This window comes from Hyla sarda, chromosome 6 (assembly GCF_029499605.1).
Source record: "Hyla sarda isolate aHylSar1 chromosome 6, aHylSar1.hap1, whole genome shotgun sequence".
NCBI classification, from domain to species: Eukaryota; Metazoa; Chordata; class Amphibia; order Anura; family Hylidae; genus Hyla; species Hyla sarda.
The window spans coordinates 28892197-28964285 of NC_079194.1; the positions used below are offsets into that span (position 1 = coordinate 28892197).

Genomic DNA, 72089 nt, shown 5'->3' on the forward strand with positions numbered 1-72089 from the left:
ATTAGATTGCTGTTTAACCACCCCCCCCCCCCCACAAAAAAAAAAACACATACAACACAGAGAGACACACACAAACACACACACAGTCAGAGAGACACACTCACAGACAGACACACACACAGAGTCACAGTCACACACACAGTCACACACACACACACACACACACACAGAGTCACACACACACACAGAGTCACACACACACACACACAGAAAATAAGGCATACTTGGCACACCAGAAGGCCTCCTACATAATTCCAATACAAGAAATGATTGTGGGCAGGGGTGTAGCGCTCCTGGGTCCCCATGCAACACACACACAGTCACATACACACACACACAGAGTCACACACAGTCACATACATACACACACATACACACAGTCACACACAGACAGTCACACACATACAGAGATAGCGACAGACAGAGAGACAGACACACACACTCACCCATCCAGCGCAGCGCTCTTTCTCTCCGGGCACCTTGCGAGTGACGTCACTGACGTCCCATGCGGTGGTGCTGACAGACTGGCGCACAGCGGTGATGAAGGCCGGGGGGGCAGCTAACGGACGGGCGCACGATGAAGGGCGGGGGGTGCTGACGGGCGCACAGCGCAGGTGAATTTGCGGGGGGGGGGGTGCTGTTGGACGGGCGCACAGCGCAGGTGAATGCCGGGGGGGGGGGGGGGTGCTGTTGGACGGGCGCACAGCGCAGGTCGGGTACTGATGGGGGTGTCGGTGTAGCTGGGGAGGAGGGGTGCTGCGGAGCGTCTTGGTGTCACCCCATTAGGTTGGTGTCACCCGGTGCGGGCCGCACCCCCCGCACCCGGGTCGCAACGCCACTGGGGGGAATGATGGGGGGACATGATGAGACAGGGTGGGGGATGATGAGGGGGGAATGATGGGGGGACATGATGAGACAGGGTGGGGGATGGAGAGGGGGAATGATGGGGGGACGTGATGAGACAGGGTGGGGGATGATGAGGGGGGAATGATGGGGGGACATGATGAGACAGGGTGGGGGATGATGAGGGGGAAATGATGGGGGGGACATGATGAGACGGTGGGGGGGATGATGAGGGGGGGAATGATGGGGGACATGTTGAGACAGGGTGGGGGATGATGAGACAGGGGGAAATGATGATGGGGGAAATTATCTGGGGCATGATGAGACAGGGTGGGGGATGATGAGACAGGGTGGGGGGATGATGAAGGGGGAATGATGGGGGACATGATGAGACAGGTGGAAATGATGGTGGGGGAGGCACTAAATGCTTAATGTCTATATGGCTAGTGGTGGTCTATGACAGGGGGAAATTATGAGACATGGGGGGGATGATGAGACATGGGGGGTGGCGATGAGAGGGGTAAATGTGGCACAGGGACTGATAAAAGGGAAGGAATGATGGGGCACTGGAGGGGATGGGACCAAACTGAGGTGCAGAAGAAAACGAAGTTGGGGGGATGATGTGGCATTTAGTCCATGTCATTTATTTAAATTTTTTTTTTTTTTTACTTACATTTCCCTGTTAAAATAGGGGTGCGTGTTATACGCCGATAAACACGGTAATTTACAAATCTGTTTAATGTTCTGGCACCAGTTGATTAAAAAAAAAAAAAGTTTTTCACCGGAGTACCCCTTTAACATGAGGCACTAGAACAGTGATCATTGATCAAAGAGGGAAATACATGCGGGAGCAGAGGAGAGTTAACCGAGCATTTCAGGATTATCCACTTTGGCTGCATCCATCTCATAAATTGCTTTATTAACCTCAGTTGTGAGCAGGATGTAAATGGCACAGCGGAGAGATGAGAGGAGCACAGGATTCAGGGCTATTTCACCAGCTATTCTCCATCTGCTCGGCACGTGGTGAAGCGATAAGTACAATAAAAGTACAAAAAAGGAACAAGCGGCCCTGCCTCAGATGACCCTTCAGCTTTATGCACTTTATGGAAAGCAATTGAAACATCTCGGTGTACACCGTACGAGATATCAGAACGACATCATTAACAAGCGGCGAGACCTCGTAGCAAAGACAAGGGAGGGCATGGACGTACGCAACATAATCCGAAAACAGCTGCTCCGAGCGGAAGGGAAAATAAGGTTGAGAACAAGTCCACTTGTGTTTTACTCCTTTTTTTTTCTCCATTGATGTTAATGGTGAAAAAAATTAACCAGTGCAGTAAATGAAATAAAGTGAAAAGGAAACCACAGAAATGCCCAGACTTCTATTCTCTTCCACACTCCATTAAAAAATAAAATAAAATTTAAAAAATCCTTTCTAAAAAAGAGGTGCTGCGGAGAAATTTTTTTACAAATCAACTGGTGCCAGGAAGTTATACATATTTGTAAATTACTTCTATGCAAAAATCCTTATCCTTACAGCACTTATCAGCTGGTGTATGCTCCAGAGGAAGTTGTGTAGTTCTTTTCAATTCAATCACAGTGCTCTCTGCTGCCACCTCTGTCTGTGTCAGGAACTGTCCAAAGTAAGTTTACTATGGGGATTACCTAGCACCAGTTGATTAGCAAACATTTTATTTTTCTCCAAAGTACCACTTTAAAGGAAAACTGTCAGCAAGTTCACCCACACTAAACCCAATACACTGGGTTATGGTGAACAGGAGTCCATACAGGGGTCAATTACATTTTTTGTTGGGTTGCCGCCTAGTTTTCGTCCTGTAAAGTCCTGAAATTCACTCCCTTTAGATGCGCTCTGCAGGCATGTCCCTCGTAGGCAGTCATACTTTGGGTCTCTAAGGAAGGTGCCTAAGCACTCCCTCTTAAACGCATATGCATTTTCTTCAACTCCAGGTAAGCGCTGCGCCTGTATGCAGAGGACAGGCGCTGAAGATTATACGCAGCTGTCACGTCCTGATGAAGGGAGCGCTCTGTGCAGTGTAACTGCGCATGCTCCGGACCCTCGCCCGACTTCTGTAGCGAGGGCCTAGAGCATACACAGTAACATTGCGCAGAGCGCTCCCTGGGGACGCACAGCTCTCACCTAATCAGGACGTGACAGCTGCGTATAATCTTCAGCGCCTGTGCTCCGCATACAGGCGCAGTGCTCAAGGACATGTGACTCGACATGGAGTTGAAGAAAATTCATATGCGATTAAGGGGGAGGGCTTAGGCACCTTTCTCCAGGACCCAAAGTATGACTGTCGGCGGGGGACATGCCTGCAGAGTGCAACTAAAGGGGGTGAATTACAGGACGAAAACTTGTCGGCAACCCAACAAAAAATCGTAAGTGACCCCTGAATGGAGTCCTGTTCACCCACACTATAACCCAGTGTATTGGGTTTAGCGTGGGTGAACTTGCTTACAGTTTTCCTGTCTTTTTGGGCTTTTTCTTTCTTTGCTTCCCATATTGGTTATTGAAGACCCGCTGACCGGGAACGCTGCATCAGTATCACCGGCGGGGATGCGACCCACGTAGCGGGACGCGCCCGCTCGCGCCTCGCATCCCAATCCCCTCACCTGTCCTGTCCTCCGTCGGCTCAGTCCCAGCGCGCGCGGCCCCGCTCCCTAGGGCGCGCACGCGCCGGCTCTCTGCGATTTAAAGGGCCAGTGCACCACTGATTGGCGCCTGGCCCAATCAGCACCTTCACCTGTGTCCTCTCTATAAAAACCCACTTCCTCTTCCTAGTATCGCCGGATCTTGTGCCAGTGAAAGTGTTTCCTGTGTATGTTCCAAGCCAGTGTTCCAGACCCTTTGCCGTTGCCCCTGACTACGATCCTTGCTACGATCCTTGCTGCCTGCACTGACCTTCTGCTACCTTGCTCTTGCCTTGTACCGTGCCTGTCTCAGCCTTCAGTAGGGGTTGTGTCGCTATCGGGTGGAACGACCTGGGGGTTACCTGCCGCTGCAAGTCCATCCCGCTTTGCGGCGGGCTATGGTGAAAACCAATAACCCCTTAGACTCCGTTCCCCTGATACGGCCCACGTCATCACCTCACTGACACAGAGGATCCACCACCAGTATCCTCACTGTATACCCATCCGGATCCCGACAACAGTGGCTCTTCAGGTCTGTGAAAATCTGAGGCAAGAGACACCACCCCGCACAACCAGCCATGCATGACATTTCCCAAGTATTTTCCGAATTCCTGAGAAATTAAGTTGGGTGTAAAATCTGCTCTGTGAACCATAAAGATTTTATTTAAGAAATATCACACTTTTTTACACAATTTGGGAATACCATTTGAGCATGCATTTTGGCACTGAAGCTGCGAGCCAAAGCGACAATATTCTACAGACCAGATGGAAGAAAAGGCTGAAAGTGGATTATGTTAGCAATCCTACAAACAGAGTTGTGCAATAAATATTGAATAAATCACAGATAAAGAAAGTAGAAAGTACTACCATGTAACAATGCAAACATCAAAGTAAACAGTAACATTTCCACACATTTAAGGTATAAACATTTAATATTTGTCCATATATCCTATCAAGTCAGGAATATAAATTCCGATAAAATTAGAGTTAAGTGAACCAGTCTTTTTAATTTTACCCAGTTTATGCATATTGCCCATAAGAACCATGCAGGGGGAAAAACCCGACCATTTTACCTGTTTTTGCACCAGCCTCTGGCAGTCAGGTTTTCAAAATTCCCTCTTCTCCGCTTTTTCATCGGGTTTTGGAGTGATCTTTGAAAAATATCAGGTTACGCCCATTGTTTGATAAGCCACGCCAATTTTGTAGGGTTTTCTCAAACTCTCCGAGTGATAGGTGAGAATGTAGACTATTGTTTGTCCAAACATGTTGCAAAAAGTGTCGCACAGGCGTGCACAAAACCCGATAAAAACGTAGTAAATGAGGCCCATTGTGTTATAGAGCAGAAGGAGCTGGTCAGAATCGATAGTACAACCCACTGGACTCCTAAGCCAAAAATGAGCAGAGGTTTACATGAGTAAAATACAAATAGTTAAAGGGGTACTTCGGTGGAAAACAATTTATTTTCAAATCAACTGATTCCAGAAAGTTAAACAGATTTGTAAATTACTTCTATTAAAAAAATCTTAATCCTTCCAGTACTTATCATCTGCTGTATGCTCCAGAGAACGTTGTGTTGTTCTTTCCAATCTGATCACAGTGCTCTTTGCTGACACCTCTGTCCATGTTAGGAACTGTCCAGAGTAGAAGCAAATCCCCATAGCAAACCTCTCCTGCTCTGGACAGTTCCTTACATGGACAGAGGTGTAAGCAGAGAGCACTGTGGTCAAAATGGAAAGAACTACACAACTTCCTCTGGAAATCAATGTGTCAGCCAAAGTTGCATTGCCAGTGCATTTTGATAGCAGTAACTTTGTACTGCAGTCCTATGTAAAAGCACCCCTCACACTATTATGACGAGTTGAGCCATGATGTAAAGGACTTTTACGAGATTTCACTGTGGCAAAAAATATTCAATTTGCATTCTAATAATGTATAGTGACGAGCGGCAGGGGCCATATTGGAATTTGCAATATTTCGCGAATATGTGGCCGAATATTCGTCCTATGTTTGCGAAGTTCGCATATTCGCTACGTTTGTTCACTGCTTTTTTCCATGCGAAAATCGTAATGAAATCCGTATAGTGCGCATGCATGATTATATCTTTAAACTAACACTATACCCTAAAATAGAACCTATCTGCTAAACTAACCTACCCTACCTAAAGCTAAAAGAAGGAAGGGATCAGTGTCCTCTGGAAGTGACGATATTCGCAAATATTTGCATATTCGCGCTCCACACTGACTCACATAGTAAATAATATTGGAGCCTTTTTTGGACCACAAGCTGGAAGCAGGGAGGGATGACTACTTTTCTATTTTTACACAGTACACAACATTACGAATATATAGCGCTATATTCTAATTATTTGCAAAGTGCCGATATTCGCGGTAGAAATTTGCATTTCAAACATTCGTGCTCAACACTAATAATGTACAGATGTTTCACCTGGAGTCCAATGCAAAACCTCCGCTCACTCCTCGTAGCCAGGCCTGGTGCAAGGATTTTTGCCACCCTGGGCAAAAGCTAATTTTTCCGCCCCTTGCACCCCCCCGCCCATTGATTCCTCCCGATGTATGGAGGTGCACACAATGTCAGGATGTTGGACGGACCTGACCTTAGTGATCACCCTTGTCTGCCTCGGAGGTGGCGCTGCGCTCATCCAGCAGGCTGAAAAATGCTGATTATATAGTATGAGTGGGGTAGGGGTTTTGCTTGAAGGGCGGGTGCTTCAGATGGGTGGGTGCTTCGATGGGCGGGTGCTTCGGATGGGCGAGTGCTTCGGATGCTGCCTAACTTTATTGCAGCAGGCAGAACGGTGCCCCCATCATGAGGGCGCTCTAGGCGGCTGCCAATTTTGCCTATAGTCAGAGCCGGCCCTGCTCGTAGCAAAGCCACTTTTGTTATTTTTGCCATTTTTTGCTTTTTAATTTTATTCTTACTGAATTTAACATCTACTGTAGATATACATCATTTACCTACAGTACTGTGTATACAGCCAACACTGTTCAGTGACCCCCCTCTCCGATCCTTGTCTCCCATGTACAGGGTCACTGGATGAGGTGACTTGCTGTAGACCAGTGGTCTCCAACTGTGGCCTTCCGGACGTTGCAAAACTTCAACTCCCAGCATGCCCGGACAGCCAACGGCTGTCCGGGCATGCTGGGAGTTGAAGTTTTGCAACATCCGGAGGGCCACAGTTGGAGACCACTGCTGTAAACAGTGTATCATTTGCTGTCAGTGGACGGAGCTCACGCGGAATGCCGGTAATGGGCATTCATATTCATGAAGTGTGACAGGAACAGGTGCCGGCTGTTTTGTGTTTAAACTGTCCAGGGAAGGCGGAAACCATAATGTCAGGGAGCAGCTGCAGAGTTATCACCAGTCTAAAACATTGTTATATTTCAGATTTTTTGTAACATTAACCATTTTATAGCTTGAGCATTGGGGAAGATACCCCAATGGAAATAATAGAGTCCGGGACAATGCTACTTGTCTTGTGCCATATTTACATATACGTCCATTCTTACCTTTCCTCTTGGCTCGATATATTGTGAGATAAGGGGCGTAGCAAGATGAGCTTTGAATAAACAACTACATAATGTTTTCATGCTCTGTCAGTAGATGTCTATGCTGTAGGTGTCTTTGTGTGACCATCCAATGACTATGATGTGATTGCTATCTGGTCAAGATTTTTTCAGCATAATGAATTAAGAGAAATTGTATACAGGGGTGGACATGTCTTTATCAGACAGTGCAACTGTTTTTGAGTTTAAAGGGGTTATACAGGAATAGAAGAAACAGAGCTAATTTCTTCTCAAAATACGATCCCCGTCTGTCACCAGGTTGGGTATGGTTTGGCCGCTCAGTTCCATTGAAATGAATTGTGGTAGCCCTTGGGGGGGGGGGTGTATGGTAGTGGTGGTATGGTAACGGTATATGAGGGGTTAATATTAACCCTGTCACTCGTGATGCCAGGGTGAGGGCTGGTATTATTGAGGTATAGCTTCGGCCTATCGCCGCCCTTCCCAGAAATGACAGGCGTATGCAGATAATGACTGAAGGTTTACACTGGAGTTAAACTTGAACTGAAGTAAACTTTACTCTTGAACTTGCGGTACATTCAGAATACAGTAACAGTCTCTGTAATACACTTGTATAGACTTCAATGACTGACAGTTGCATTGGACCTTGCGTCTTTTGCAGGTTAATAGAATCAAGGTAATTGGTGCGTGAATCCGTCCGGATTTAGGGGTAGATTAGGTCCGGTAGTCCCGCAGAGTGTTTGGAGATTGATACACTCTATAACTATAATTGTTCAGCCGTTGCCGCAAGGCTCAGGCCTAACTCACTGCGATTACTGCTGTACAGGTCTTCTCTCATCAAGAGTACAGGAGCAAGGGAACTAAAATGGCTGCCGCGTCCCTTATATGGACAGGAGGCGGTGCCTAATTTGATAGGTCCAAGGTCAGTTGTCACTCACCGTCACACAGGCTTCTGGGTGATCATCTGACTTCCTATACACATAATAATACCAAAACGAGGCTAGAAATACCAAAGTGAGGCCTGGAACGCATCCAGAGTGAGCCTTGGAACGCATCACATGACCCGAAGGCCCTGCGACGCCATAGTAACAAGTAATTAATCATTTATTTACATATTTTATGCTATTTACATTAACCTATGCATAAATTACTAATTATATACTAGAATAGAGGCGACTAGGGGTAGACTGGATTAATAGGAATCCTTACGTCCTAGGCACTCTGGCTATGGGGAACCATAAATAAACAAGTACCGTATAGAATGCGGTACTGGGACACCACAGAATGGAGCCAAGTTGTAATACCACACCCAACCTGGAGACAGACGGGCAGTGTTTAAAAAAAAAAAAGAAATTAGCTCTGTTTTCCTATTCCTGCATAACCTCCTTAATACAACAAATGGGACTGGAAAACATGAGACATGGGGTTGCCTAACAAAATTTTTTTTTTTTTGGCATAAATATGTCTAGACTGCCTCCTGCCTACCTGTTCTTACCCCTGTGCTCTCCCGCAGCCTACTTTTTTCTTTGCGCTTGGTCTCTCTGGAGCACCTATCCTGGTGCTTTTGGCAACATGTTACATTGCCGTTCTGCCAGTTACTATCTGAGATGGTATACGACCGTGGACAGTGATAGGCTAAACAGCAACATAATGGCCCTCATTTACTCTTGCAAATCCGACATGCTTTGTCGGGTTGTGCGCCAGATTCTGTCGCATTGCACCAGATTCTGTCGCATTGCACCGGAAATTCTGTATGCGCCAGATTGTGCACCAGACTGTGCGCCAGAATCGAAAAAACCCAGACTAACTCTCTATTTTGCTAAGAAAACCTGAAAAAGGGGTGTGGCCGCCAGGAAGAGGGGGTGTGGTCATCAAAAAGGGGCGTGTTCCCAACAGTTTCACAAAAACCCAACATATTTAATAAGGTTTCCACAGAATATGTGGTGGATTTGAGCTGAGGAAAATCCAACAGATCAGAGCATGTGTAAAAAAAAAAAAAAGCAAAGTGTAGGAAAAGTGGAAAATGTAGGGAAACCTTAGTAAATACCATGGAAAATAAATTGTAGGAAATAAAAACTCACAAAGAAACCTACACAACACTCTTAGTAAATAAGAGCCAATATTTTGATCACAGCACCAGGAAGTTGAATGCTGCGGAGACTGTTCTGGTATATTCGAACCTCTATAATCCAGTATCTGATAGGGCGAAGTTCAACAGAGGAGAATTTGTACAAGGGTCTCTCTGCCTTACACTGATCAATTTCAGGCCTAAATTTGGGTGAGTGCTGACTGTCTATCTAAAGGGTGAGTAAATTGTTAAGAGTAAAACCTGTCATGATCCTCATCCTGAAGTTTCAGGAATTCCAGACTGAAAACTTTAGAACCAGAGAACATCCAGCCACTGGTTTCCGGAATGGGGCCTGACTCACTTGAACACTTTGGCACCCACCTTTCGAGATGAACTAGTCTTGGCAGTGACATCCCACTCATCCAATCATTGGCTGCAGTAATATCCCGCCCTCAACCGGTGATTGGCTGAGCAGGCTGTCACTGCCGAGACCTGTTCCTCTCGAAAGGTGGAGACTGTAGCATTTAAAAGTAAGAGACAGGCCCCATCAAGATCAAGGAAGGTCAAGAGGGTGGACCCCTGTGATCAGACACTTATTGGGGGGGCTTTGGGGTCTTCGTTCAGTAGTTTACTATAGTTACACCTCTACATCTACATCTGGAGCTTTGCAATAAATAATAGGATGTATGCACCATTTACCGTATATACTCGAGTATAAGCCGAGTTTTTCAGCACGATTTTCCGTGCTGAAAACACCCCCCTCGGCTTATACTCGAGTGAACTCCCCCCACCCGCAGTGGTCTTCAACCTGCGGACTTCCAGAGGTTTCAAAACTACATCTCCCAGCAAGCCCGGGCAGCCATCGGCTGTCCGGGCTTGCTGGGAGTTGTAGTTTTGAAACCTCCGGAGGTCCGCAGGTTGAAGACCACTGCGGCCTTCAACATCATCCAGCCCCCTCTCACCCCCTTTAGTTCTGAATACTGACCTCCGCTCGGCGCTGGTCCGGTCCTGCAGGACTGTCCGGAGAGGAGGTGGTCCGGTGGGATAGTGGTTCCGGGCTGCTATCTTCACCGGGGAGGCCTCTTCTAAGCGCTTCGGGCCCGGCCTCAGAATAGTCACGTTGCCGTGACAACGACGCAGAGGTGCGTTCATTGCCAACGTACTCCTGCGTCATTGTCAAGGCAACGCCTCTATTCCGGGCCGGAAGCGCGGAGAAGAGGCGCCCCCGGTGAAGATAGCAGCCCGGACCACCTCCTCACCGGACCACCTCCTCTCCGGACAGCCCTGCAGGACCGGACCAGCGCCGAGCGGAGGTGAGTACTCAGAACTAAAGGGGGTGAGAGGGGGCTGGATGATGTTGAAGGCCGCAGTGGTCTTCAACCTGCGGACCTCCGGAGGTTTCAAAACTACAACTCCCAGCAAGCCCGGACAGCCGATGGCTGCCCGGGCTTGCTGGGAGTTGTAGTTTTGAAACCTCTGGAGGTCCGCAGGTTGAAGACCACTGAGGGCGAATGATGAGAAGAGGATGATGAAGGGGGGTGGGGATGATGAAGGGGGTGTGTGGGATGATTACAAGGGGATGATGAAGGGGGGATGTGTGGGATGATAAGGGGATGATGAAGGGGGGATGTGTGGGATGATAAGGGGATGATGAAGGGGGGATGTGTGGGATGATGACAAGGGGATGATGAAGGGGGGATGTGTGGGATGATGACAAGGGGATGATGAAGGGGGGATGTGTGGGATGATAAGGGGATGATGAAGGGGGGATGTGTGGGATGATGACAAGGGGATGATGATGAGGATGTTAATGACGGGTCTGGATGATGACAGGGGGGGATGAGGTATTTCCCACCCTAGGCTTATACTCGAGTCAATAACTTTTCCTGGGATTTTGGGTTGAAATTAGGGGTCTCGGCTTATACTCGGGTCGGCTTATACTCGAGTATATACGGTAACTAAATATAGCCCCGATACTGATAAAATACTGACGGCATACCCATGCAATCCCCCATCCATATTTTGGATCTGAATTCTGGACATATACCAATATGTTGGTGTGAAACAAAACCTTGACTGAAGGAGCTGGAGGTATCAAAAATTACAAACATAAAAGTAAAGAGATTGCGATCGTTTAAAATGCGGTATAAACAACAAGCACAATTTTATCATATTGCTTGACCTAACCCAAACGTTCTCATGTTTTTGGACTATATCTAAACTTTCATTTATTTATTTTTTTCATCTATTTTTTATATCTCTAAGATGTACTGGGATGCATTGCCTTCTGCATGGTATTCTAATTTATCATTTTCTGTTTTTTAGTGGTGAATGAACACCTGAGCCTGTTTTCTTCCCGTCATTTACTCAGGTGCTCAGTGAAGGAAATGTATTTCAACTAGAATGTCCTTCTCCATTACGAAAAGTGCGGCAAGGAAATGTCAGCTCAAATTTGTTCTCATCACTTTTAGAATTTTTTGGCTGCACTCCATGGCTTCGATAGAGACAAAAGTCCACAGATCACGTCTTTTCAAATAATTTGGGATATGTTCAGGCTCTACTTGAAATACTGCAAAACTGCCCATTAGGACTATTGTCTAAACACGAACGGGAAATGCTATAGGAAGATTTAGGACAGATTTAGGATGCAAGCAAATATTCATTGACAACACAGTATGGAGAATTAAACTTAAAGAGGTATTGTGGTCAAACCCCCCCCCCCCCCCAAAAAAAATAAAAAAAAATAAAATAAATATAGATCACATTATGACTAAATAGCTTAGGACACCCTGATCACACACCTTTTTTTTCTTTACAGTTTCTTGATATACCCTTCTGTTACAGGGGTTTATAGTTTTTCTGACAATTCGGAGAATCAGTCAGATGGGTGTGAACTTTTTTTTTCATATATCAACTGGCTCCGGAAAGTTAAACAGATTTGTAAATTACTTCTATTAAAAAATCTTAATCCTTCCAATAGTTATTAGCTTCTGAAGTTGAGTTGTTGTTTTCTGTCTAACTGCTCTCTGATGACTGATGACTCACGTCCCAGGAGCTGTGCAGTTCCTATTGGGATATTCTCCCATCATGCACAGCTCCCGGGACGTGACATCATCATTGAGCAGTTAGACAGAAAACTTCAGAAGCTAATAACTGTTGGACGGATTAAGATTTTTTAATAGAAGTAATTTACAAATCTGTTTAACTTTCCGGAGCCAGTTGATATATATAAAAAAAAGGTTTTGCCTGGAATACCCCTTTAATTTTAATACCCTCGAGGGGGGGGGGGGGGTATATTAGGCATACACGTCCCTTCATCTAGTCATTAGTCAAGTCAAGAGGAAAGAGGAGACACCACATTTGCCATGCACCAGTCCTGGGGAACAGTCCCTGTTACTATAGAGTCCTTGGATATTAAAAATAGGGGACTGTCTATTATATTGCTTAATTCCTTTAGAACACATGGGGGGGGGGAATGCCATCTGGACCTGGTGATTTGTCGATCTTGATTTTTTGTAGGAGGCACTGTACTTCATCCTGGGTTAGACAGGTGACCTGTACTTCTTCCTGAGTGAAACAGGTCACCTGTACTGAGGAGTTTATTATATCTCGCTGTATTTCCCCCTTGCACATCACACAGTTTCTCCATACGGACATGATGACATCACACAGTTTCTCCATACGTACATGATGACATCACACAGTTCCTCCATACGTACATGATGACATCACACAGTTCCTCCATACGGACATGATGACATCACACAGTTCCTCCATATGGACATGATGACATCACACAGTTCCTCCATACGGACATGATGACATCACATAGTTCCTCCATATGGACATGATGACATCACACAGTTCTTCCATATGGACATGATGACATCATACAGTTCCTCCATATAGACATGATGACATCACACAGTTCCTCTATACAGACATGATGACATCACACAGTTCCTCCATATGAACATGATGACATCACGCAGTTCCTCCATATGGACATGATGACATCACACAGTTCCTCCATACAGACATGATGACATCACACAGTTCCTCCATATGAACATGATGACATCACACAGTTCCTCCATATGGACATGATGACATCACACAGTTCCTCCATATAGACATGATTACATCACACAGTTCTTCCATATGGACATGATGACATCATACAGTTCCTCCATATGGACATGATGACATCACACAGTTCCTCCATATAGACATGATGACATCACACAGTTCCTCATCATGGACATGATGACATCACACAGTTCCTCCATATAGACATGATGACATCACACTGTTCCTCCATATAGACATGATGACATCACACAGTTCCTCCATACAGACATGATGACATCACACAGTTCCTCCATATGAACATGATGACATCATGCAGTTCCTCCATATGGACATGATGACATCACACAGTTCCTCCATACAGACATGATGACATCACACAGTTCCTCCATATGAACATGATGACATCACACAGTTCCTCCATATGAACATGATGACATCACACAGTTCCTCCATATGGACATGATGACATCACACAGTTCCTCCATATGGACATGATGACATCACACAGTTCCTCCATATGGACATGATGACATCACACACTTGTTGCAGATTTGTCAGATCCATGATGAGAATCTCCGGTTCCACCAAATCCCAGCGGTGATCTATTGGATAAGATCTGGTGACTGTGAAGGCCATTGGAGTCCAGTGACCTCATTGTCCTGTATGAGATGATGTCATGTGACATGGGGCATTATCCTGCTGGAAGTATCATCAGAAGATGAGTCCACCGTGGTCCTAAAGGGATGGACATGGTCAGTAACAATTCTCAGGTAGGCTTTTGTGTTTATACCATGGTCATTTGGTACTAAGGGGTCCAAGGTATGCCAAGAAAATGCATGCCTTAATGCATTGAGTTGTTGCCATATGATTGGCTCATTAACTATTTGTGTTAATGAGCAACTGAACAAATAAAGTGACCAGTGAGTGTAAGTTGTAGCCAAAACATGAACTGTACAAAAGTGAAAAATATCTAGAAGCCATTGGAGAAAACATTCTGCTAGTTATTTCCTCCACAACAAGTTCGGCAGAAAAATAATTCATAGAAGAATTATGGCGGCAATGAAATATTAATCCTTTGGTACATGTGATAGTAATGAATACTGAACCATAGACGTAATTAAAAATGGTTTACGTATATATAATAATATGACTTATGGACGGCGTGTCGTTGTATATTAAGGTAGATGTAGATTTACGCGCGGCTGTGATCCTATTATTTCACACTTTATAAAAGTTAAGAAAGTTATGTGGAAGATAAAAATGTTACAATTAATGGAATAAAAGTCTTTTCCAGCGATACAAATCCAATCTGCACCGACAAGTAACGATCAGAAGTAAACAAATCAATTAAAGGGCCGACGCGTTCCGCAATGTAACACTTAATTACATGAAGATTTACATCCGTAACCTGTTTGTTCTCATCTGGAAAATCTCATTAGAACTGTTTTTCATTTTTTACACAAGATACGCCATTAACTTATTTCAACAAATATTATCATTGTCATGCTCCAGACTCTGATAATTATTGTGAAAACACATAATAGGCCTCAAAAATAATAAATGACACAGGAAAAAAATGACACCAATCATTGGGAACCAATCATCTTCTTTCGTTGTAAAACTGCACTGCAAAAGTAGATATTAAAGGGGTACTCCTCGGGGAAAAAAATGTTTTCAAATTAACTGGTACCAGAACGTTATACAGATTTGTAAATTACTTCATTTTAATAATCCTAATCCTTCCAGTACTTATCAGCTGCTGTATGCTCCAGAGGAAGTTGTGTGGTTCTTTCCAGTCTGACCACAGTGCTCTCTGCTGACACCTCTGTCCATGTCAGGAACTGTACAGAACAGGAGAGGTTTGCTATGGGGATTTGCTTCTGCTCTCGACAGTTCCTGATCACAGGCAGCAGAGAGCACCGTGATCAGACTGGAAAGATCTACACAACTTCCTGTGGAGCATACAGCAGCTGATAAGTACTGGAAGGGTTAAGATTTTTAAGTGGAGGCAATTTACAATTCTGTATAACTTTCATACACCAGTGGAAAACATTTTTTTCCACTGGAGTACCCTTTTAAATCTAATTGGTTGTAATGAACACAATTTTTAACATATTGGGCTGATTTTACATGAGAGGATTTTTTAAAGAGTACCTGTTATATCTGACAAAAAATGTACATATCCTTTTTAAGTATCTGTCTAGCACCTATATTTCTCTCACAAATTCTTTCTATCTGTTGCTCACTTGTTTTTTCATTCTGTGCTTTGAGGGGGCATATCCTGACTCTGAATGGCTTATCTTCCTCCCTGAGTCTGCTGTGCTGTGCATGAGCTCTTCGTCCTATCATTGCAGACTTCTCTATAACCCCCTCCTCTCTGCTTTCACGCTGCAGTCTGATAGGACAGGAGTGAGCACAGGGGAATGCTAGTCCTGTCCTCCTTACTGGACTTTGTTCCAGTCTATGCTTCAGCTAGGACAAAGATGATGCTGCAGCCGGACAGGAATATATTCTGGATGGTATGAGGACCCCTAGTCGTGTTTTTTTATATGATTTTTTTTTCTAAAAAAAGGATATCAAATTTTCTTATGAAGTCTATTGGAATGGTTAATGTTTTGCCAACATGTACAAGATATAAAAAGTTTTTGTATTTGACATTTAAATTATTACTTTTTTAGGTTCAACAAGTTTTATTGAAAATGTTCCTAGTACATAAAGATACACAAGGTAATATATAAAACATAGAGAAGTACCGTATTTATCGGGGTATACCACGCACCGGCCTATAACGCGCACCCTCATTTTACCAAGGATATTTGGGTAAAAAAAGTTTTTTACCCAAATATCCATGATAAAATGAGGGTGCGTGTGTGCGCGTGTATACCCCGATATACCCCCAGGAAAGGCAGGGGGAGAGAGGCCGTCGCTGCCCGCTTCTCTCCCCCTGCCTTTCCTGGGGTCTAGAGCGCTGCTGTCGGCCCTTTTCACCCCCTGGTTATCGGGGAGAAGGGGCAGCGGCACCCACTGCCGGCGCCGCTGACCCGTTGCCTCCCCCCATCCCCGGTGGTATAATTACCTGAGTCCGGTCCGCGCTGCTCCAGGCCTCCGTCGTGCGTCCCCAGCGTCGTTGCTATGCAGGGGGTGAGAAGGGCCGACAGCAGCGCTCTAGACCCCAGGAAAGGCAGGGGGAGAGAAGCGGGCAGCGACGGCCTCTCTCCCCCTGCCTTTCCTGGGGGGGTATCGGCGTATAACACGCACACAGACTTTAGGCTAAAAATTTTAGCCTAAAAAGTGCGTGTTATACGCCGATAAATACGGTAATTAGTAGTACAACAATGTAGCATATAAAGCAGATAGATCAAATATATTACTTTTTCATCTGAATTTTGCTGGTGTATCGGTGTATTTTGCAACTTATTTACAGAAAATTGTATACTGCTTCGTGAATGTGATTATTTTTAAATGTGGTGTTGTTTTTCTAGTGTGATCTGTATATAATAGTGTTTCTCAACCATAGTGCCTTTATGCTTCAAAAACTACATATCCGAACATGCATGTACAGTGGTCCCTCAAGTTACAATATTAATTGGTTCCGGGACGACCATTGTATGTTGAGACCATTGTATGTTGAGACCATAACTCTATGGAAACCTGGTAATTGGTTCTAAAGGCCCAAAATGTCATCCAAAAAAAGGAAAAAGTGAGGATTAAAGAAAAATAAGTAGATATCTAATATAGATAAAGCAAATCCTTACATATTAAAGTAATAAAGATCTGCTGGGAGCTGTAAATCACTGTCTATGTCAGTGTTTCCCAAGCAGGGAGCCTCCAGCTGTTGCAAAACTACAACTCCCAGCATGCCCGGACAGCCAAAGGCTGTCTGGGCATGCTGGGAGTTGTAGTTTTGCAACAGCTGGGGACACCCTTCTTGGGAAACACTGGTCTATGTAGAGGACAGGAACTTCTTCAGGGTATTGTCCAGTACACAGTGTCCTAAAAAAGTAACATGGAGCCGCCCTCACCTGGTGTCCAGAGGAGCAGGTAACCCTGGCACAGGTAAAGAGTAGTACAGAACATGTAATACATCCCTGTACTGTAGGGGGCGCTACCAGACACCAGTCAGTGCATGCACTTCAGTAATACAGGGGTTTTACCAGTGAAATGTCCATTCTGATTGGTCAGTTCTTCCAGCTATTGACATGTTTTGCAGATCTGTACTGTCCGTAGCATTGCATGTTGAATCCGGTTTCAATTTACAATGGTCCAGAAAAGACCATTGTATGTTGAAACTACTGTATGTTGATGCCATTGTAAGTTGAGGGATCACTGTACTGCCAAAGGCTGTTGTATGCATAGGTGGTGCTTACTGTGTTGACATGTCCTTCCATATTGTATGTTCCGTGAGTGGAGATTCCATTGGCGGACACTGATGAAATCCTTCGGCGGTAGGACCGCACAGCCCTCTACCATCACCATTGACGGCAATGCAGTGCACGCGTAATTCTTCAGAAAGAATGGACACAAACATTTTTTAGGGGAATCAATTTTCCACCGCTAAAATTCTGCAGTGTAAATGGATACATGGAAGACCCATTCCCACCAATGCAATGGTTCTGGAGCGCAATTCCACTGAAATTCCGTAGTGTGAACCTACCTACAGAAGGGATTTCTGAAGATTTCCATTTTCTAGCCAGTAAAAGTTTGGTGACATGAAATATGTTTTGAAGTAATAGGAATACTATCGATTTTAATGACAAGAAGGCCTAGGTCTGGTTGTAGAGGTGTAAGTTACATATTGCTTTTTACAGTAATATAATCACACCTTGTTTTTTCTTATCACATTTTCATAGCTTGTGTTGCTTTGAAAATATATGAGGTTTATGTTTCGCGCCACTTTTAAAAAAAATTTGGCAAAAATTTAAAAGCTCCAAAAATTCTAGTGGGAAAATGCAAAGTGTTCTAAATGCTAAATGCTCTCTGTAGCCCAGAAATAGCCGTTTTTAATAGAGATTTGCCACTAATAGATTCAGACCGAACCGAATTGGCCGGATCAAAATTTTAAAAAATTTGGTCATCTCTATCCAACATACCGTATATACTCGAGTATAAGGAGGTGAGTGTTATATTTGCCTATTTTTAGGCTGAGTTCCACTTGAGTTTATTAAAGGTATTGTTGCAGTTAAATTGTGGTAAAAATTGCAAAATTGTGCAAATGTATAGACATTATGCAAATCCTGGTCAAACAGACCATTTTTTTAAGCATGAAAATCCAACCATGGCTCCATTTATAAGTTAGCCACTCTGGATGGATTGTGCTTGTGCCACATAGAAAAAAAAATAAAAAAAAAAAAATAAAAAAAATTATATATATATATACAGTGGTCCCTCAACATACGATAGTAATCCATTCCAAATGGACCATCGTTTGTTGGAACCATCGTATGTTGAGGGATCCGTGCAATGTAAAGTATAGGACAGTGGTCTACAACCTGCGGACCTCCAGATGTTGCAAAACTACAACACCCAGCGTGCCCGGACAGCCGTTGGCTGTCCGGGCATGCTGGTGTTGTAGTTTTGCAACATCTGGAGGTCTGCAGGTTGTAGACCACTGTTAGAGGAAGTTGTACTCGCCTGTCCCAGCTGCTCCGGACCGTTACCGCTCGTCACCGCTGCCCTGGATGTCGCCTTCCATCGCTGTCGCCGCGTCCCCGGGTGTCCCCAACGCTCCGGCAAGGCCTCTGCTTCCCCGGCATCCGCACTCTCCGTCGCCGCCATCACGTCGCTACGCACGCCGCTCCTATTGGATGACAGGACGTGATGACGACGATGGAGAGCGCCGACGATGCAGGGGATCCCGAAGAGGACGCGCCGGAGCCCCGAGGACAGGTAAGTGATCGTCAGCAGAGCACACGGGGCACCGTAAACGGCTATCCGGTGGCAGATGAAGCAGTCTGCGCTGCCGGATAGCCGTTTATGCGATGGCCCCGACATACAAAAGCATCATATGTTGATGCTGCCTTCAACATGCGATGGCCTCCGAGGGGTCACTGTATATATATAAAAAAAAAATATATATATATATATATATATATATATATATATATATATATATATATATCTATATATATATATATATATATATATATATATAATTTTTTTCAAATAAAATATACATATATAAGTTCAAACATACAATATACAACATTGAAAAAAATAAATAAAAATAAAATAATAATAAATGAATAAATACATTTTCAAACTATTATAAAGTATTTGGCACAAAACTTGTCAAAAAGTGTTGCACGAACGCCCCCATCCCAAAGCAGTAGCCATCTTGATTTACCCAGAGCTATTTCTTCCCCATTTTGCTGAGCAGAATGAAGCGCTGCCGCTATGTACAATTCATTATACATCACTTAGACTTGGTACATGTTTCTATGCAAATGAAAGGAAATCAGTTTAGCATACACGCTGTGCAGGAAAAGCTCTTCCCAGTCCTCTCATGCTTTAATGGAAGCCTAAAAAAAAACTATTGATAAGTCTGCTGCGGAATGAATGTTACAGAAGGAGCAGGGCTGAGTTTGCAGTTGGGCTTCGTTCGCCATTTGCCCTTATTATATCACTTTCTCCGCAGTCGTATTTTTCGCCCTATAGGACGCTCCGGCAGATAAGACGCACCAAATTTTAAAAGGGGGAAAATCTAGAAAAAAAGGATTCTGCACCTAACAGTGATCTTCAACCTGCGGACCTCCAGATGTTGCAAAACTACAACTCCCAGCATGCCCGGACAGCCAACGGCTGTCCGGGCATGCTGGGAGTTATAGTTTTGCAACATCTGGAGGTCCGCAGGTTGAAGACCACTGGATAGGAGGTAATACACACGTGTCCCCGCCGCTCCGGACCCGTCACCGCTGCCCTGGATGTCGCTCCATCGCTGTCGCCGTGTCCCCGGGGTGTCCCCGACGCTCCGGACGTCTTCTTTCCCGGGATCCACTCTCTCCGTCGCCATCATCACGTCGCCGTCATCACGTCGCTACGCACGCCGCTCCTATTGGATGACGGGACGGCGTGCGTGGCGATGTGATGATGTCGAAGGAGAGTGCCGGCCATGCAGGGGATCCCGGCACACAGCAGACACCGAGGAGGCAGGTAGGGTCCCTCCTGTTGTCCTGTAAGCTGTTTGGAACGCCACGATTTCACCGCGTCAGTCCCGAACAGCCCGACTGAACAGCCGGATTAGTGTCACTTTCGCTTCAGACGCGGCGGTCAGCTTTGATCGCTGCGTCTGAAGGGTTTTATACAGGGCATCACCGCGATCGGTGATGTCCTGTATTAGCCGCGGGTCCCGGCCGTTGATGGCCGCAGGGACCGACCTGAGTGTAGGTGTGTATTTGTTGTATAAGACGCACCAACTTTCCCCCCCCCCCAGTTTTGGGGAAGAAAAAGTGCGTCTTATACGGCGAGAAATACGGTAAGTACAACCTTCTGTCAAAAGTTATCGCAATTCGCAAACAATGGGGCTGCAAGAAGTTCAGCGGCTAATACATCGGTACAGGCGTCAAGACGATAAGAAACAAATAAGGACATCGCTCTATTATGTATATGAGAATAATATTACCGCCCCCTCCTTGTGTTCTGCAAAATCACATCTCGGATGAGAAGACGGAACATATCTTACAAGAGCGAGGGACAATGTCTGTGCTGGAGAATAGCATGAAGGGAATTATATTAGATTTAGTAGAACTACCCAATGTTTATACCGACATTTATACCTCTATAAGGCGAAAACACAAATAACTTCTGTTTTCCGCTTTTTTTTTGTTTTGTTTTTTTTGAGTAGGGCCTGGGAAAAAAAATGCTACAAAAAACTAACCCCTCCTTATTCTCCTCCATGATTTAAAGGGGTGCTCCCACCCTAGACATCTTATCCCCTATCCAAAGGATAGGGGATAAGATGTCTGATCGTGGGGGTCCAGCCGCTGGGGACCCCTGCATCACTGCTTGCGGCACCCACCTGTGTTCTCACCGAAACCGCTGGAGGGTCTGACTCACGACTCCTTGTGACGTCACGCCCGTCCCCTCAATGCAAGTCTATGACGGGGGGTGCCTCAAGCAATAATGCGGGGGTCCCGAGCGGCGGGACCCCCGTGATCAGACATCTTATCCCCTATCCTTTGGATAGGGGATAAGATGTCTAGGATGTGGGGCCTGTCACCCACTACTAAATGCTGGAGATGTGGCACCGAACGTGGCTCCTTCTCACACATATGGTGGTTCTGCCCAAACATACAGCCATTTTGGAGTGATATAGAGAGGCTTACTATTGATATCTTAGGCCACACTCTTACACAGTCCTTAGTCCTTCTGACAAGGAGAACTCTCTGCATAAGCAATCCCTCCTCGCACACCTTCTCTCAGCGGCCAAATGCCTGATTCCCCTCCACTGGAGGCAATCAGCCCCGTCTACTGCCACACACTGGTTACTTAAAGTTGCACACATATGTAGGATGGAGGAACTCTCTAGCTGGAGTACACACTCATACGACATATATTACGCCACGTGGCAACCGTGGCTCACTTACAAATTTAGGAACCCTAGCTTTATTTGAACACTGTACAGTCCTTTCATGTACTCTCCTGTGATTCATCCCCCCCTTCCCGCCTGCTCACCTCCCTCCCTGCTGCCTGCGTCTTACTAATTGTTGCCCCCTAGTATACACCCCCCCCCCTTTACCCCTTACGGGGACCTGTGGCCTCTTCTTCTTCCTCTTTCTTTCTCTCCTCTTCTACCCTTTTTGCTCTCCCCTCTCTTTTTCTTTCCCTTCTCCTTTCCCTCTTCTTCTTTACATTACTCAATTTCTTTTCTTGCCATGTTTTTCGACTACTTGAGCATTGCTTATATCTCATCTCTTCAGTTTACCCTCCCCGTGACTCCCTGTGGGGGGGCTGCGCGCCCTGGCGTGCCCACCTTTAGCTCTCTTCTCTTTTTTCTGTTCAAGACTCCTTACTCGGGCATCCAGGCGCCCGTGCCCTGACACGGGATTTCTTGGGATCATTGATAGACCTTGATGCGAACCTTACATAATTGGTCCCTTTCATGACATTTTTCTATTATCTGCATCGAGATTTTTCTGATTGTACTCAACTGACATATGTTAGACGTTATCGCAATGTTTACTCAGTTGTTTTCTGTTATTTATATTTCCCTATGGCTCAGGCTGCGTCCGGTGCCTATGGGTTACATTGTTTACTTACTGAAAAACGAAAATAAAGATTTGAAAAAAAAAAAAAAAAGTTGTCTAGGGTGGGAGTACCCCTTTAAAAAATAGTTTGCATTAATTTAGGCATGTTTTTTTGTTTGTTTGTTTTTTGTAATTTGGCATGTTATCCCTTCACTTTTGCACATTATATGTCATGTGATTCTTTTTCATGTGACACAAGGATTACTACGGAAGGTTTGGAGGAAAAATTGCCCCCAAAAAATAAATAAATAAACAATATTCATATGGACATGTAATTTTTCCCCATAGACATGCATGGAGCGTGCGTAGCGTGAACATCACCAGGGGGTGTGGTGTGATATCACGACCACTGCTGCCAGAATCCAGCATTCATTCAGAACTCCGGGTAATGCGCAGAGTTCGCGGGGAGACCCAGTGGCAGGACCCCCGTGATCAGACATCCTATCTCCTATCCAAAGGATGTCTAGCGGCAGAGTACCCTTTTAACGAATCATGCTAATTTGCTAAGACTCTGCTAACTTTGCTACATCTGTATGTTCAGCCATATATTTCCTTTCAATATAAATTCAATTCATCATTGTTAAATGTTAACAAAACCCTCAACGGGACAATAAAATCAGAAGATTTTCCTTCACATAATGATGTTCTTGCACCCTTAGAACTCCTTTTAGAAGTACAACTGTAAAATGTACCATCTACAGAAATTAAATAGGTAGGTTACCTTCTTGGTTGTAAAGTAAATAAATGTAGGCAGTAGAAACAAGTAAACCTCCCAAAATTTATTTTTGGAAAATTCCCTGCAAATTGGTATACACTATATAATCATCAACCTCCAGCCTGCCCAGACATTCACAGTGCCCAGCCCCGTAGATGTAAGTGCTATTGTTTCCAGCATTGCCACTTATCTCCAGGTTGCCCAACATATTTGCTGGGCTGTGTTTTCTAGACCTTGCTCAGTGAATGTGAACTGCTGCTCAGTGTACAGGAGCAGGGACTTGTATATTTGACCGGAATTCCTGCTCCTGTACTGGATTCATCTCTAATTTTCAGTTGTCCTTGAGCAAGTGGGCGTAGACCAGTCTCTATGATGGCATCAATACACTGTGCACAAAAAAGAGTTGATTCTTCTCCCCTATATCTCCATAGCACAGAAGCAGCAGCATGAAGGAAATTATAGAGCAGTACTAAGCAGACAAAATTGTACATCCAGTACTGGGGTGAGCTCTAATACTAACACAATATGACTATGTCGTTTTTCTGAAGTCTGTTTCTAGCTCTTTCATCACCCCCATCCCCCAACAAACACACACACACACACACACACACACTCTCCATAGACTTCTATGCCCGCCATTTCCTCTCCCAAAATGTATATGAGCTGTTTTTTTTTTAGAGTGAATGATGAGTTTACAAGGGGGGGGGGGGGGGGGTCAGTAAAGGGGACCTCTTTATTGTTACCATACAAAGTTTCTTATATATGCTTGTACTATCCATATACAGTATTCCAGATTTGGAACAACAACGATGACCATTTTTGAATGGGATGTCCATTAACCCCATATACCCATTAAACATAATATTGGCCATAGATATGGGGGAGATTCATCAAAACCTGTCCAGAGGAAAAGTTGCTGAGTTGCCCATAGCAACCAATCAGATCACTTCTTTTTTAGAGGCCTTTTCAGAAATAAAAAAGCAATCTGATTGGTTGCTATAAGCAACTTAACAACATTTTCTCTAGACAGGTTTTGATAAATTTCCCCCATAGTGTATATTATTAACCTACGCCCTACGCCCGGTCCCGGTGTTTAAAACGGGGTCACACCGTAACCTCGCATCACACCAGGTCGGTCCCGGCTGCTATCCATAGCCGGGACCCTGGGCTAACAGCGCACGGCACCGATCGTTGTGGCGCATGCTACTAACCCTTCAGATGCGGCGGTCAAAGTTGACCACCGCGTCTGAAAGTGAAAGTAAACGCTTCCCGGCAGCTCAGTCGGGCTGATAAGGACATAGCGAAAAAATCGCGATGTTCCGATTAGCTAGGACACAAGCGGAGGTCCCCTTACCTGTCTCTGCCGCGTCCGATCGGGGTTTGATTGCTCCAAGCCTGAGCTACAGGCTTGAGCAATTGAGCCCCTATCTCGCTGATCCATGAAAAGCTATGGCTTTGCAGGGATCAGCATAAGAGATCAGTGTATGCAGTGCTATAGCTCCCTATAGGAGCTATAGCGATGCAAAAAAAAGTGGAAAAAAAGTTAATAAAGGTCATTCAACTCCTTCCCAAATAAAAGTTTGAATCACCCCCCTTTTCCCATAAAAAAACTGTGTAAATAAAGTAAAAATAAACATATGTGGTATCGCCGCGTGCGGAAATGCCCGAACTATAAAAAATATATTGTTAATTAAATTGCACGGTCAATGGCGTACGCGCAAAAAAATTCCAAAGTACAAAATAGTATTTTTGGTCACTTTTTATTTAATGAAAAAATAAATAAAAAGCGATAAAAAAGTCCGATCAATACAAAAATGATACCGATTAAAACTTCAGATCACGGCGCAAAAAATGAGCCCTCATACCAGCCCGTATGCCGAAAAATAAAAAAGTTATAGGGGTTAGAATATGAGAATTTTTAACAAATAAATTTTCCTGCATGTAGTTATGATTTTTTCCGAAAGTACGACAATATCCAACCTATATAAGTAGGATATCATTTTAACCTTATGGACCTACAGAATAAAGATAAGGTGTTATTTTTATCGAAAAATGTACTGCGTAGAAACGGAAGCCCCCAAAAGTTACAAAATGAAATTTTTTCTTAAATTTTGTCGCACAATTATTTTTTTTTCCATTTCTCCGTGGATTTTTGGTTAAAGTGACTATGTCAGTGACTATGTCACTGCAAAGTAGAATTGGTGGTGCAAAAAATAAGCCATCATATGGAATTTTATGTGCAAAATTGAAAGCGTAATGATTTTTAGAAGGTGATGAGGAAAAAATGAAAATGCCAAAACGGAAAAACCCTCCGTCCTTAAGGGGTTAAATGATGAGTAATGATGTAATGATACTGAAGCATAGTGTACTAATTAGAGTAGAGGGAGCTTACTAGCTTACTAAAGTGGACTGAACCTTCAACATTGCCAGGTTTGCCTCAACTACAACTTAACCCAGCAATGAAAGGAGTTAAATAGTGCTATTGAGCATCGCTAGTTAACTCTTTGGGTAGAAGGAGGCGTGTATACATTATAGAGCCATCAGTGGAGAGAGTGATACTTACTATGTTGTCGCTGGTCCGGGCCTCTTCTTGTGTAGCTCCCCCTTGTGATGTCCTCCTTGTGAGGTGGGGTTACACAAGAAGAGGCCTGGGCCAGCGAAAATATTGTAAGTATCACTCTCTTCACTGTATATCATTTACAGCCATATAGATGTCTGTATAATGCACACCTACCAAATAAGTTAACTAGTGCTGCTCAGCAGTGCTTAATAACTCCTTACTAGCTGAGCCAAACCTTCTGAAAGCTCGCTCAACTCTAGTACTTACCAATATGACAATAATTTTACAGTATATCTCATAGCTAAGATGCATTAATCAGACTTTGCAATAAAGGCCTATGCTCGTAGCATGAATAATTTTAGAACAGGACATCTGGCACCAATAAACTTCCTTGACGGAATACTAAATAGTTACATTGAGGCCGTGAAAGCGAAGTCTGATTGATGTTGTCTTTTTGTTTGATATATATGTAATAATGATCTGAATGACAATGGTGATAATTTCCTACTTTAAATCTGCTATTAGCCTTTAATTTTTACGATCCTTGTTCCTTGGAATTAATATTTATAAAACAGTGAGATCGCCCATATTACTTTCAGCGTGTATTACTACATACATTTTTTTTAATTATTATTATTATTTTATTAACAGCTCAACTGCAATAATTCTACTGTACAAAAAATAAAAAATAAATAAATAAAATCCTTGACCTCTTTTGAAGAAAGATTAGTTTTTACTGAAAGTAGCAATCTCTGTTAGGTCAAATAGCACCATCTATCTCCCCTACAATGTACCAGCAATATACAGTGATCTAGTATACAGCAGCAAATGTTGAAATTTAGAAACTATCATCCTATAACAGGGCACTCCTCCATGGCAGTGTTTCCCAAGCAGGGTGCTTTCAGCGCTTGCAAAACTACAACTCCAGCATGCCCGGACAGCCTTTGGCTTGGGCATGCTGGGAGATGTAATTTTGCAGCAGCTGTGGACACCCTGGATGGGAAACGCTGCTCCATGGGCAAAACATATGAATAGAATATTTGCTCAAAACAATGTGAGGGTGCAGGAGGGGTGGCGGGGTGCTATTACCCCTCATAGGTATGGGATGGTAAAGCAGGGGGGGACCACATCCTTAAAGAGAATCTGTGGGCTCTATCTGCTAAAGATGCCATTGGGTATTTGTTAAGGTATAAAGCAAAATATACTTTTCCTGGAGCTGATGGTGATTGCCAAACCTATAAAATCTGATTCCAAGCCAACCAAGTGTCAAGGAGGCGGGGCAAAGCTTAAGTATCACAGCCTGGCATGCCTCCATATTCACCATAACCCTCCTTGACTAACATATAGGGCCCCTTGAAAGATGGGTGCAGCAGGGGCGGCCCCTTACAGACATGTAACAGTAAAGCAAGGGGTCTGAGAATCTGTGGGCTCTATCTGACTCCATTGGATATTTGTTAGGGTATAAAGCAAATAGTACTTTTCCTAGAGCTGATGGTGAAGTTCGCTCGGTGCACCAGATGACTGGGGCGCCACGGCGGAAATCGCTGGACCCCCTCTATCAGACATGTCATCCCTCATCCTTTCATCCTTTGGATAGGGGGTAACATATCCAGCAGCGGGGTACCCCTTTAAGTGACACAGCCTGGCATGCCTCCTTTTTTACCCTCACCTACTGGCCCCTCCTTGACTGATTTATAGGGCTCTGTACACTAATCAAGGAGGGGGTGGAAAGTAAGGGGAAGTGGGGAGGTGTGCCTGGATGTGACACTTGAGCAACTTGGCTCCACCTCCGTAACACTTGGCTAAAAAATAAAATGGGCATTTTTATCTTAACACAGTTCTTGAACACTTCAATAAGGGAATATTTAGCAGTTGCCTCCTGGTGGGTGACTTTAGATTAACTAACTTATAAATGGAGAGCTGCAGTGCCCTATTACAGGGTGAAGGTCTGTACAGAGATGTAGTAGCCACAAAACCCACATCCTGGCCATGGCCTACACTAGGTACCAGAAAGGCAAAGACAGTCTTTTGGTATTGAATTAAGATTTACACTTTCTCGAAGGTAGGCAAGGAAATAAGTTAGATAGGTGATACAGTAAAATAGAAGTTATCTCTAAGAGTGTGTCCACCCTTACCTTGAATTTAATTAAATTAAGAATTCCAATATCTAATGACAATATTGACAAATATAATATGATATCGAAACATTCTTGCAAAACCCTCAACAGGTTGCAATTCAGATCACAATTACTCAGTGTAGATGTTTAGTTACGAATGCTGGCCAGTGGAGCACCCCTTCAATCTTTAAGTAGGTGGTACGTGTCACAGTAATATCTACATGATGCCATTACCCAAGGTCTCCAGCAGAACATTGCCCATCACAATGGCATCGGCTTGTCTTCTTCCTTCCTAGTGCACTCGGCTGCAAAACATGATTCACCAGGCCGCCCTCTTCTATTGGTCCATCTATTGTATGCAAGAGAAGAGCATAAATACTGTACAAGTTAACACTATGTAAAAAGAACTGTAATCACTGCCGGCCATTCTGGAGATGCTCTAGCTCAGTCATCTACACATCCCATTTTTGCTTCAACATCAACTTCAGATCCTGACTAGTCACGTATATGCCGACATGTATATCCACCCTTTCGAAAGTGATGTTGTTGAAACATAAATTATTATTGACTTCACCCGTCAGTGGTCTTTATGTTATGGCTGGTCTGTGTATAGAGACACACAACACAATGGCTCTCTGATCTGCACTGTTGCCTTACAGCACTGGGGATGTGAGTTTGAAGCCAACCGGGGTTAACTGCATGGAGTGTATGTTCTCAATGCCTTGCCTCCAGGTAGTTCTTTTACCTACTGCTCCCAAACCACACACCGGTATGACTGACACTCTGTAAAATAGGCACTGGTAGGTAAGTAGCTGGGACTGGGAAATTAGATAATGAGCTCCAGTGGGGTCAGGGAATGGTATGAATTTTGACAACCTCTGTACAAAGCTGTGAAAAAAAAATTGTCACTATTAAAGAAATAGGAAATAGATAGATCTGATATAGTGTTAGGCACAGCTAAAACAGTGAGGCATAACAACATTACACAGAAGGCAAAATTTAGTTCTAAGCTGGTGAGGGCCCTGGTCAAAAGAACTTACAATCTATGGGGTAATAGCGGCTCTGCTCACAAGAGCTTACAATCTATTATCTGTGTACCTGTTGTTAACAAAAAACGTTTTATATAATGTAGATATTACCATTATATGTATATTTGTAATATAAATGTGTATATTTTTGGGTGAAAAAATGCTGTCCCTGCAGCTATTGCCTGTGTGTCTCTATCAATAGCTCACTGATCTGCTTGTCCTCAGTGTATAGAGCCCTGCTTGTCCTCAGTGAACAGAGCCCTGCTTGTCCTCACTGTACAGAGCCCTGCTGGTCCTCAGTATAACGAGCCCTGCTTTTCCTCAGTGTACAGAGCCCTGCTTGTCCTCAGTGTACAGAGCCCTGCTTGTTCTCAGTGTACAGAGCCCTGCTTGTCCTCTGTGTACAGAACCCTGCTTGTCCTCAGTGTACAGAGCCCTGCTTATCCTCAGTGTACAGAGCCCTGCTTGTCTTCAGTGTACAGAGCCCTGCTTGTCTTCAGTGTACAGAGTCCTGCTTGTCTTCAGTGTACAGAGCCCTGCTTGTCCTCAGTGTACAGAGCCCTGCTTGTCCTCAGTGTACAGAGCCCTGCTTATCCTCAGTGTACAGAGCCCTGCTTGTCCTCAGTGTACATAGCCCTGCTTGTCCTCAGTGTACAGAGCCCTGCTTGTCCTCACTGCACAGAGCCCTGCTTGTCATCAGTGTACAGAGCCCTGCTTGTCATCAGTGTACAGAGCCCTGCTTGTCCTCAATGTACTGAGCCCTGCTTGTCCTCAGTGTACAGAGCCCTGCTTGTCCTCAGTGTATAGAGCCCTGCTTGTTCTCAGTGTACATAGCCCTGCTTGTCCTCTGTGTACAGAACCCTGCTTGTCCTCAGTGTACAGAGCCCTGCTTATCCTCAGTGTACAGAGCCCTGCTTGTCCTCAGTGTACAGTGCCCTGCTTGTCCTCAGTGTACAGAGCCCTGCTTGTCCTCAGTGTACAGAGCCCTGCTTGTCTTCAGTGTACAGAGCCCTGCTTGTCCTCAGTGTACAGAGCCCTGCTTATCCTCAGTGTACATAGCCCTGCTTGTCCTCAGTGTACAGAGCCCTGCTTGTCCTCACTGCACAGAGCCCTGCTTGTCATCAGTGTACAGAGCCATGCTTGTCATCAGTGTACAGAGCCCTGCTTGTCCTCAGTGTACTGAGCCCTGCTTGTCCTCAATGTACAGAGCCCTGCTTGTCCTCAGTGTACAGAGCCCTGGTTGTCCTCACTGCACAGAGCCCTGCTTGTCCTCAGTATACAGAGCCCCGTTTGTCCTCAATGTACCGAGCCCTGCTAGTCCTCAGTATTCAGAGCCCTGCTTGTCCTCAGTGTACAGAGCCCTGCTTGTCCTCAGTGTACAGAGCCCTGCTTGTCCTCACTGCACAGAGCCCTGCTCATCCTCAGTATACAGAGCCCTGTTTGTTCTCAGTGTACAGAGCCATGCTTGTCCTCAGTGTACAGAGCCCTGCTTGTCCTCAGTGTACAGAGCCCTGCTGGTCCTCAGTGTACAGAGTCCAGCTTGTCCTCAGTGTACAGAACCCTGCTTGTCCTCAGTGTACATAGCCCTGCTTGTCCTCAGTGTACAGAGCCCTGCTTTTCCTTAGTGCACAGAGCCCTGCTTCTCCACCCACATTTTCTGTATTTTGTCTCCTCCACTATACACATTGTTTAACCAATGTATATTACAAATATACATATAATAGTATTATCTACATTATATAAAAAGTATTTGTTAATAACATTAAGTTTTAACTCCTTAAGGACCAAGGACGTACCGGTACGTCCTTGGTCCTGCTCTCCTGATATAATGCGGGGTTACACAGTAATCCCACGTCATATCACGGCGGGCCCGGCGTCATAGTGAAGCCGGGACCCGCCTATAATAGCACGCAGCGCCGATCATGGCGCCGCGTGCTACTAACCCTTTAGCCGCGCGCTCAGAGCTGAGCCGCGCGGCTAAAAGCGAAAGGGAAAGTTGCCGGCTAGCTCAGTCGAGCTGTTCAGGATAGCCGCGGCTAATCGCGGCATCCCCAACAGCTTACAGGACAGCGGGAGGGCCCCTACCTGCCTCCTCGCTGTCCGATCGCCGAATGACTGCTTAGTGCCTGAGATCCAGGCATTAGCAGTCATGAGGCAGAATCGTTGATCACTGGTTTCTTATGAGAAACCAGTGATCAATGATGAAGATCAGTGTGTGCAGTGTTATAGGTCCCTATGGGACCTATAACACTGCAAAAAAAATGTGAAAAAGTGAAAAAGGGAAAAAGGGAAAAGTGAATAAAGATCATTTAACTCCTCCCCTATTAAAAGTTTGAATCACCCCCCTTTTCCAATAAAAAAAAAACACAGTGTAAATAAAAATAAAAATAAACATATGTGGTATCACCACGTGCAGAAATGTCCGAATTATAAAAATATATCATTAATTAAACCGCTCGGTCAATGGTGTGTGCGCAAAAAAATTCAAAAGTCCAAAATAGTGCATTTTTGGTCACTTTTTATATCATTTAAAAATGAATCAATAAGTCCTATCAATGCAAAAATGGTACCGTTAAAAACTTCAGATCACGGCGCAAAAAATGAGCCCTCATACCACCCCATACACGGAAAAATAAAAAAGTTATAGGGGTCAGAACATGACAATTTTAAACGTATTAATTTTCCTGCATGTAGTTATGATTTTTTACAGAAGTCCGACAAAATCAAACCTATATAAGTAGGGTATCATTTTAATCGTATGGACCTACAGAATAAAGATAAGGTGTCATTTTTACCAAAAAATGTACTACGTAGAAACGGAAGCCTCCAAAAGTTACAAAACAGCGTTTTTTTTTTCAATTTTGTCGCACAATGATTTTTTTCCCCGTTTCACCGTAGATTTTTGGGCAAAATGACTGACGTCATTACAAAGTAGAATTGGTGGTGCAAAAAATAAGCCATCATATGGATTTTTAGGTGCAAAATTGAAAGAGTTATGATTTTTTAAAGGCAAGGAGCAAAAAACGGAAATGCAAAAACGGAAAACCCCCCGGTCCTTAAGGGGTTAAGAGATTTTTTTGGGGGCAAGCTAAAAATTGTGGCTGTTTAAATAATGTGAGAGTCACATTCTAGAGAACAGGTGCAGCACTAGAAAAACTATAGCTATAATGCAAAGAAAACAATAAGTTGTATATAAAATTGTGAACTGCAGCTGTCACTCAAAAGTTAGATATCAATTCATAGTGATACAAAAAGACTCAGGATAGCCTCAAGCTAAAAGAGTAAAATAAGTTTTTAATCATCTTGTTAGACAGTGCTATAGGTAGACATAATTGTTACAATGCTTATGGTTCGCTAGGCTACAGAACCAGGTTACACTTTTAACAGTTCCCCTTCCTTGGGTCCTAGCAATGGCTCTGAGTACTCAGATACCCTCAGGACTTATGGTAGGCTAGAATAGTAGGACCAATTAACAGTTGAAAAAAATTCACACGTACTCACAAGTGACAAAAGCTAAAATAAATGGAAACGTATCATTACGTTTTAGTGGCCAATGGGATTGGTATTATTGCAAGGAGAAGTTGTCTTGCAAAAAGGTTTAGCTAAAGTGCAAACAACATCAACAGAACAACACAGACTAAAGGAAATATCCAACAACAACAGGGCCCAGAAACTTAATAGGAGGAAGTGTGCAATATGCCTGAAAAACTTCCAAAATTAATATAGAGTTAAACTTCTTTGAGAAGATCTCCCAAAGTGACACACAAAATGTGGCCTTCTATAGTTGTGATCCTCTCAAAAAATATGGACACTATCCATAATGAGATGTGGTCTGAATGAGTCGGTGGTCTTCTCAAAAATGTGATCTTTGGAAGAAGGTTCACTTTCATCAACAATTCTTTATTATGATCACAAGACCCTATTACAAAAAGCACATATCAAAAGACAAACGGGGAGATTTATCAAAACCTGTGCAGAGAACATTTGCTATAGTAACCAATCAGATTGCTTCTTCCATTTTTAAAGAGACCTCTGAAAAATGAAAGAAGCAATCTGGTTGGTTGCTATGGGCAATTGGGCAACTTATAAATCTCCCCCAAAATCCATAAATTGGGTTGGCTTTATTACAGAGAGCTAGTAACCAGATTCTCCTAATGGAAATCCCAAACTTCCCGACGCGTTTCCCCATATATCTAATTGCAAAATATGGTTTATCAGGGGGATTATAATAGTGGTATGCAAAAGGGGAGATATATAAAATTATTTCACAATACATAAATATCCAGACTTACAAAAATATGCATACATACAGATTTCAGTTACAAAGCAACAGAGTACATTAAACAAACTAGCAAGACATATCCATAGGATTCACAGCAGTTATTGCGAGGTCATATGGATGGATCATGATACATTGATAAATGTAGTTTCATGTGGAGGTGCCTAAAAGGGAACTCCACTGGAAAACTGGTGCCAGAAAGTTTTTACAGTTAAGTGGGTACTTCAGTGGAAATTTTTTTTTTTAAATCAACTGGTGCCAGAAAGAAAAACAGATTTGTAAATTACTTCTATTAAAAAATATTAATCCTTCCAGTTCTTATCAGTTGCTGTATACTAAACTTTTCTTTTTGAATTTCTTTTCTGTCTGACCACTGTGCTCTCTGCTGACACCTCTGTCCATGTGAAATTGTCCAGAGTAGGAGCAAATCCCCATAGCAAACCTATGCTGCTCTGGACAGTTCCTGACATGGACAGAGCAGAAGGAGTTTTAGCAAAAAAAACACTGGTTTGATGAGGCGCTGCACAGATTTTTTTCAGTAAAGACTCGAGTAGCACAGGACAATGTAAATTGTATTGGTATATCGGGGACAACGCGTTTCGGCATACACGAATGCCTTCCTCAGGTCAACTTACAGTTCTAAAAACAAAATAAATACATATGTACAAATATAGAAAATGTACTTGCTTTAGAGATAAAAAGAGGCAATAATTTGCCATTGGTAAAATGTGCTGCCACGGGATTGGCTTTAGAAAGAGAAAATGAAAAATAGATAATAAAAAGTAAAAAAGATATAAAATACTGACTGTTAAGTGAGAAGATACTAGATGGATAGTGGTGCGCATAGATAACATGCTGAAGAAGAGAAAATCCAGAAGGTTATATCTATAAGCAAGATATAGCCAAACCTATTAGCGTGGTGGAATGGTACGAAGAAGATGCCAAAATGTATATCTATATATACACAGATTAATGGGACGTGCTCAGATACGAACATATTTTGGTAAATTAAAGTGGCACTTACATGGCCCTTTAATTCGCCAACATATGTTCGCATCTGATCACACCCCATTAATCTGTGTGTATATATATATATATATATATATATATATATATATATATATATATATATATCCACTGCTCAAAAAAATAAAGGGAACACTTAAACAACACAATGTAACTCCAAGTCAATGACACTTCTGTGAAATCACACTGTCCACTCAGGAAGCAACATTGATTGACAATCAATTTCACATGCTGTTGTGCAAATGGAACAGACAACAGGTGGGAATTATAGGCAATTAGCAAGACATCCCCAAAAAAGGAGTGGTTCTGCAGGGGGTGACCACAGACCATTTCTTAGTTCCTATCCTTCCTGGATGATGTTTTAGTCACTTTTGAATGCTGGCGTTGCTTTCACCCTAGTGGTAGCATGAGACGGAGTCTACACACAAGTGGCTCAGGTAGTGCAGCTCATCCAGGATGGCACATCAATGTGAGCTGTGGCAAGAAGGTTTGCTGTATCTGTCAGTGTAGTGTCCAGAACATGGAGGCGCTACCAGGAGACAGGTCAGTACATCAGGAGACGTGGAGGAGGCCATAGGAGGGCAACAACCCAGCGGCAGGACCGCTACCTCCGTCTTTATGCAAGGAGGAGCACTGATAGAGCCCTGCAAAATTACCTCCAGCAGGCCACAAATATGCATGTGTCAACTCAAATGGTCAGAAACAGACTCCAAGAGGGTGGCATGAGGGCCCAACGTCCACAGGTGGGGGTTGTGCTTACAGCCCAACACCGTGCAGGATGTTTGGCATTTGCCAGAGAACACTAAGATTGGAAAATTTGCCACTGGCTCACACTGAGCACATGTGAAAGAGTCTGGAGACGCTGTGGAGAACATTCTGCTGCCTGCAACATCCTACAGCATGAGTGGTTTGTAGGTGGGTCACAATGATGTGGGGTGGCATTTCTTTGGGGGGCCGCACAGCCCTCCATGTGCTTGCCAGAGGTAGCCTGACTGCCATTAGGTACCGAGATGAGATCCTCAGACCCCTTGTGAGACCATATGCTGGTGCGGTTGGCCCTGGGTTCCTCCTAATGCAAAACAAGGCTAGACCGCATGTGGCTGGATTGTGTCAGCAGGTCCTGCAAGAGGAAGGCATTGATGCTATGGACTGGCCCACCCGTTCCCCAGACCTGAATTTGATTGCCAATGCCACATTGCAGCACAAACTGTCCAGAACTTGGCGGATGCTTTAGTCCAGGTCTGGGAGGACATCCCTCAGGAGACCATCCGCCACCTTATCAGGATCATGCCCAGGCATTGTAGGGAGGTCATATGGGCACGTGGAGACCACACACACTACTGAGCTGCACTATGAACTGCGCTAATCTAAACTGGCTGTTGGGCATCCTGCGCGGCCGTCTGCTGAGAAGACAGAAAGTAGGTTGGAGGGGACAGCGAAAGGGAAGAACAGAGCGAAGAATAGAAAGTACAGAGCTCCAGAAAGCTTTAGCAAGAGGACAGGTCCACCACACATGGAGCATGGTACCCCTAACAGCACAGCCCCGAAAACATAAAGGAGAAGCACTGGGAATAATAGAGTGTATTCTCGTGGGGACATAGTACGCCCTATGCAATATTTTCAGTGTTGTCTCAGTAAGAGTCACTTGCCAGCTCCCCCTACTCAGGGTATCGCAGCAATCCTTCCATTCATCCAGTGTCATCTCCATGCGAAAATCTGCCTCCCACTGCAGCATGAAAGGCAATTTGGTGTCAGGTGGGGGGGGGAATATAGCAGGCCATATACTATGGCCAGAAGCCCTCGCCTGGAGGGACTATACAGCATGAGACGTTCAAACCTAGTCAACTGAGGTACTGCACGTGTGGGAAAAGTAGAATGTAGGAAGGAAAAGATCTGGTGCATGCGGAAATGTTCTGAGGGTGGCGGGCGAAATTGTAAAACGAACTCATCCTTAGTGAACAGTACACCACGAGTGTGGAATTTATGTGCATTAGTCAAGGACTGTGAAGACCACCAGTGGAAGAGGGAATGATCCATACCAGGCAGGAAAAAGGGGTTGCGGAGGATGGGAAGAAGGGGAGGAGAGCGGGACTGTAGATGAAAGTGAAAGCGGACCAGTCGCCAAAGGGAGAGAGAGTGAAGGGTAAGAAAAGCAGAATAAGGGACGTATTTAGCGACAGGTTGAGTGGACCACATTAGGGAAGAGAAGGAGTGGGGAGAGATGAGAGAAGATTCGAGATGGACCCAGATAGGACTGTCACCATCCGCCAAGAGCCATGCCATTTGGCCCAGCCTGGCAGCGTAATAGTACTTAAAAAAATTGGGGAGAGACATACCCCCCAAACTCTTGTGAAAGTGCATGGTACTACGTGCTATGCGTGGGGTCCTAGACTTCCATATAAATCTAAAGATGTTGGTTTGTAAGGTCTTGAGATCCGCCGTTGAGATCGGAACTGGTAGGGTTCGGAACAGGTATAGTAGTTTGGGCAGAATCACCATTTTAACCGTATTCACTCTACTGATCCAAGATAGGTACGGCCTATCCCAAGTGCGGATGTCCTGTCTAATAGATTTATATAGGGGCGGGTCATTTGCACCGTAGAGGGAGGCAACAGCAGGGGTTAAACGAACACCTAAATAAGACAGAGTAGGAGCTGGCGGGGGGAAATCAAAGTTTAGGGAGATCAACTATTGCGCGTGCTGAGGGGTGTTAACGTAGAGCATCTCGGATTTAGAGGGATTAATCTTTAGACCAGAGCAAGCCGAAAAATCAGCCAGCAAACTAAACAAATTAGGTAAAGACGAAAGGGGGTGCGTCAGGTACAAGAAGAGGTCATCAGCAAATAAACATAATTTATGGGTGGAATCCTTAATCGTGACCCCCAGCACTGTAGGGGAAGCACGCAGGAGTCTCGTCAGGGGCTCCATCGCCAGAGCAAAAAGAGCAGTGGACAACGGGCATCCCTGGTGAGTACCCCTCCTAATGACTATCGGAGAAGGAGACGAGGTGGGGAGTTTAAGGAAAGCTGTAGGGCTGGAATATAGCAGGTGAAGTATATGCATAAAAGGCTCGGTGAACCCCATGTTATGAAGGACCCCCAGAGGTACGGCCATAGGACAGAATCGAAGGCCTTCTCTATGTCTAAGGCCAGTAGCATGGCAGGTGTAGAGGTGGAAGAGGCCCAATGTATAAACCCCTGTCACGATTCGGCAGGCAGGAGGTGGATCCTCTGTGTCAGAGAGGGATTGGCGTGGACCGTGTCGGTGGACCGGTTCTAAGTAGCTACTGGTTTTCACCAGAGCCCGCCGCAAAGCGGGATGGTCTTGCAGCGGCGGTAGCAACCAGGTCGTATCCACTGGCAACGGCACAACCTCTCTGACTGCTGAGATAGGCATGGTACAAGGGATAAGGCAAGAGCAAGGTCGGACGTAGCAGAAGGTCAGGGCAGGCAGCAAGGATCGTAGTCAGGGGCAACGGCAGGAGGTCTGGAACACAGGCTAGGAACACTCAAGGAAAGGCTTTCTCTGGCACAAGGGCAACAAGATCCGGCCAGGGAGTGCAGGGGAAGTGAGGTATAAGTAGGGAGTGCACAGGTGGAAACAAATCAAGCTAATTGGGCCAGGCACCAATCATTGGTGCACTGGCCCTTTAAGTCTCAGAGAGCTGGCGCGCGCGCGCCCTAGAGAGCGGAGCCGCGCGCGCCAGCACATGACAGCAGGGGACCGGGACGGGTAAGTGACTTGGGATGCGTCTCGCGAGCGGGCGCGTCCCGCTGTGCGAATCGCATCCCCGACGGCCATGTCAGTGCAGCGCTCCCGGTCAGCGGGACCGACCGGGGCGCTGCAGGGAGAGAGACGCCGTGAGCGCTCCGGGGAGGAGCGGGGACCCGGAGCGCTCGGCGTAACACCCCCAGAACTTTTCTTACATTGTCTGCCGCCTGCCTCCCCGGTATGAATCCCACTTGGTCTGCGTGAATGACGCGGGGAAGTACAGTGTTCAGTCTGCGCGCCAGTATAGACTTCAAGATTTTCGTGTCCAAATTTAATTAAGGAGATAGGGCGGTAATTGGAGACCAGGGAGGGATCCTTCTGGGGTTTAGGAATCACCGTTATAAGAGCATCTAAATATTCGGGGGGGCAGGGAGGGGGCTCCACAGAGACAATTATAAAGTTTAACCAGGTGTGGGACTAGGATAGGGGAGAATTTCTTATAATATATTGCGGACAGCCCGTCAGGGCCAGGGGCCTTCCCCAGTTTCAAAGATACTATCGTATTCGAAACATCTTCATACGTGAATGGTGCATTTAAGAGTTTACTCTCAGATTCAGTTAACGAAGGGAGAGAAGCAGAATTAAGGAAGGTGTGCTGACGGGTAGCAAAGTTAGGCGACTGGTCAGGGACAGAATAGAGTTTAGAGTAGTAAGTGTGAAATGCTTGGTATATCTTGTGAGAGTGGGAAGACCGGGAGCCAGGATGCAGCTGGATGGTGTGGACATAATTAAGCCTTTGTTGACTGCGAAGCATATTGGCAAGCAGCCTATCCGGCTTATTGGCATAGCGATAGTAGGTAGCCTTGGTCCACCTTAGCGCTGTCTCCACTTTAGTGGATAGGACAGCATCCAGCCGCAACCTGGTATCCCTGATAGCAGTGTGTAGGTAAAGAGAGGGGTTACGCTGATGAGCTATAGTGAGACGGGAGAGTTTGTTTTACAATGTGAGTTGGTATTTGGAACGTTCCCTCTTCATTCATGATGCTAGTGAGATCAGCTTCCCCCTAATGAAGGCCTTGTGAGCAGACCACACCCAGATTGGATTAGAGTTCGAAGTAGCATTGGCCAAAAAGTATGAGGTGAGGTCCGCGGTAATGGATCCCTTAACTGCCGAGTTAGTCAGCATAGACTCATTAAGTCTCCAGGTAAAGGGGGTGATAGGACCAGCAATGAAATCCAGCTCCACACATACCAACTCATGGTCAGACCAGGGAGAGGTAATGTGTCTCGCGTACATAAGGCACGGCAGAGAGGAGGTGTTGAGAAGTAACCAGTCTATGCGACTGTAATTTTTCTGGGAGGAGGAATAATAGGAGTACCCCCTCGCTCGACCATTGTGTTCCCTCCAAGCATCTGCCAGTTGGAGGGATTGAAAAGCTGCAACTAACCTCTTCTGCAACGCTCTAGATCTGCACAAGGGACTAGGAGTGGACCTATCCAACACACCATCAAGGACAAAGTTGAAATCACCAGCCCACAACAGAACATCATAAGAATAAGAAAGGATAAGAGAACAAAGGGAAAGAAAGAAAGAAAGATATAGGGGAGGAATTGGGAGTATAAGAGTTAAGTAAACAGACCTGCTTACCGTACAGGGTGCCCAACAGCAAGATGTACCTGCCATCAGAGTCAGTAAGAACGCGGGTCACCTCAAATGGGAACGTATTTTTCAGGTAAACAAGTACCCCCCCCTGCTTTTGGAGACGAAAGATGAGACATAAAACCTGGAGTACTGAGAGTGCATGAAGGCAGGGCAGGAGGATTGGGAAAAGTGAGTTTCCTGTATGCAAATTATGTCTGGGCGGTAGCGCCTATAGTCACTGAAGGCTTTCTTCCGTTTAGGAGGATAATTAAATCCCCTGACGTTATAGGAGATTATCCTACACATAGACCATGAGGCCAGGTAAGGCTAAGACAAAATGGACACACATTGACTAACCGACCACAAAACACGCAGACCCACAGACAAACAAAAAACAACACCAGCAAACCACGAACAATGCACTGAACAAACATAAGAGAGTCAATCTGGAAAGCGGGGCCGTATAATACAGCGGTTCCGCCTTCTTCCATCTCCTACGGAGAACAAAGGGCACATCGATCCAGTCACACCAGCCCTTCTAGAATCAGTGGTGTCAGAAGGTCAAATGAGAGAGAGTCACAGGTCTAGGTAAGTCAATCATAAGGGGCCATCCCCAAGCATCGCTGTGACTTGCACTGGGCCAAAGGGACCCTGGTCCAGGTCCTGGCGGGTCCGGGGCCCCTCCGAGGTAAGGCAGACGTGGGGGGCTGTTCCGGGGCAGTCCAGGGAATACCCTCTTTAGTGAGGGCGTTCTGGGCTTCAAGCAGGGAGCGGAACTGATAGGAGCGCCCCTTTAGCTGGCACATGAGGGAGAATGGAAATCCCCACTTCACCCCCTCACGGACCAAGGCCATCGTAATATGGCAAAATGTCCTGTGTCATTCCAGCGTGGACGGTGATAAATCCGAGTATAGGCGTACCTTAGCGGGCATTCCAGGTAGCGCCGTCAGGTTGCGAGCGGCGAAGAGCAAGGGATCTCTCACCTCGGGGTAGTGCAGTCGGAGGACCACATCTCTCGGCGCATCAGAGGACTTCGGGCGGCCCAGGGCCCTGTGGATACGGTCCATACGGAGCAGCTCTGGCTCATATTGCGGGAGCAGAGCCTGGAACATCACGTCAACCGCGGATTTCAGGTTAGTCTCCGATTCCGGTAACCCTCGAATGCGGATATTGGCTCTGAGGGAGCGGTTTTCCAAGACTTCTAGCTTAAGTTCAATAGCTTCAAGTTTGGCCGCATGTGTGTCTAGGTCGCGGCGGTCAGTCTCAGCGGCCTCCGCTAAGTCATCCAGCTTGTTTACGTTATCGGAGACCCTCTGGCCCAGGTCCTGTAATTGCGCCGTAAAGTCTGAGACTGCTTTTTGCAGTTCCATCTGGAGCAACTTCTTGACCTGGCGGAACATATCAGCCGGAGACATCTGCGCTAGGTCTGGTTCCCTCTCCCGTCAGATGCCATATCAGAGTGGTGTGGGGAGGCCGCCGCCACCACCATGTTAGTTTTCGGGGAGGCTCTGAAAAAGTCCGGAATGGACTGTGAGAGGTGCTGAGAAAGCTTCTTAGTCCGTGACCGCTGCCGCCTGGACATATCCGGGATCAGCTGGCACTGAAATCACTGCTATTGGAGCCCATAGGCCGCTGATTAGGGCTTAGATAGGTGAGACTGGCGCGGAGCTAACATCACCCACGTCTCTTCCGGTAAGCCGCGCATTTTGACTTGTTTTAAAGGAGTACTCTGAAGCAAACTTATCTTATCCCATTGTCAAGCCAGCAATAAGTTATATAAAAACCTCAATTACCTCCGTTGTCTTACTTCCACGCATCAATGACTTTTACGAAATCCGGAAGTACAGGCTGCCTGTCACAATTATGAATTTCGTTCCCCGTGCATGCTGAGGGTCGTTGCCATCTTGGTAACGAAATGTCACCTTGTTCAGGATTCTCCCCGCTCTATGCCGCCCCCCCCCCTCTAGTCACGACAAGATCACTCCCACCATTTACATATTCATGCAATCTTCATTTGCACAGCCGTCATTCGCTGGGCTGTGCAAACGCCTCACAATGCCTCTATCCTATCAACGTGAGTCGGACCCGCCTGCGCACTAATCCTTTCCCGGGACCGAACATGTGATCTCTTTAGGTCAATGATATACCTGGTAGTTACACTGCTGTAACTACCAGGGATATTTTGAAAACTGCTTAGTAAGTTTTACATGGTGGGCAAGGTCCGGCGCTAGACGCGCCTGCGCACATACACATTCCCCGTAATCGGTCATTTGATAACTGTAGTCCAATGATATCCCTGATAGTTACGCTGGTGTTACTACCAGGGATATTCTAGTAACAAGTCAGTAATCTTCATATCATAATGGAGGGGGAGGGAGAAACAGATTGGGGTGGGTTTAGGAGCATGGGTGGTGTTACTATTGAAATTATTAGGGAGGGGGGAGCAGGAGGGAGGAGAGGGGTTGAGGAGAAGGGAGGCACGGAGGGACAGGAACTTGCAACAAAGCAGCATGAGGATGACAATTTTTACGTCATCTTCCACACCACCATAACCAGGAAGTGGCATGAAATACGGAGCGCCACACCGGGAGAAAGGCTGGACCGATTGGAGCAAAAAGTATGTGGCCAGAGAGGTACAGCCATGGGGGACATTTGGAGGGTATAATTTTTTTTATTTAACTGTTTATTTTTATATTTTATAATCAATTTTTCATTTTAACAGTAAGGAAATCAAAAAAGAAAAAACAGACATTGAAAACAAATAAAAAGAAAATATATTGGTATTATCTTAATCCGAACCAATAAGTTGTTAGTCCTCTAATTGTATAATTCACTTAGACATGTCTTGTAATCATAACTTTCAGTTTCATGAAAGTACGTATCTAATTACAATAAGGAATAAGATTTGGCATATCACTATATGATACAGCAAGGTTGCCATGTGATGCCTTTCAAAATTATTAACAGTATTCATGCAACCTAACCATTATTCTCTATAACGTTAACAAAGAACATATTGTATACACAAATAGAGGTGTAATCCTCTCTATAATTTATAACAAGATCCATTTATAATGGACTGTGGATAAATGAATTATAAGATGACATATTTTGGCTAAAATGTGGTTCAGAGAATGGAGAAAAAAAAAGGGGGGGGGAGATAACAGTAGAAAAATTATAGTTAGAAAGACAGACAAATTAAGAAACATAAGATACTATAATGAAAAGTATATGCAAGTAGTGTTGAGCGGCATAGGCCATATTCGAATTCGCGAATATATGGACGAATATTCGTCATATATTCGCGAATATTCGCACATTCCTTATATTCTCGTTTTATTTTCGCATTTTAAATTAACATATGTGAATATTAGCATATACAACATTAACATACGCGAAAATTCGCATATGCGAAAAGTAGCATATGCAAATTTTCGCACGACAGTCTCACACAGTAGTATTACAGCCTTCTTTACACCACACAAGCTGGAAGCAGAGAGGGGTGATCACTGTGATGTGTACTGTGAAAAAAAAAAAAAAAAACGAATATTCGTAATTACGAATATATAGCGCTATATTCGCGAAATTCGCGAATTCGCGAATATGCGATATTCGCGAATAATATTCGAATTGCGAATATTCGTGAGCAACACTATATGCAAGCTCATGTGGTAGTATCCGGACCGTATAATTTTTTTAAAATCAGAATACTCCTTTAAGGACATTAAAGTTGGATCAGCCTGTAGTGTGGTGTTCCACTTTGATTTTGAGTGTGACTCCATATCCAGACCTCCATGGGTTAATAAATTTGATTTCCATTGATAATTTTTGTGTGATTTTGTTGTCAGCGCATTCAACTATATAAAGACGAAAGTATTTAATACGATTAGTTCAGTCAGATCTAGGATGCATTATCTTAGTGTTCCCTTTATTTTTTTTGAGCAGTGTATATTTTGGCATCTTCTTTGTACCTTTCCAGCACGCTAATAGATTCAGCTATATCTTGCTTATAAATATAACCTTCTGGATTTTATCTTCTTCAGTATGTTATCTATGCGCATCGCCATCCATCTAGCATCTTATCACTTAACAGTCAGTACTTTATATATTTTTTTTATTTTTTTCGCCCGCATGTGAATCCCAGCACGACTCTCACCTTCCTCAGCCTCTGCCTCACTGTGTCCCTGTCCTCCCAGCTCCGGTGCACATGTCTCCACCTTCTAGGGCGCGTGTCGGAGCTCTGTTTCTTAAAGGGCCAGTGCCCAATTTATTAAAGTGATTACACCTGTCCCCTGGTCCATATATTCCTGCCCCTCCCTTGCTTCCCTGCTGAATCTTTGGTTGTTTATGCCATAGTGAAGTCCTGTGTCTTGCTACTGTGTACCTGTTCCCTGTTTCCCTACCTACCTGTACCTGTGTACCTGCCCTGACCTTTTGCCATCTGCCACATCCTGCCAGTGTCCTTCCATGCCATGCCACCCCCAGCTACCTGTGTTGACGAGTCGTGCCAGGGGTAGCGACCTGGGTGATGTCTGCCACAGCAAGAACATCCCGCTTTGCGGCTGGTTCTGGTGAAGACCAGTGGCACCATGGACTCCGCTCCTTGGCATGGCTCACATCTACATCCACACAGGCCCAGAGGATCCACCACCTTCTGTCCACCTGCTGTGATTCCTAACAACTATATTCTAAATATTCCCAAAATTGTGAAGTACCGATGTTGGCGTTAAAAATTAGCATTTCAAATATTCGCGCTATACACTACTGATAACTTTTTTCCACTGTTTTTTTCCAGGATTTTTTTTTCCAGGGTATTCCAGGATTTTTTTTTTATTTGACTGTACTACAGGGGTTGTAAACTTAGTGTAGTTCATAATTTAGTGTCTTTACTTGTGCATGATGGCTGGTTTTGCTGTTCTTATGTGATCTTTGCCACAATGTTTCTTTTAAACAGCATATAAAATGAGTGCTGTCTCAACTTTCCCCAGGTTGCAATGTGGCCCAGGACATTACATCACTAGAAGGTGTTCAAAGGGAGCATGGCTGTGCTTCACTGCGTGGAGTGACCACTGGGTGGGAGGAAGATCATTCTTCCCAGGGCTGCAGGGAATTGTCCCAGGTGTGCTTCAATGGGTGGGGTGGCTGATGTTTGGGAGGGATAACAGTGACCTCACACTTACAAACTAGGGATCCTGGGACTTGTAGTTGGAGTTAAGAAACTCTAACAGGAAATAGTAATTTCACAAAAAGAAATCTGCAGCGTTATGGGGGCCATTTAGCCCCCAAACAAGCATAGATCCTTCCTAAGCATGTCCATTACTGTCTGGCAGCTAAGTGCCAAAATCACCTTATGGTGGATAACCCATTTAATACACCATTGGAAAGACAATAATTTTAGTGACTACCTTTTGGATTATGTTCTGCTCCTGATGTCTGTTTGTTTGTTTCAATGAAACAACTTTTAGAAGGGTTGAAGGAGTTTAAGAAGAATATATTTTGATCTGATGTATAGTTGTAGCCATGGTTATCTTGAGCAGATGAACCCAATACAGCAGTGTGTTGTGTTGGAATGTCCTAGTGTACCAGAGATCAAGATTAGGCCAGTAATGTAAAATGTACGCTTCTGTAAAACATTAAGATAACTCTTCTCAACATCAGGAGTGCAGCACAATATCTTAACACTCCAGGGATCAAGATGGCTACGGATGGCTACATTGGCTACAAGTCAAGAATAATGAAAGACTAAAAAGATTGCAAAAGAAAAATGGCCTGATACCAAATAAAAGTTTCAGTGTTAGAAAACAGAAATTTGGATCCATTTCTGACAGTAGAACAAAGCCAAATCTAGGGTCTGGCAAAGGAACAGCGGAAATTAATGGGCAGGAACAAAAAGAAACACCCAAAAAGAGACTCTACACATCGCTTCTGGATGTGAATCTTTTCACAATTTTCCGTATGGTACAAAAGTCATTACTGTAACAGATTAAAAGGCCTTTCTTACACAGAAGGAACAGTGGAAAACACTGTCATGTATTTAGCGCCTGACACCGAAATATGGCAATAAGACAAAAATATGACAGTACATGAGGGTTTACACAAAGCTTATTCCTACTAGTTTTTGATGCCTTTGGGTCTATTCACATGGCAGAATTTCCACTTGCGAAATTCCTCTTGCAGAATTCCACTTCAAATAAAGCCCATAGACTTCTATGGGATTCCACACTCTCATTCACACTTCTGAATTTCCGCTTGCGGAATTCCGCAAGCGGAAATTCAGAAGTGTGAATGGGAGTGTGAAATCCCATAGAAGTCTATGGGCTTTAATTTGAGGCAGAATTCCACAAGCAGAAATTCTGCTGTGTGAATAGACCCTTGCTGAGGATATTTGATGAAGAAAATGTGTCTGTTGTACCCACTGGTAAGTGCAAATATTAAAAGGGTTGTGTTGACTCCAGGTTGAGTTAGTGGTTTTGTTGTAGCTTGAGGGCCATAGATGGATCCTGTGCACCTTCTCTGTGGTCTCAATGCACTTTGTCAAAGGAGAACTTAAAGATTCCAGGATTTTTTTTTATTTGACTATGTTACAGGGGCTGTAAAGTTAGTGTAGTTCATAATATAGTGTCTGTTCCTGTGTGTGACGGTTTTCTCACAATTCCTCTGTGATTTTCACCCCAATATTTACTTTTAACAGCATACAACATGACTGTTGTCTCAGATTTTTCCCAGCTTGCAATGCGGCCGAGACCTGACATCACTAGTCAGCTGATGACAGGGAGTCTGTCTGCTTCAATGGGTGGAGGGATCGCTTGGTGGGAAAGAGATCAATCTGCAAGTAATGCAACAGCTGTAGGCACCCTGATTGAAAACCACAAGTCTTTTGAATGGATGCAGCTAATTTATGTTTCAATGGGTGGCTGATGTGTTAGAGGGAAGAAAATGGAATTGTGAGATTTGTAGTAAAAAAAAGAAAAGTCAAACAGGAAATACCAGTTCACAAAAAGCTAGCCACAGTGTTATGGTAATCTCACAACATAGCCATTTAGCCCCAAGACAAGCGCAGATCCTTCCTAAGCATGTCCATTACTGTCTGCCAGGTACTTACTAAAATCCCCTTATGGTGGATAACCTCTTTAACCCCTTAACAACGCAGGCCGTAAATGTATGTCCTGGTGCGGTGATACTTAACGCACCAGGACGTACATTTACGTCCTATACATGACCGCGAGCATCGGAGCGATGCTCGGATCATGCGTGGCAAATCCCGGCTGCTGATAGCCATTAACCGCTCAGATGCCGTGATCAATACAGATCACGGCATCTCCAGCTCTGCGGTTACTAAAATGGATGATCGGATTGCAGCAGGGAAATTGCGAGGGTCCCCAGCGGTGGAGCACCTGTGATCAGACATCTTATACCATATCCTTTGGATAGGAGATAAGATGTCTAGGGGCGGTGTACCCCTTTAAATAGCCTCCTACCAGGTGCAGCCCTTTAGGGTAGATACTAAGGAACTGTTTTCTACATGTGTCAGAAGTGCAAAACATGTCACATAAAGTTTTCTTGACAGTCAGCATTTAGAAAACTGCAGTCTACAGAGAGTTAAGAGTTAGAGTTTGGCGGTTGTCGAAGAAAAAAAAAATCGTATGAGAAAAGTGAGTTTTAATATGTTTGAATTAACAAGAAAAAAAATCTGAGCCAGAGGCCTTTGGAAACCCAAGCAAGATTGAAAAAGCTGGATCTGTGTTAGATGTTGCTTTAAAGTGTTGGTTGAAAGGATTTGCAGAGTGGAATTTGCCATGCAGAGAACCCCAGTGGGACAGTAGAGGAAAGAAACACAGGCTTTTCTTCCCTGTAACAGTAAGGTCAGTGAATTCAAGAGAAGAGAGGTGTCTCACTCAATGGTTCATAGAGATGCCGCTAATGAAGAAGGGAATGAGCGAGAGGACACAATGAACCGGACGCCATTTCTATCACATATATAAATAAAGACTTTAAAAACAATGGGACACGTAGGCAGCCGACACGAGGAGAACTGAGAGCAAGAAGGAAGCAGCAATGAGGAATAATTGGCTGCAAACAGCAAAAAAAAAGATGCCGAAGTAAAAAGGGAGAAAATAAAACTTTTGGATAAAAGAGTCCCTACAATTTGTTTTTGCTTCCTGCATCAGAAAACCTTTTCTTTGACGCAATTTTCACAGTCACGAAACTAATGATTTATTGTTTCTTCCTGTAGTTTTTCTGCATTAGTTGCAATTAGCCAAGTCATATATAGGGAAAACACTCGATGCTTTTTAATGTTTGAGGCGAGGAGGAAAAGGTCATAGCAGGCATATCATTCTTCCAGGGAATTTCATAGACGCACTTGTATTGTACGGTGCACAGCAGTAAAAGAGTGCAGAAAGTCATCGGTATAAAATTGTTTTAGTTGAATAAACTTAGCCATAGGAACCTCAAGCCAATGGTTGGGTCCAAGAATGGCCACACACAACAGTAGACCTCTGTATAATAATCGTATACAGGCTCCTTGTATACAGATTAGGGGATAAGTGTCTGATTGTGGGGGAGGGGGTCCACTTTCTGGAACCCCCTGTGATTTCTAGAATGGCACCTAACTTTCCCTGCCAAATACTCCAGCCTCCATCTTCCGAGATGTACTGGTTTTGGCAGTGAAGGTCCACTCAGCCAAATATCCCCCTTAGCTTTTCCCACCTCCGTTGGTGATTGGCTAAGCGGGCCGCCAATGCTGAGATGTGTACAACTCAGAAGGTGGGGGTCAGAGCTTTCTGCTAGGAGGAACTGGCCCTGTTCTTGAGATCATGTGGGGATCCTAGAGGGCGGACCTGTGGCAATCAGATACTTATGCCCTATAGAGTATGTTTTTTTTTGTTGCTGGATAACTCAAGATGCCCGTACACTTTAAATAAACATTAGCTAAACCATCAGAATATCTTAAGTGTTTTCAGGTGTATAATTCTCCCCCAGAGTCAGATGTTGGAGGGGTACCCGGCCCACAGACATCTTATCCCCAATCCAAAGAATAGGGGATAAGATGTCTGATCGCTGGGGTTCCGCCGCTGCGACCCCCGCGATCTCCGTGCAGCATCCTTGCCGCACCTGGCATTCTAAACAGTATGTTTAGAACGCTGGGTTTGTCACGCCCCCTCCCATAGACATGAATGGAGGGGGTGTGGTGTGTCATCATAATTGGGTGTGGCATGAAGACACTTCTCCAGCCGCCAAAACCCAGCATTCTAAAAATACTGTTTAGAATGCCGGGTGTGGCACGGAGATCTTGGGGGTGGGTCCCAGTGGCGGTACCCCTACGATCAGATATCTTATCCCTTATCCTTTTGATAGGGGATAAGATGTCTGTGGGTGGAGAACCCCTTTAAGCACATTTCATTTTTCACTCCCATACCATTGGGCCATTTTGAAACTTTGGCTGAGGTTAATGAACATGAATACAACGAGGCCCAGAGGGGGAAAAAAATATTGGCCGATTAAATATCTAGGGGATTTGGCCACCTTTACATGTGAGATGTTAGTTAGCATGATCATTTTATTTTCAAGGTAGCAATGGGCATCCTCACCTACTGCAAAAGGCAACATCCACAGCAAGTTGGCTACAGAACCTGCTTGTAAAGTTTGGTCGAAACTTAAATGGACAGAGACATAATTTTCATGACTTTGCTTCTATACACAACTACAATGGATTAAAACAAAGACATCATTATGTGATTAAAGTGCAGACTTTCAGCTTTAAAGGGAAAAAAAAATCAGATCAACTGGTAGCAGAAAGTTATACAGATTTGTAAATTACTTCTATTTAAAAATCTTAATCCTTCCAGTATTTATAAGATACTGTATGCTCCACAGGAAGTTATTTTCTTCTTGAATTTATTTTCTGTCTGTCCATAGTGCTCTCTGCTGACACCTCTGTCCATGTCAGGAACTGTCCAGAGCTGTCAGCCGCAGCATAGGATTCCTCCACATGACTCCATAACTTACTGTTGTTTTGGTCCTGAGGAAGGCGCGAGTGCACACCGAAATGCATTGTCCTTTTGCTAAACTTATCTGAATTAAAAATATCCCGTGCATTTGCTTGCTGATTGAAGTCTTCCTTATTGAACCGTATTACAGTAGCGCTCGAAGAACATACCCTTCCTGTTTTTGCTCTTTCACTTGTTCAAGTTATTATATTCCGCCACCTTCGGGTCATGGAAATTGGGTATCGAGCTGCAAACTGCTCTATGCCTACCACCTACCCCTGAGCTTTACTTACGTTGTGTTCCCCCATTTGCATTATTTGCTCAAGGTCAGTACGAAACCAACAGGTGTGGTGGGGGGTATTTGCTCTTCCTTTTTTTTTTTTTAGCACAAAACTACCACAACAGGAAGTGCCCCGCTTTTTTTCTCTGCATGGAAATTTTGAGGTGTGAACATAGCCTAAATGTACTTGTTTAGTCCTTGGAAATGTTTGGAGAACCTATAGAGAATGGATGGTGCCCCAGTCGAACCTGTTCATTACAACTTCATTCACTGGAGGGCCAATTGACGTCTGTTCTCGTGATTGGTGAATATTTATTTACAGTTTATGAATATTAACCTTTTTTACATCTTTATTTAGAGACATTTCTTGAGAACTTTTTCTCCAATTAGTTCTGTAGGACACGAGATGTAGATTCAGATTGTGAGCTTACATTACCATCCAGCCCAGCTTTTCTGTTGACAGCCCATGGATTTCCTGATAAATGGACCTCTATTTTATTGGCGTTTCCTTTGGGGACATCATTTTAATGTGGCTCAAGATCAATTGCTCAATCAGCAGCATGAAATCCTGCAGCACAATTCTGCGCCTCTTCCTCCATCATAGCGGCCATGTAGCTTCACGAACAACTCGCAAGAAACAGGGTCTTGTTTGAATTCACAAAAGCAAACCCAATATGTGACCTCATGATCTTGGCCTGACACAACCTGAATATACTAACATTAGTGAATAGTAAGATGTCAAAGTGATCCTAGCAATAAAAACAAAAAATACATTGCCATTTCTTGATTCAAAGTCAGAAGTGGTTTAAAAAGAGTGGTAAATATAAAGAAGGACTCACTGTCACCATCTTGCTGTATCAAATTCTGACTTTTCTTAGGATATCTCATGGATAAAAATGTATCCCCTATACGCTAGATAGGTGAAAAGTTTTAGATCACAGAGGGTCCGAGAGCTGACCCCCCCACAATCTCCTGTGGGGAGCCCCGGTTCTCCCCTTGAGTGGCGGCGTGTTACGAACCCCACCTAAGAGCTTGGGCTCCATACAGGAGATTGCGGGGGGGGGGGGGGTCAGCGCTCGGACCCTCTGCGATCTAAAACGTATCCCCTATCCTGTGGATAGGAGATAAGTTTTTATCCATGAGATATCTCCTTTAAAAATAAATCAACGAAAGAAAAAAAAACCTGCATAAAAATTGCGGTGCCCTCACTTTAAAAACAAACTGGGTGAGATTTATCAAAACCTGTGTAGAGGAGGAGTGCTGCAGTTGCTCGTAGCAATCAATCAGATTCCATTTTTTTATTTTAAAAAAAGTTCTCTGAAAAATAAGAGCAATCTGAATGGTTGCTATGGGCAACTGCACTACTCTTCCTCTACACGGGTTTTGATAAATCTGCTCCCACTGGGTGTAAAACTAACTATCCTTATGGTCTATTCACACGGCAGAATTTCCGCTTGCGGAATTCTGCCTCAAAGCCCATAGACTTCTATGGGATTCCGCACTCCCATTCACACTTCTGAATTTCCGCTTGCGGGGGTGCAAGTACACATTACACTGAGGCATTGATTCTCAACCAGGGAGCCAGAACACTCTGGTGGGAAATATGGCACTAACATTTTTAGATTTTTCTGCCCAGGCCTGCGCACCTGTGAGTCACAGGCATACAGAACAGGCGGGAGGGAGGGAAGTCTGTGTGCAGTGCCGGGACTCAGCAGAATGATGTGGATGGAGGGAAGGAGCAGGGGCAGCGCTGACAGAGGCCTACTCAGCTTCAAGAAGTGCACCCCCACCCTTCTTTCACTCCTCTACACCTCTCTGTGTCACCCCTCGTAACCTCTCTGTAACCCCTGGACACCCCTCTGTTATACCATACACCATTCTGTTACCCCTCTGTCACCCCTGTATACCTCACGGTTACCCTGTACACCCCTCTGTCACCCCTCTACATCAATCTGTCACCCCTTTAGGCTCCTCTGTCACCCGCGTACACCCCTCTACACCCCTGTCTCCCATGTACACCCCTCTGTCACTGTGTGGGGTAATGCAGGAGTCATTGTGTCTGCTTGTGTGGGGGGGGGGGGCTGGAGGCATTTGAGTCAGGCTGGAAACCAATCAGATTTCTTATTTCATTTTGCAAAGGCCTTGTTAAAAGTGAAAGAAGCAAGCTGATTGATTGCTATGGGCAACTGGTCAACTTTTCCTTTGCAAAGATTTTGATAAATCTCCCCCCTTGTGCATTGTGGGAAGGCTGAAGGCCTGTGTTTAGAGGAGGCTGGAGTCATTTGTTGGGAAAAGGGGAGGATAATGCTGGAAAAATGCAGAACCTGATACTAATATGCTTGTGCTGCAGGTTTTGCCCAAGAGTTTTGGCTGTCACAGATTATCATAATGTCCTGTGCCAGATGGGGAAGAAAAAAAAAAGAGAATTACTCTTTTCCAAGTGGTGCCCCAAGCCAAAAGGGGGGGGCACAATTTTCTGCTCGTGCCTCAGGAGCAAAAAGAGCTAGCTACAGCTCTGTCTGTAATGCACATCATGTAACAATGTTTAGCACTTATCTGATCGCTGTTATAAAAGCCTTGTAGTTTTCACACTTTGTTTAAAGATGTTTTATAATTTATGAAAAGAAACTTGTAAATGTCATAAATAATCATAATTTAACATTCTAATAGGCTATGGATAAATAAACACTTATTCACATAAATAAAAAGCTACACAGCTGTCTGGATTGCAGTGTGAATGTGGGAGATTCATAGGATAGTTTGGATATGAAGAGTGCTGTAAAAATGACACTAATGTGAAGAAACTCTTACAATAACATCATAGGTGTCCATAGCCATTAAATCATTTAATTAAAGTGCTGATTTGACTCTAAGTAAGGTTTGTGTTTATAATGTGAAAGTGTCCAAAACATTTCATCGTGTTTCATTCAGGCTTCAGTTTTCGAGAACTTTTGTAGTTTGCAGACTTTGTTTAAAGACATTTTATAATTTATGAAACGTCACTTGTACATTTTTATATAATATTTAATATAATTTAAATAAATAATTGCTATACATAAAAGCCAGGTAAGAAGTCCAGAATGGAAGGTATCTCTTTTCACTACATTCTCATGGCATGAAGGACATTTCCAAAAGAATCTGCATGTCCTACTGAATAACAGTATTATTTCACTAACCCAGCACACTCCCTATGCGTGTTACAGCAAAACAAAGTGTTCTATACCCCTATTGAGGCTCTCTGTAGCCCAGAAATGACCACTTTTAATAGCGATTCACCGCAAATAAATTCTAATCGAACTAGATTGTGGTGGACCACTGGGTGTAATGGCGGGACCACGGGTGTAGTGGTGTGAGTGGTGGGATCAGATAGTATTAACCCCTAGTGTTCATGAAGCCAGTGGGGTTTTCAGGTTCCGGAACACCACACACCCGGATTCTCCACTATCCCAGTAGTGAAATGAGAGTCCACAACCAGTTATGTTCAAACAGAGGCTTTACTGAGTAGAAGACAGGTGTAATTATCTTCACAGCTAAGGCCAGATTTCCCAGAGAGGTGGCCAGGACCCAGAGTACTTTGCAGCTTGCTGGACCAATATACCTGTAGCTAAATTGACTTGAAATTAGACTTGACTTGACTATGTGCAGGACTTAACTAATTGTAGTGACAGCAGACATAGACTTGAGACTTACTGGAGAGACTTGTAGCTTTTGTGGCCTTCCAGATGCTGATCACTTGCACTGAGATCTCTGGTTGTTGCTGCCTCAGCAAAGACTTGTTCTCAAAGAGAGTGAATGGACTAGAGCCCATTGGTCAAGCTGCGGGTCATAGGTTAAGCTGTTGCTCTCTGGGAGAACATGTGACAACAAATCATGTGACAACATAACATAACATGTGACAGCTTACAGAGTTCCTTGAGACCTCCCACAGGTCCTCTATACTAACTATGCATAGGGATCGTGTCTACGCATTAAAGTAATTCACACACCTTTATAAAACCATCAGGGGTGGAGACCTTGCAGGGGAACCCTCAGGTCACTGAGGGATTCAACCTGACAGGGCCTAAGGTCAGTACAGGACCATGTCCTGTACTGGGACATCACAGAATTTTTTCGGAAAATTTGGTGAATCCTCCGAATCAAATTTTTCCAAAAATGTGTTCTTCTCTAGTCGAAAACAATGGTAAATAACTTTTCCAGATGTGAATTCTATATTTAAGTTTTTTTTCAGATTTATGCCCATATGGGCTGCCACAATTAAATAAATAAAGCAATAAAAGATGAGAGATGGCACTCAAGTATATTCAGTGTCCAATGCTTTTATTTGAACAGTCAGCTCATACATACAGGCTGGCCATCCTGTATGTATGACCTGACTGTTCAAATAAACATATTAAGCATTGAATATACGTGGGTGCCATCTCTCATCTTTTATTGCATTATGGAAAAAGTTTTTTTCTGGATTGAGCATCACGGGGAACAGTGAAGCTGGTAATAAAAAGGTGTGGAGCTGCGGGGTATGTTCCTCACATGCACGGAGGCAGTGCCAATTTGCTGTATCTTTGATTAATTTAAACACACAAACCTAGATTTACCTTCCACCATCCCCTGGTGCCGGCGGTATCGCTGTCCCATCCTTTGTTGCTGTCTTCTTCCAGCTTCTGGGGGTATGTAACACTGCAGCTCAGCTGATCACTCACCTTGGCCAGTGTGACGTTTTGGGCTGGGGCACCAAGAAGAACATTGAGGTTAAATACATTCATTCAGGCGGGACACTGAATGAATAATAATGAAAAAACACCTACAAAAAGTGAACAACACCCCAATCTCCAGCTATGTATGTGGCACCAGGGCAATAGGCTAATAGATTGGCAGTTATTAATGCATAGAGAAGATGTACTGGGGGGGGAGGAGGGGGGGCAGAGGAGAGATATAATACTGATGATACTGCAGATATCCCCTTTAATAGATGATGAACAGCTGTTGGTATAACTGTAGTAGGAAGGGAAAAGTGCCCTCTAACTCTTGCCCGCCCTCACCAGCTGTCCCTACCTTTTGAGGGACCCACCTCCTTAACAGGGTGTCCTCAACCACGGTGCTGTTGCCTCACCTATTATAAAGTGAGGGATAAAAACAACAAACTAGATATAGATTGAGGCAAGGTAAATATTAGCAAAATGTATAGCGAGCCCAGGAACCTTTGCGGCATTACACACAGCTGGGTGAAAAAATAGTGACACATAAAAATAGTACACATACAAGATATAGTATAATGCCTAAGTAGGGTATCAGTAGGTTACAATGCCCAAAAGCAAATTAGCGGTATGGCGTTCAATAAAATATTGTTCCAAATACTGTTCCAGCGCATTTCCCCAATCTAGTCTCACACAGGTTCATCAGGGAACACTTTAACAACAAGAATATGGGTACATTAGAATACCGGATGAATCAATACAGCATAACCTAAGCAGGTAGTAGCAAATAGCACAACCTGTCAGGTGGTATTATCACACATACATTTGATAATCAAAGATAGATAGGTGATGTCACACAAATTACAATACATCCCAGGACTGAAAAAAACAGGTTGGCAAGTTATTACTCCCTCACAACATCACACCCTGCTATGTAATAACCATGGTGTATGGTATATAATCAATACCAGCAGTCTAAATAGGCTGCCACATTGTCAACACCCAAATATGTTAGTATGTGTTAGTATATGCTGATAAACCACCAGGTGTGTAATGGCATACACTGGGGATACTTATCAATGCAGATGGTGATCACCATAACCGCACGTCCCTGATGTAGGCAGGATCACATCACCCCAATGGTGGGCGATGGAAGGGCCGACCTAGCTGATGTGCTTACAAGCCTGATCTTACATAGTTACATAGTTAGTACGGTCGAAAAAAGACATATGTCCATCAAGTTCAACCAGGGAATTAAGGGGTAGCGGTGTGGCGCGATATTGGGGAAGGGATGGGATTTTATATTTCTTCATAAGCATTAATGTTATTTTGTTCCATGAATGTATCTAATCCTGTTTTAAAGCTGTTAATTGTTCCTGCTGTGACCAGTTCCTGAGGTAGACCGTTCCATAAATTCACAGTCCTTACGGTAAAGAAACTTATGCACATCCTCTATAGACTGTACCGTGCTACAAAGCTTGGTGTCATCTGCAAAGATAGAAACAGAGCTGTTAATACCATCCTCTATATCATTGATAAATAAATTAAACAACAGCGGGCCCAGTACTGAACCTTGGGGTACACCACTAATAACCGGGGACCAATCAGAGTACGAATCATTTACCACCACTCTCTGGGTACGATCCATGAGCCAGTGTTCAATCCAGTTACAAACTAAAATTTCCAAACCCAAAGACCTTAACTTACCTGTCAGACGTCTATGAGGGACAGTGTCAAATGCTTTAGCAAAATCCAGAAACACTATACCCACAGCCATTCCTCTGTCAAGGCTTCTACTCACCTCTTCATAAAAGCAAATTAGATTGGTTTGACAACTTCTATCCTTAGTAAACCCATGCTGGCTATCACTTATAATACAATTATCCCCTATGTATTCCTGTATGTAATCCCTTATGAGTCCTTCAAACAATTTACCCACAATGCACGTTAAACTTACCGGTCTATAGTTTCCTGGGGAAGACCTAGAGCCCTTTTTGAAGATTGGCACCACATTCGCCTTGCGCCAGTCCCTTGGCACAATACCAGACACCAGAGAATCTCTAAATATCATGAACAGGGGTACAGATATTACAGAACTTACCTCTCTAAGAACTCTTGGGTGTAGTCCATCCGGCCCTGGGGATTTGCTTACATTTATATCACTTAACTTACCTTGTACCATCTCTACATTAAGCCAGTTCAGTACATTACATGATCTATTACCAGCACTGACCTGGCCAATGTCAGCTCCTTTTTCCATAGTGTATACAGAACTAAAGAACCCATTCAGTAGCTCCGCTTTCTCTTGATCGCCTGTGACAACCACCCCATTATTATTATTAAGGGGTCCTACATGCTCTGTCCTTGGTTTTTTTGCATTTATATATCTAAAAAAATATTTAGGATTAGTTTTGCTTTCTTTGGCCACCTGTCTCTCGTTTTGAATTTTTGCTGTTTTTATTACATTTTTACAGATTTTATTAAGCTCCTTGTACTGTTTAAATGTTATCGCTGACCCATCAGATTTGTATTTTTTGAAGGCTATTTTTTTGTTGTTTATTGCTCTTTTAACATCATGTGTCAGCCATGTAGGATTTAGTTTTAATCGTTTATATTTGTTCCCCTTTGGTATATATTTAGTTGTATAGTTATTTAGAGTTGATTTAAAGATGTCCCATTTACCTTCTGTATCAGTATTTGAGAACATCTCCCCCCAGTCTATGTCCTGTAGTGCAGCCCTCAGCCCAGGGAAGTTTGCCTTTTTAAAGTTATATGTTTTTGCCTTCCCCGCCTGTCTTTGTTTTCTACATTTTAAGTCAAAAGTAACTATATTGTGGTCGCTATTCCCAAGGTTTTCCCGCACAGTTACATTACCAATCAGCTCTGCGTTGTTGGAAATGATCAGATCCAACAAGGCATCACTTCTTGTTGGGTCCTCCACAAACTGGCCCATAAAATTATCCTGCAATAAATTTAGGAATTGTCGCCCCTTTGTAGTTTTAGCCAACCCCGGACCCCAATCTATATCTGGATAGTTAAAATCTCCCATTATTACCACTGTACCTGCCCGGGCGGCCCTCTCTATTTGTTTATATAGCCGACCTTCTATCTCTTCAGTGATATTAGGGGGTCTGTAGATTACACCAAATATTATTTTTTCAGTATTTCCCTCCTTTTGTAATTCTACCCACAGTGATTCCACCTCCTCAAAATCATCACACACTATGGCATCGTTCACACTGACTTTCATACCACTTCTTACATACAGACAGACTCCACCACCTTTTCTGTTCATTCTATCCTTGCGAAACAATGTAAACCCCTGCAGATTGACAGCCCAGTCATGCGAGGAGTCCAGCCATGTCTCAGTGACCCCAACTATATCAATATGTTCCTCCAGTATCAAGGCCTCAAGCTCCCCCATTTTATTTGCTAGGCTTCTGGCATTTGTGAACATACACTTTACATTTCCATCCTTTATGTTATTGGGGTTAATGGGATTCAAGGGTGTAAGTTTTATTTTCCTATGAAGCCTATTCCTATTAACTATTCTAACCCCTCCCTCCGCTCCACCCCCAGGTACATTTATAATTCCCACCTCTCTATCTACACTATCTTCCCCCTCTTTGCTGTAGGTTCCCTCCCCCCAAGTCCCTAGTTTAAACACTCCTCCACCCTTCTAGCCATCTTCTCCCCAAGCAAAGCTGCACCCTCCCCATTGAGGTGCAGTCCGTCCCTACGGTAGAGCCGGTAACCGACAGCGAAGTCAGCCCAGTTCTCCATGAACCCAAACCCTTCCTTCCTACACCAGCTTCTGAGCCACTTAAATAGCAAATAGATAATAGGTGCATCTCGTACCGGTGTGTGCACTGGGCAGCATGATTCAGATGCCGGAACTACAAGGTGGCATGGCGTGCATTCCACAAAGCGGATGTCAAAAGGCAGGGACAGCTGGTGAGGGTGGGCTATAGTTAAAGGACACTTTTCCCAAAAGCTGCTCATCATCTATTGAAGGGGATATCTGCAGTATCATCAGTATTATATCTCTTCTCTGACCCCCATCTATCAGCCTATTGCCCTGGTGCCTTCGTGCCACACACATAGCTGTAGGTTGGGGTGCTCACTTTTTGTTGGTGTTTTTTCATTATCATTTATTTTTGTATCTCTGATACATATGAGCACTAGCTCATTTTTTAATATCTAAGTAATATTAAAAGTTAAGTTTTGGCATTTATTTGCTGAGACCAGAGGTCTGTCCTTGTTGGTGATTCCTGTTTATATTAATACCTCTGAGCTTTCATCCAGTATTTGGACAACGCAATATCTATATTTGTCATATTTGGTGATTGTCACTGTCACTTTAAGCATTAATAACTCTGGGATGCTTTTACTTATGAATTTGATTCCGAGATTTTTTTTCTTGCCATATTCTACTTTAACACAGTGGTAAATTTTAATCAATTCTAAAATTTCATGAAAAATGTGAAAATTTTGCATTTTTCTTACTTTAAATCTCTCTGCTTGTAAGGAAAATAGACATACCAAATAAATTATATATTGATTCACATATACAATATGTCTACTTTATGTTTGCATCATAAAGTTGCCATGTTTTTACTTTTGGAAGACATCAAAGGGCTTCAAAGTTCAGCGGCAATTTTCCAATTTCTCACAAAATTTTCAAAATCGGAATTTTTCAGTGATTAGTTCAGTTTTGAAATGGATTTGAAGGGCCTTCATATTAGAAATACCCCACAAATGACCCCATTATAAAAACTGCACCCATCAAAGTATTCAAAATGACATTCAGAAGGTTTTTCAATCCTTTAGGTGTTTCACAGAAATTGCAGCAAATTGGAGGAGAAAATTCTAAATCTTCATTTTTTACACTAGCATGTTCTTATAGAACCAGTTTTTGAATTTTTATAAGGGGTAAAAGGAGAAAAAGCCCCCCAAAATTTGTAACCCAGTTTCTCTCCAGTAAGTAAATTCCTCATATGTAGATGTTAAGTGATCTGTGGGTGCACTAGAGGGCTCAGAAGGGAAGGAGCAACGATGGGATTTTGGAGAATGAACTGAAATGGTTTTTGGGGGGAATGTCACATTTAGGAAGACCCCATGGTGCCAGAAAAGCAAAAAAAAACACCCCCATGGCACACTATTTGGAAAACTACACCCCTCAAGGAATGTAACAAGGGGTACAGTGAGCCTTCTTAACACCTCACAGGTGACAACTTTTCAGGTAAGGTTGAATGTGTAAATGAAATTTACTGTTTTAAAATGCTGTTTTCTTTCCCAAATTTACCATTTTTACAAAAAGGTAATAGGAGAAAATGCCCCACAAAATTTATAACCCCATTTCTTCTAAATATGGAAATACCCCATATGTGAATGTAAAGTGATACTTGGGCGCACTACAATCCTCAGAAAAGAAGGAGCCACATTTGGCTTTTCAAAAGCAAATTTTGCTGAAGTGGTTTTTGAGGGGCATGTCGCATTTAGGAATCCCCTATGGTGCCATAACAGAAAAAATAACCAACATGACATACATTTTTTTCGAAACTACACCCCTCAAGGAATGTAACAAGGGGTACATTGAGCCTTAACACCCCAGAGGTGTTTTGGCGACTTTTCGTTAAAGTCAGATGTGTAAATGAAAAATTCCATTTTTATTCACTAAAATTTGGTGTTACCCAAAATTGTACATTTTCACAAGGGGTAATAGGAGAAAAAATCCTCCCAAAATATGTAACATTTCTTCTGAGTATGGAAATACCCCATATGTGGATGTAAAGTACTCTGCTGGTGAACTATAGAAGAGAAGGAGTGCCATTGAGCTTTTGGAGAGATAATTTGTTTGTAATGGAAGTTGGGGGCCATGTGCATTTAGAAAGCCCCCATGGTTGCAGAACAGTGGACCCCCCACATGTGACCCCATTTTGGAAACTACACCCCTCACAGAATTTAATAAGGGGTGCAGTGAGCATGTATACCCCACTGGCATTTGACAGATCTTTGGAACAATGTCTGTCAGACACTTGTGTGGCGTAAATGGGATGCTCACTGCACCACTTATTACATTACGTAAGGGGTGTAGTTTCCAAAATGGAGTCACATGTGGGGGGGGGGTCCATTGTTTTGGCCCCATGGGGGCTTTGTAAACACACATGGCCTTCAATTCCAGACACATTCTCTCGAAAAATGCCAAATGTTGCTCCTTCTCTTCTGAGCATTGTAGTGCGCTCGCAGAGCACTTTACATCCACATATTGGGTATTTCCATACTCAGAAGAAATGGGGTTACAAAGTTTGGAGGGCTTTTTTCCTATTTCCCCTTAAAATAAAAAATGTAGAGCAACACCAGCATTTTAGTGAACAAAATGTTTTTTTTTCATTTTCATATCCAACTTTAACAAAAATTTGTCAAACCCTTGAGGCTCACTATACCACTTGTTACGTTCCGTGAGGGGTGTAGTTTCTGAAATGGGGTCACATATGGGTATTCTCTGATGTGTTCCACTGCTAGCAAACAGCGGTGATGTCACTAAGCTCCACCCATGTTTCAAGTTGGGCCCGGAGCTGAAGATACCGAAGAGGATAGCCGGAGAACCACAGCACGGAATGGGATCAGGTAAGTAATGTTGTCCTCAGTGACACCTACACTACCTGTCTCTACTGACAGGTTAATGCAAGTGACACTGATGACATTTTTTTTTTTTTTTAATTAACATGATACTTCCTGTTCTGTATGTGATGATAAGGAGGAGGCTGATGGAAAGTGATCTGTTCAGCATTACAGTGAAAGGTGACACCAATATAAAGAGAAGAAAATAAGAGCTCAACCTCCTTTCCCATCTAAATAAAGGAGGCAACTCCTGTCTATTGCAGTAAAGCACATTTGTAAATGCTGTTAAAAGCAATTTAGGCAACATGGACACCCCCATAATAATGTACAGAAAATATGAAAAAAAAAATAAAAATAAAATACAGTTAGAAAATAGATTAGGAAAAAAGAGCATGTTTCAGTATTTTCTTCTAATCCCTGAAAAAAAAAAATTACCGCCAAACCATAATCTTTCATTGGATGTCAATCCCAAATCCTGATTGTCCAAGTAACTCCAGTGAGTGTTGCACAGTCTGGAGTGATGGTTGCTGGGAGTCACTGGATCAAGGACAGGTAAGTATCTGACATCACGAGTACCTAAAAGTAAGAATACATGTTACTCAATCTGCAAAAAGAAAGGCCTCACAAGACGTGCTGACTTTGACATTTCAAAAGTTACTTGCAAAGTTAGGACTCTTGAAAGTCGATAATGAAAAAGAAAAATAAACTTGTTTGGTCATTAAGGCCCAAAATATTCTGGTCAGTAGGGGTTAAAGTCCTCCACAAAACACTGTGTAATACGACCTAGAGTGCACATTAATCTTTGTCTTCGTAATGTATTGCACAATGTGTTTTAGTCCCAGAGGAAGACACAAACAATTACTCTTTATATTGCTGCCAGGCGTCTATATTGTCTCTTAAGGTCCATCTGATATGGAGATATACGGACAAGTACTAGTATTATGCTTCCGGATTATGCCAGGTCAGGCTCAGACCCATCTTGTGAAACATGAATGAAACATTCACCGATATCATCATATGTCACATTAATATTTTGGGAATGTTCAACCCTAGAATACGATTTCTAGTCAACAGAGAAGGAAACACATGAAAAGAGGAGAATATTAAAGGGGTACTCTGCTGCTCAGCGCCAGCGCCGGGAGCCAGCGCCGGGAGCTCGTAACCTCATAGCCCCCCCTCCTCATGATTTCACGCCCCCCCCCCCCTCAAAACAAGTCTATGGGAGGGGGCGTGGCGGCTGTCAAGCCCCCTCCCATAGACTTGCATTGAGGGGGCGGGATGAGACATCATGACAGGGCGGGCCTGTGACGTTATGAGCTCCCGGCGCTAGCTCCAGCGTTCAGAACAGTTTGTTCCAAACGCTGAGCAGCGGAGTACCCCTTTAGCATAGGCAAAACTAGGAGTGTTGTTTGTTTTGTTGAATGTGAGACAAGGGCAGCAGAGTTAGTTTAGTTACCAATATACTTCACTTTGGTGTTTGGTGGCTGTTATTGAATTTATTTGTCTTTTGTTTCCCTGGAAGTTCATTTTCTGCAGCCTACAAAATAAGTGTTGTCTCAGACCTTCCCTAGCTTTCTATGTGGCTCAAGACAATACATCACAAGTCAGGTACTAAATGGGGGCTTGGTTGCTTGTCTGTTATGTGTGAAGCCAGGCCCCCTAATGACATTGCTGGCGCACATGTGTGCATTCACCATCACACAGAGAGGGGCGGACCAACCGGCCGGTCCATTCAGCCGTGGTCCGAAGGCCCGGCCGGGTAAAGGGCCCGCTGCAGCTGCTGAGAATCCAGGACACTTGTCCTGGATCCCCAGTCAGACAAGGGCTATTTTCAGCTAATGTTTTCTTCTATGTAAATATCCCTGCGCTGCTCTGGGTCTGCGTATCATTAGGAGAGACAGGCAGCAGAGCAGGGATGAAGAGCATCTGATTGTTGGCTCTGAGCCCAGCACAGGAAGAGGATGGGGGCCGGAGCTGACAGGCCTCCGAGGAACACAAAGCGGCCGCTTCATGTGAGGGTGAGGGATGTCCCTGTGTCCTCCCTCTTTCCCCCTGACAGTATAACCTGGGGCTGGTGTGTGTGTAAAGTAGCAGTCCAGTGGGGTCACTTTCCCTCCTCCAGTGTCCACAGGTCAACAACAGGTCACATTACCAGAACAATTTTTGAGAAAAATCGCTGCAAAAATGGTGCAGTTATACCACGATTTTTCTAAATCGCGGTAAAACCGTGCCATTTTTGCTGTGATTTAAAAAAAAAATTCTGGTAATGTGAATTGTTGGGGACCTGTGGACACTAGAGGAGGGAAAGTAACCCCACTCTATTGTTGCCAACAAAGACAGGTAATTCTTGCCCAGAGTCTGTTAACAAAACCTGTCAGAAAGTAACTATCTGCTACCCAAGTGTGTATGAAGTGTGAATGACTGAATAAGCAGGATACAGAGGAACTGGGACTGACTGTATCTCTTGGGGGATTGAGTTGTGGAGTGAGCTGATAATTGCTCCTCCAGAAGTCTGTCTGTGAGAGAGGATATCAGAGGATACTGTCATAAGTAGACACTGCAGGAAGGTGTGTCTAGGACAGAGTGTATACCAGAGGGCAGTGGAGTACCAAGGGGGGGGGCGGGGGGTGACAAGCCCCGGGTGCCACTCTCAAGGGGGGTGCCAGGGGTGGACTTACCCGCCGCTGCTGCTGAGGTCCGGGACGTTCGTCCCAGATCCCCAGCAGACAGCGGTACATTCTCCTGTATGCGCGATACACGCACATACAGGAGAAGGCGTCCCCTCTGTGTGAGCCACATCTGCAGCTACACAGAGGGGACGTGACCTCCGCCCCCACGCAGCACGCAGTACAGACGCCGGTGACGTCACTCATCTGGCGCCTGTACTGTGGAGGGGAGAAGACGCGGACCCTGCAGCTGAGGAGATCGCTGCGTGGGATATCAGGTGAGCATCCTTTTTTTTTTTTTTTAACCCTGCCTATATTTATAGGGAAGGGGGGGAGAGGGGGGGGGGCTCTGCATATACTGTACCTATAGGGAAGGGGGAGGGGGGGTTCTGCATATACTGTACCTATAGGGAAGGGGGGAGAGGGGGGTGCTCTGCATATACTGTACCTATAGGGAAGGGGGGGAGAGGGGGGGCTCTGCATATACTGTACCTATAGGGAAGGGGGGCCTCTGCATATACTGTACCTATAGGGAAGGGGGGAGAGGGGGGATGCTCTGCATATTCTGTACCTATAGGGAAGGGGGAGAGGGGGGCTCTGCATATACTGTACCTATAGGGAAGGGGGGAGAGGGGGAGCTCTGCATATACTGTACCTATAGGGAAGGGGGGGAGAGGAGGGGTGCTCTGCATATACTGTACCTATAGGGAAGGGGGAAGAGGGGGGTGCTCTTTATATACTGTACCTATAGGGAAGAGGGGGGTGCTCTGCATATACTGTACCTATAGGGAAGGGGGGAGAGGGGGGTGCTCTGCATATACTGTACCTATAGGGAAGGGAAGACAGGGGGGTGCTCTGCATATACAGTACCTATAGGGAAGGGGGAGACGGGGGGTGCTCTGCATATACTGTACCTATAGGGAAGGGGGGGCATCTGCATATACTGTACCTATAGGGAAGGGGGGAGAGGGGGGGTGCTCTGCATATACTGTACCTATAGGGAAGGGGGAGAGGGGGGATCTGCATATACTGTACCTATAGGGAAGGGGGAGAGGGGGTGCTCTGCATATACTGTACCTATAGGGAAGGGGGGAGGGGGGGCTCTGCCTATACTGTACCTATAGGGAAGGGGGGAGAGGGGGGCTCTGCATATACTGTACCAATAGGGAAGGGGGAGAGGGGGGGTGCTCTGCATATACTGTACCTACAGGGAAGGGGGGAAAGGGGGGTGCTCTGCATATACTGTACCTATAGGGAAGGGGGGGAGAGGGGGGGCATCTGCATATACTGTACCTATAGGGAAGGGGGGAGAGGGGGGGGTGCTCTGCATATACCTATAGGGAAGGGGGGAGAGGGGGTGCTCTGCATATGCTGTACCTATAGGGAAGGGGGAGAGGGGGGTGCTCTGCATATACTGTACCTATAGGGAAGGGGGGTGCTCTGCATATACTGTACCTATAGGGAAGGGGGGGAGAGGGGGTGCTCTGCATATACTGTACCTATAGGGAAGGGAAGAGAGGGGTGTAGCTCTGCATATACAGTACCTATAGGGAAGGGGGGAGAGGGGGGGTGCTCTGCATATACTGTACCTATAGGGAAGGGGGGGTACTATGCATATACCTATAGGGAAGGGGGGAGAGGGGGTGCTCTGCATATGCTGTACCTATAGGGAAGGGGGGGGAGGGGGTGCTCTGCATATACTGTACCTATAGGGAAGGGGGGAGAGGGGGGTGCTCTGCATATACTGTACCTATAGGGAAGGGGGGGAGAGGGGGGTGCTCTGCATATACTGTACCTATAGGGAAGGGAAGAGAGGGGGGTGCTCTGCATATACTGTACCTATAGGGAAGGGGGGGAGGGGGCATCTGCATATACTGTACCGATAGGGAAGGGTGGAGAGGAGGGGTGCTCTGCATATACTGTACCTATAGGGAAGGGGGGGAGGGGGGCTCTGCATATACTGTACCTATAGGGACGGGGGGAGAGGGGGGTGCTCTGCATATACTGTACCTATAGGGAAGGGGGGGAGAGGGGGGCATCTGCATATACTGTACCTATAGGGAAGGGGGAGGGGGGTGCTCTGCATATACCTATAGGGAAGGGGGAGAGGGGGGTGCTCTGCATATACCTATAAGGAAGGGGGAGGGGGTGCTTTGCATATATCTATAGGGAAGGGGGAGAGGGGGGTGCTCTGCATATACCTATAGGGAAGGGAGGGAGAGGGGGGTGCTCTGCATATACCTATAGGGAAGGGAGGGAGAGGGGGGTGCTCTGCACATACCTTTGGGAAAGGGAGGGAGAGGGGGGGGGTGTAGCTCTGCATATACCTATGGGGAAGGGGGGTGTAGATCTGCATATACCTATGGGCAAGAGGGGGTGTAGCTCTGCATATACCTATGGGGAAGGGGGGTGTAGCTCTGCATATACCTATGGGGAAGAGGGGGGGTGTAGCTCTGCACATACCTATGGGAAAGAGGGGGGTGTAACTCGGCATATACCTATGGGAAAGAGGGGGGGAGTGTAACTCTGCATATACCTATGGGATAGAGGGGGGTGTAGCTCTGCATATACCTATGGGAAAGAGGGGGTATAACTCTGCATATACCTATGGGAAAGAGGGGGGTGCAACTCTGCATATACCTATGGGAAAGAGGGGGGATGTAACTCTGCATATACCTATGGGAAAGAGGGGGTTACCTGGCTACCTACCTACCTGCCCTTTTACAGTGCAGGACACCAAGGAGGGCATTATTACAGTTTGTGGGCCTATAGATGGAAAGATTGTGTAGAGGAGGGCACTGAATATATGCAGAGTCTAACATGTTTTTCCTGCAGATGTTAAGAGATCCACATGGCGGTCTTATCCGGACAGAGAAGAAAAGGAAAGAGGACGCCGCTGATCAGAAAAGACGTAATTATGAGTCCCAAAATGTAACTTTAATTGCTTATATGGTATACACATCCTGTGTACAGCTGATATCTACCGCCATATGGTCCTGTATATAATCACTTATATTGTATACAGATCCTTTATAGTATACTGGTCTGTGTATAGGGGTTTTATTCAGTACAGTGTGGCGGTATTATCCAATTATTGTGTGGTGGTATATATTTACTCCTTGTATACCAGTATTATTGGTCATGGGAATTTACCTACGTTAAAGTGTTTCTTACATATATAAATTTTAATTTATTGTGTGTGGGATTTGGGTGGAATAGGAGCGTGGCGGAAGATTGACAAGCTGCAGAGCCTAGCAGGGGCCCTTGCCTTTTTTTTGGTCCGGGGGCCCCGAGTGTTGTCAGTCCGCCCCTGGGGGGGAGGGGAGGGAGGGGGTATAATTAGGACAATGACCTCCCCTCCTCTACACAATCTCCCCATCTATAGGCCCCGGACTGTTATAATGACCTCCTGCACAGTAAAAAGGCAGGTAGGTAGGTAGCCAGGTAGGTAGCTAACTAGGTAGTTAGGTAGTCAGGTTTTTAGGTAGGTAACTAGCCAGATAGGTAGGTAAGTGTGTAACTAGGTAGCCAGGTATATAAGTATCCAGGTAACTAGCTAGATAGTTTGTCATTACATCACTTATTTTACCATAAAATCTATGGGGAAAGCAAATAATATTTGTGGGTCAAATTTTCTTTTAAAAAACAGAGCAGTTTGCAAATTTTGGAGGGGTTTGTTACTACACAAAAATGACAAATGACACAGATTTCTCAAACTGTGTGAGAGAAAAAGTGGAGGGATTTTCCCACAGCAACCAATCACAGCTCAGCTTTCACTTTACCAGAGATCGTTAGCTGAGCTGTGATTGGTTGCTGTGGAAAAGTCACGCTATTTTTTCTCTTGTATTATCTTTATGAGAATAATATGATATTATTACAACGATGCCCACATTATATAGGTTTCGTATTATTTTACTACTTGAATTTTTTTTTAGCTTTTTGTAGGAAAATGTGTATATTTCAAATCATCCTCTTACCCCCATAACTCGTATTTTTCTATATATGGGAATGTATAAGGGTTCATGATCGGTAGTTTTTATCAGTACTATTCTTGTTCAGATTGGACTTTTTGACCTTTTTTTTATTTATTAATTTGCATATATATGAAGGTATATGAAGTGACCAAAACTCAGCAATTCTAGACAAATGATTAACTTGATTCCAAAACAAAATTGGTGGTGCAAAAAACAAGCCCTCATATAGTTATATAGGTAAAAAATTGAAAGCGTTTTTAGAAGATGAGGAGGAAAAAGTCCTGAGTCCTATATTAACGTTTTCTCACCATTTTTAGTCCTTTTAGTGAACTGTCACATGTCATCTTTTGTTTGCAAACACTGAACAATGCTGTACTATAGCACAGCATTGATCAGTGTTATTGGTGTTCTATTTATACAGGCTGCCTATGTTCTTGGAGCGCCGATCTGACGGCACTGAGCCAGGTAGAGCCCCTTCAACCTTCCTCTCAGCTGATTGGTACTCTGCAATTTTTCCGCTGTGATCCCGATCAGCTTCCCTAACTGACTAGCACATGCGTTTTAGCACTTTTAGACATTGCCATCAACTTTGATAGTGGCATCTAAAGGGTTAATGTCGGGCATCAGCCTGATGGGTTCCAGATAATGATTTATACATTACAGTAGGAGCAGGCACTGTGCGTACATGTACGCCTTGGGTCCTTAGGGCTCATTTACATGGACGGATCCGCTGACAATGGACCCTGCAGTGCTGCCTCCATCTGTGCCTGCTCATAGCGGCAATCCTCCGCTACGAGCACACACGCTTTGATTTGTATACTCGTACACATCGTGGCTGCTCTCGGCCTAGCTCAGGGAGCAGGGGGAGCGGCCACGATGTTTGAGAGTAAATTGCGCATGCGCAGGCAACTCGCACATCGAAGCGTGTCTGCTCGTAGTGGTGGATTGCCCCGCTATGAGCAGACACAGATGGAGGCAGCACTGTAGGGTCCATTGCCGGCGGATCCGTCTGTGTGAATGAGCACTTAGGATACGTTCACACGTATAAGATCTGCTGTATATTTTCTGCAGCTGATTTTGCTACCCATTTAAGCTAATGGGTTGCAAAATCAGCTGCGCAAAAATATGCAGCAGATTCTGTGCATGTGAATGTACCCTTGATATGGATTTTTATTAGTGACCTAGTAAATATCTGACCACTGTCCTAATTTGTTATAAGAATGTATACACCAAAGTAAATCAAACAGTCATGTCAGTTTTAAATACTTCATACTTCTAGCTTTATTTGGCAGTCGTCCACGTTATATAGACATTACAACTGGCATAAGTTCCTGCCCTCAATAGGAAAGTGTTTTTAGCCCTGGCATACCATATGCATACCATATAAGGTATGCCCTCTGTCTCAGATATTTAAGAAGTTTTTAGGTGTTGGCTAGAACAGGAAATTCCTCTACCCGAGGGGAGGAGGGAAAGCAAGGAGCAGAGTAGTGTAGGGGAATGGGCTTTGTCAAATAGTCTTTTTGTGCTGCATATATATGTGTATATATATATATATATATATATATATATATATATATATATATATATACCGTATTTATCGGGGTATACCACGCACCGGCCTATAACACGCACCCTCATTTTACCAAGGATATTTGGGTAAAAATGTTTTTTACCCAAATATCCATGGTAAAATGAGGGTGCGTGTGTGTGCGCGTGTATACCCCGATACACCCCCAGGAAAGGCAGGGGGAGAGAGGCCGTCGCTGCCCGCTTCTCTGCCCCTGCCTTTCCTGTGGTCTAGAGCCCTGCTGCCGCCGCATCTCTCCCGCTGGCTATCTGCGCCGCTTCCCGTTCTCTCCCTCTGACTATCGGTGCCGGCGCCCCATTGCTGGCGCCGATAGCCAGGGGGAGAGAAGGGGCAGCGGAACCCATTGCTGGCGCCGCTGCCCCGTTGCCTCCCCCCATCCCCGGTTGCATAATTAGCTGCTGCCGGGGTCGGGTCCGCGCTGCTTCAGGCCTCTGGCGTGCCTCCCCTGCGTCGCTGCTATGCACTGCACGGCGCGGCGCACTGACGTCATGTCCCGCGCCGTGTAGCGCATAGCAACGACGCAGGGGACGCACGCCGGAGGCCTGAAGCAGCGCGGACCCGACCCTGGCAACAGGTAATTATGCAACTGGGGATGGGGGGAGGCAACGGGGCAGCGGCGCCGGCAATGGGTGCCGCTGCCCCTTCTCTCCCCCTGGCTGTCGCGCTGCTGCCCCATTGCTGGTGCCGCTTCTCTCCCCCTGGCTATCGGCGCCGGCAATGGGGCGCCGGCACCGATAGTCAGGGGGAGAGAACGGGCAGCGGCGCCGATAGCCAGGGGGAGAGAAGAGCCGGCAGCAGGGTTCTTGACCCCAGGGCAGGCAGGGGCAGAGAAGCCGGCAGCGCTGGCTGTCTCTGCACCTGCAAAGCCGCTGCAGTTCATTGATTTAAAGCGCCCGCTTTAAATCATTGAACTGCAGCGGCTTATCGGCGTATAACACGCGCATAGACTGTAGGCTAAAAATTTTAGCCTAAAAAGTGCGTGTTATACGCCGATAAATACGGTATATATATATATATATATATATATATATATATATATATATATATATATATATATATATATATATATCCATTACAATCCCCCTTAAAATTACTATTTTACCTTTCCCTTGTTTCCATCATCCAAACTCATCTGCTCCAATGTGTTTTCTCAAACGCTTCACTGTACTTTAGACGACTCATGGCTTGTCCATGGATCCCCTTAGCCTCAGACTTTACACATGGAGTCAGATGCTGTCATTATGGTTCACTGGTGTTATAGATGGCATTGAAGCTCTGTAATGGAGTGTAGGCTTCATCAGTAGTCTAGAGGTCCACATGCATCATCACTGACGGGGCATTCTCGATGGCCTTCTCACACATCTTCTCTAGGCAAGGCAAAACACAACAAAAGCAAGATTATCAGGACTTTAAGTATGGTTATTCCTATTTGGGCCAAAAATATTCAACGAAGAAAAAAAAAAACGTGTAGGGATATGTGCCTTAAAACATGACACATAGACAATCAGTTGCAATGGGACGTGTCCCAAGAATATGTTATTGTCGGAGAGTCCTGTGTCATACCCTCTGGCAGGGGCGTACCTAGAGCATTTGGCCCCTGGGGCGGACCCTTTGTTTGGCACCCCCCCCACACACACACACCCCCTCCCTCCTATGTAAAAATGCAGAGTGTAACATGTTTTTCTTACATTTGTTTTGGCTTGAAGAAGTCAACATGACAGTCTGATGTGGACAGAGAAAAAAAAGGATGACACTGATCAGAAAAAATGTTGATTGTGAATCCTCAAATGTAACTGTAATCATTTATATGGTATACACATTCTGTGTACAGCTGGTGTCTTTCTCTATATGGCCCTGTATATAATCACTTATGTGGTATACAGATTCTCTGTACAGCTGGTATCAACCGCTATATGGGAACTGCATGGGGGAATTCTGGCGTGAATAGCGGTTTAATTCAGTACAGTATGTTGGTATTATCCAGTTATTGTGTGGTTATGTATATATTTCCTTTTATTTTGTAGGTAGAAGTGGTGCATGAGCAGGGATTTGGGTAGGATAGGGGTGGGGCAGGGGTGTGGCCAGGGGCTTACTGGGAGCCTTTGCTTTATTTGGTCCGGGGGCCCTGAGTGTTGTCAGTCCGCCCCTGCACACAGATCCACAGTAAGTGTGTACGGTTGTGCTGTGTTGCAATGGGTTATGTGACTGATTTGTGGTAGGGAAATAAGTAACCTCCCACCTTAAAACAAAGTATCCTGGGGATTGTAGTCTGAGGGAGGCCACAGAAACAAGAAGTAGCCAGTTCCTAAAAACAAGACAGCAGCATGATGGGGGACACAGAACAAGGCCATTTACCACCAACACAAGCTCAGATCCTTGGTAAGCATGTCCAATACTGTATGACACCCTATCACTAAAGTCACCTTATGTTGGATAGCCCCTTCAAGCAGTCTGGACTTGGTCCTATTTCCTCATTATTTACCTCTACATCATTGCCCCAACCTGGACTTTCCCCACCTTCTGACAGGTGTTCACTCTAAACTCCTTTCCTAAGGTCCATTTTCCCTCCTATTTTGCCCTCTTACTATGAACTGCATCATACAGACACCTAACACTTAGTGGGTTACCTTGACCATGACTTTGACCAGTTGGACCCATACAATTTGTACAAAGGTTTATGCAAACTCTCCAAACTCTCTCTCGGAAACCACTTTAAAATATAGACAGTCAAAACTGAAAACCTCCATGTGTTCTCTTCTT

At 44.5% G+C, this 72089-nt stretch overlaps 1 long non-coding RNA gene across 1 annotated transcript; it reads right to left on the reverse strand.

Annotated features, from left to right (window-relative positions):
* Positions 1–27976: 27976 nt before the first annotated feature.
* LOC130276954 (uncharacterized) lies at positions 27977–54700 on the reverse strand. Its single transcript, XR_008845310.1, has 3 exons — positions 54589–54700; positions 54379–54506; positions 27977–28180 (listed from the first exon to the last, which is right to left on the reverse strand). It is a non-coding gene; the product is annotated as an uncharacterized LOC130276954 (long non-coding RNA).
* Between the last annotated feature and the right edge of the window lie 17389 nt (positions 54701–72089).